Raw genomic sequence first — 60,948 nt, 5'->3', positions numbered from 1 at the left:
GGCATCATCTGTCTGCAAGTAAACCTCTGTCACGACTGTGTATCTGGAACCCAATTGTGCCATTTTTAGTGATTTGATTTTGTTACTGACATATATACATGCCCTAGGTTTGTTACTGCCAGTATCATATATCAAATTACATTTAGCGGTTCTCATCCCCATCACACGGATGTAAACGATCCATGGTTCTTGGATTGGGACCACGCCTATGTCGTCAGCCAAGAACTTCTGGCGTTGCCGTATCTGTTCTGCTGTGGTGACGGTTTATCTGGAGCACCGCTGCCATCCTCTATTTATGGTTGCCTGCCTGAAGCTTGAAGGTGATCCTGTCGCTGTCAAGAAATGGGCGCCTCGCCAGCGTCTTCAGCTTCTTCAGGGAGTCTTCGTCAACGTGAAGGACCAGGAATTGGACCGTTTCGAGGCCATTCTGGTTTTGAGGGCTTCAAACAGCTCTTGCTTGCTGTCCACATCGATTTCCTTGGTATGAAGGTTGACACCTTACAAATAGGAAATAGGCTTTTGGCTAGGTCCATTTTCAGCTGATTCCTTCAAAAGGACTCAGCTCCTGGACCTGCTTCTCAAGCCACTCCTTGCTTTCTGTGGTGACAAATCTGACCATTATTGCTCCACCTTCAACATGACAGCTGGACATCCTAACGTTTTTGTCCATGAAGGCGCGTTTGCCCAGCACTTTTTTCAGGTTGTTGCTTTCCTCCATCGATAGATTTACTTCAAGGTGTTCAAATAATACGATAACCAGCTTCTCCATGGAGATCTTTTTGGTATATGTTTCGGGTGTCTTCTTAGTGACACGTACATCATGACCCTTTCTTCTTTTCTCCCCTCCCTTTGCCTGTTCTTCAGGTGTCAGCTGCGATCGCGGCCTCTTCACACCTGCATAGCTTGGTTTTTGTTGTTTTTGGGCTGGTTCGGAAGGCGTTTTCCCTTGCTCTGGGACTACGACAACATCCTAGTTCCCTTTTGAGGAACCGGCTTCGTTCTGTGGTTTTACCAGAGCTCGGTTTTTTTCTTCCCACCTCTTCTACCGTTCTTCCCAGGGGATTATCGGTTCACCTCTAGCGAGAGCCTCTTCAATCCTCCGCTATCGTAGTTCGCCTCTCGAGAACCTCTTTGCCTTCTGCCAAGAGAAGCCCGTCTTCCTCCATTAGGGATATTTCAAACACTCTTAGTTGCTCAATCGGTAGTTCTCCTGGTTGACTTTCACTTGCCACTTGAATTTCGGGTTTTATTGTTGTTAATTTATTCTCCATTCTATTCCCACGAAAACCGGGTGTTTGCAGTCCATCTTCCTAGTGAAAGGGTAATTACGATTGGGTGTCCCCTGGTTCCCAGAAGGCTCCGTTGAGGACACTGAATACACCCCTAGTGCCACGAGACTCTCAGCACGGGTCGCATAACACCTTAGTGTGGGGTTGTGGGCAGAGTGGGGGGGGATATCAGGAAAGGAAGGGATAGGAGACTACTCTCGATTTCAGGACCAACCCAAAGGGGGGAAAAGGAATAGTTGATAAGGGAAGGTGGCTTCCTCCTCTTGCCCTGCCTCTCCCTTAGACGTTGCAGCACAAGACAAGGAGGGTACACCACCCTCAAACCCATCTGGGAAAGTGGCTGGTGCCGATGAGGACGCCTGTTTTGTGGGTTGTCTTCCTGTCAAGAGTAAAAGTCGTTGATGACATTACACTGTAGTGGGTCAGCCCTATAGTATTAACGTGGAACACTTCATACGTTCATAATTTATAATATTATTAAATTATTACTCCGAATCCAGACCTTTCGAACATCCCATAAACTTGCATCGAGTAATTTGCCGATTAGAGCAACGTCGTTGTTCAGATGTGGCAGATGACACATGAAGGATAAAATAAATCTTTCCTCCCTCAACTTTACTTTACAGTACAGTGATACAGAGTCTATCAGATTTATAAGCATTGTTAAAATTTATGGAGATTTAATTGTTTTATTTTATTTCGTAAGTAAATAGAGAATGCGTAAAAGTTAACATCAAATCAACATGTATCAGTCAGATTGCGTTAAAAATAAATTATGTACCAGGATCTGTTGCACAAGAACTTAATTTATACTACTCAACTTCCAAGATCAAAAAGGATTATGCATCGTAAACTAATAACAAACAAAACTGTTTGTTATTTTACCTTTGTTATTTATGGTAGGCTGCTGCTTCTGTTTGAGACAGATAACATTTCCGCCACCTGATCAAGATGACACGCTATTTCAACATTTTTTCCCCAAATGAACAACAAAATTGTGGGCAGTTACCCTACCGTGATAAGAATAGTCAGATTCTCTTGTTCTGTGTTCTCTCTATTGGATAAAACACAAGAAAAAACCTGCCACTCAAGAATATCACCAACGCTTGCGAAGAGGCGCCACCCTTGAAGACTCAGGTGCGACATGTCTTTGTAAACTTAGGCCTAAAAAGGTGCGACTGCACTCTAAAGAGGGGATGCTCTCGGCCGGTAGTGAAACAACAGGAGCCGAAGAAGGACAAGGAGATCATCATTTCTGCAACATTTGCACATTTTCACTATTCCTCAGCATTTTAAATAAAACCAAGTAACCTACTCGCTAAACGTGTGGATGTTTTAGGGACGTGTGATTTATGTCACTTATAGATAGGATAGATTATAGATCTATATTATAGTATATTATTATTAGATTATATCTTATAGATTATAGAAAGGATGGATGTAGTTAAAACTCAAACTATATGCGCAATCTAACAACCTACTTATCTAGCTACCTACCTTAATCCCAACATACCATATATATATAATTATTTTTCTTACTTATTTTTTACTTTTTTCGTATTATAAACAACATTCATTCTCTATGTTACAACTCCATTTGATCAGACTATATTTTGTAGTCTGGGTACCTCTGATGTGGAAACAATAGTTAATTTTGAGTTTGTTCGTCGTCGACTTTTTTTGGATCTCATAAGAGGAACATAACTCCAGATTCCAGGAGTCAAGTCTGTGACAGTGTCAGATTCCAGACGCTGCACTAAGAGGAAGGTGAACTGGACCAACTCAACCTTCACAGGTTATGCTAAGTTACAAACTGTATGGCTAACGTAACAAACACACCTACCTACCGATTGAATGTTGTATAAGAAAACGGATTCCAAATTCATTTATGTCGGTTGAAAGAAACAGTAATGATAAAACAATATATTGAGAATAATTAAATTTGGAATCTATGGAACACAAAGGATCTACATGTAATATTAATAATATAATCGCACAAAACGAACGAATGATTAATTTTACGAGTAAAGGCAATTACTACCGTTTTGCTGAGGTTTATGGGTGTGATTGATCATATCAATACATGTGTGGGAGCGGGGTTATTTATACAAACAAAAATAAAGAACAGAAAGAATAAAATTAGGGTTCAAACGTACCCGAAAGCTGCTTGTCCAGTCCAGGCGTTGTCACTTCACAGGATGCAAGTCCTGAGCACAAATCACGAGTACGAGAATTCAATTCCCCTGTGCTGGTCTGACGTGTGATTGCGCTCTTAAATTATCGTACACGTGACTTATACTCGGGACTTGTATCCTGTGAAATGACAACGCCTGAACTGGACTCCAAGCAGCTTTCGGGTATGTTTGAACCCTTTTTTTCTTCTTTCTGTTCTTTATTTTTCTATATATCAACATCCCCGCCCCACCTGACGAAGAGGTTGGTTTCCAATCCTTGAAATGTTATGTACTCACCTTTAGTAACAATTAACGATGACAAATATCCGAAATCCTGTTATCCTTTCAAACCTTCCATCCCCATTAACAAACTTTAAACAAATTAATGGTTATTTTCAGAAGTAGATAGTCTGTCTCTCCTTCGATAGGTACAGAGATTATTATAAGATATTATTAGCATAAAGCTGGACGGTACAGTTCAGGGTTTATGTCATGTCATCAATAAACAGAAGAAAATAGAGGTCTACATTTAAACCTGGAGACACAGTTCTCTCCTAAACTGGCAGCGAAACTTCCAGAAACCGTTTTATCAATTCGTGATAACGTACTTCCAAAAAGTAGGTCGAACGAATGGAATAAAAGGAAAATAAAAAACCTGGAAGCATCTTAAAAAATGATTATGTGGAAACTTGTCAAACACCTATTGAAAGTCAGTGTATACATGTAATATCATGTAATAGTATACGTACATTATAAAATTAATTTTTATTATTTTAATAGGTATTTGCCCCGATTGTGTGCTTCTGCTTAACAAGAAGACGGGTTAAAACAAACTAGCTGAAAGCAGCGTCGACTTACCTGTCTTAGACAATGAGCGTTTGTTCGGATACTTTCCGAAATTCCAAAGAAAAATGTCTCTAATCAAAATGCATAAATTGTATTTAAAGCACTATTCAAACTGTTACATGGTATATGGTATATTATATGGTATTATATGGCATATTACCCTTGATAGACAGACTAAGACTTTTATAAATCTTGCACTACACTGCATCACACTAGACATGTTAGGAACATATTAATGAAGCGCCTCGTACTAAGATTTATTTTTGTACGAAAGCGGACGCTAATACAGTTTAAAATGTTTATACGAGAATAAGAAAATATTTTTTCCCCTCATGAAGTTTAGATCACCTTGTCATTTACACCGTCATCTTATACCAAGTACATTTCTTAGAATTTCTGCAATGTGATCTTTTCTCTTCTGAATGAAAAGCCAATACAAAAACGAGCAAACGTCTTCTTTTAACGCCTTGATATAACTAGTATAGTAACTGCTTTTAAAATTGACAGTTTTCTGAGCTATTATTTTAGAGGTATGTTAATTTTTCCACCAAAGCCTCCAGACCAAATATTATTAATAATGCTGCTGATGTTTAAGGAGAATGGAAATATGTATTCAAATCAGCAACACTAGTTACCGGCGAACTCATAAAATAAAACTGAATGTATTTATGGAATTTATGATTTGTTAGTAGCTGTTTCTTACTCTTACTAACACGTCCCAAATAAATCATCGTGAAACATAAACTGATTTATTGTGTTACTTTATATACATTAGTTCATAATCGAATTTGCTACAATTTATTCATTATGTGCATGGTATCACTACACATTAAAGTTGCTACAGTTAAAACCACAAATTTGCCTACGGGTACTGGTTTTAACACTAGTTACAAAAAAAATAAAGGGGGAAGAATTCTGTAATTGACTTTAATCAGTTTCCAGGAGAGAAATCTATCAAATAATTAAGAAAATTCCAAAAGATTTTAGTCTTGGAAATGTATGCCAATGTGTATTTTAAATTTTAACCCAATATCTACACAACATATTCCCTGCATGCAACTAACTAACTGAGCGGTTTATGTTTATTTGCATTTTATTCCTTATTTAGTAGTACTCCTCTTAAATTATTTACATTCCCACGGGTGAAATAAGTAAGCTGTGAATGTTTTAGTTTCATCGCTTTATTTAAAATTACATCTATAGATTTTTATCAGAAGAGTATAGCCAATTTCAATTTTTATCTATCCACTACCACTCGGATGGAAGAGGTCAGCTGTGAATGTTTTAGTTATATCGCTTCATTTGAAATGTCATTTATAGATTCTTATCAGAAGAGTATAGCCAATTTTAGTTTGTATCTCTCCACTACCACTCGGATGAAAGAGGTCAGCTGTGAATGTTTTAGTAATATCGCTTCATTTGAAATGTCATTCATAGATTCTTATGGGAAGAGTATAGCCAATTTTAGTTTGTATCTCTCCACTACCACTCGGATGAAAGAGGTCAGCTGTGAATGTTTTAGTTATATCGCTTCATTTGAAATGTCATTTATAGATTCTTATCAGAAGAGTATAGCCAATTTTAGTTTGTATCTCTCCACTACCACTCGGATGAAAGAGGTCAGCTGTGAATGTTTTAGTTATATCGCTTCATTTGAAATGTCATTCATAGATTCTTATCAGAAGAGTATAGCCAATTTTAGTTTGTATCTCTCCACTACCACTCGGATGAAAGAGGTCAGCTGTGAATGTTTTAGTTATATCGCTTCATTTGAAATGTCATTCATAGATTCTTATGGGAAGAGAACAGCAAATTTCAGTTTTTCCTATCACAAAGAGTGCTGTTTTCTTAACTAGCCTAAAACTTTTTAAAGAAATAGAATAAAGCAAAAATATTTTACTTAAGTTTTATATTAGGTATATATTTGAGATTTTTGCAAAACAGAATGTTATTTTCGGATTAGTGAAATCATATCTTTGTCTGTACAATTTTAAAATTAATATTTTTGCCAGTGGTAGGCGTACATTTCATGGTTTTATAGAATCAAACATATATTCATCTGGCATTACTCCAATGTGAGTTTTCACATTATTCTGAGTAGTACACAGTACAGGTTACCTAAGTTGACTTAGAACACAATAAAAAGTTTGAATTTAGACAAAAATCAGATTCTTACGATATAATACCGAACTAAAAGATTCTATTGTAAGAAATGAGCGTGTTTGTGTGAGCGAGCGGAGCAGGGAACGCCGTATGTGGGCCACCAGTAAAGTGCAGGGTCCCGGAGCGAGCGGTACCCTGGCATGGTCCCGCTAGCCGCCAGGCGCACGCCGTAGCCGCTAGCCGCTCCGCTACTCAGTCAGTCCGTCCGCTCGCTCCACTCGACGCTCACCACACTACGGTCAGTGTACTCGTAATCACATGTATCACCTCAGTGTGTGTCATCTATAGTGTAGAGCCGACAGGGCGATTTTCTATATTTTTATACTCAGTACGCACTGAAATTATTTATTTGTTTAAATTAATACCGCTAACGCAGTGTCATTCTCTAGTGCCTCGTAAGCCTTCCAGTGATTCCGACATCCACGGAATACACCAAAATAGCAATTTGGTCCTCCCAAGTTGTCCGTAAGCTGAAGTTTGCACTTAGAACTACAACACAAAATACAGCCTAACTAAAATTAATTAATTGTTGTATTTTATGTTGTGTTTACTCCAAAATGCCACAATATTCTATATTCACAACTTGTGTTTAAATATTCATATTTAAATCTTTACATAGACAATTTTAAAACTATGTAGTAAATAGAGTAACGCCTTTGTCTTGATTCTAACTTTGAAATCGTCCTTCATGGAATACATTGTCACTTCTCGCAGTATGTTTTACTCATTTACGTTATATCTGACTTTACTTTATCAGTTGTAGTATGTAAACTATGTAGTAAATAGAGTAACGCCTTTGTCTTGATTCTAACTTTGAAATCGTACTTCATGGAATACATTGTCACTTCTCGCAGTATGTTTTACTCATTTACGTTATATCTGACTTTACTTTATCAGTTGTAGTATGTAAACTATGTAGTAAATAGAGTAACGCCTTTGTCTTGATTCTAACTTTGAAATCGTCCTTCATGGAATACATTGTCACTTCTCGCAGTATGTTTTACTCATTTACGTTATATCTGACTTTACTTTATCAGTTGTAGTATGTAAACTATGTAGTAAATAGAGTAACGCCTTTGTCTTGATTCTAACTTTGAAATCGTACTTCATGGAATACATTGTCACTTCTCGCAGTATGTTTTACTCATTTACGTTATATCTGACTTTACTTTATCAGTTGCTCCCATCGCTAATCAGTGTTTTTAGGTTATATCTATTTTTTTATGTTCGTTTCTATGTTTTCAAATATCAAAGTACTCATACTTCTTTACGCACCTCATGTTTTGTCATTAAAATGCATGTTAGTGAAGGGAATTTCAAAATGGGTTTGCAAAAGTTTGCAGATTTCTGTATGTTCTTTGTTTTTACAACGTATTAAAGAGAATTTCATTACGGAAGTATCTGAAATATGCTGTTATAGGCGAGTGACACAACTGATCACTCCATAACTATGAGTTGTCTTAATAATACGGAAAGTGTGTTTAAATAAAAAAAATTTTAAGAAACAATGTAATCTATAAACCACATTTTAAGCGTAACTAAATTAAATAGCTATACATATCATAAATGGTGTAACATTTATAGTCGCTTCTTATTTAGATATAATATTTTGCAGGTTTTAATGAATTGCATCAAATTGACTACGTCACGTTTATAAAATAAATGAAAATTTTCACTTCTTCCATATGCAGTAACTACGTAAACACATCCTTGCAAAAATACTCTCACAATATATTTAGTTTATTACTAGCTCTCGTTTATTAATCTTAAGGTGCGATAGTATTTTTTATTTATTACTAAAACTGTAAAACTAAATTCGAATTTACAATAACAAAAGAAACAAAAGCAAGGTGGACACTTCACTAATGAATCATTAAACACAGGCGTTAAAGTTTCTCTTGAATAACAAGTACTCTACGAGCACTAGTAAACATTAGTAGCCTTTAGGCAAGTAAGTAGGATATAACTAGGTATTACTTACTATGAGTAATAATTAGGGTTTACCCATTATTTTATTCTTAATTAGCATATATCTAAGTAACTTTACTAACGAGTAATGATTTACGTTGCGTTATTTCCATGGTCACTCATCTAGATATTTGATATAAACAAACTAGCTAAGGCAAAATAATCAAACACAATATAAGCTAACCTTACATATTTCCCCCTATTTTTATAGAACATTGTGCCATTACCGGTACTGTCCTATTCGAGAAAATATATTTTTTATATAATATGAAACCCCAAGTTTAATGTCCATTCGTCATTCTTAGTTGCGTTTAATTTTGACTAACCCTCGTGATGTGTTGTTCTGTGTCCAGAAAAAGAACTTACACGTGTTTTATAGAAGGAAATCAAATTTCTTAAAGGCTTCAGGTACTTACTGTTTAATGTCCTAACACATTGTTAAGTCTTATGAAATACATGGTCTAAGCATTGCTCTTTGTGATGAAGTCATTTAGTTTCTATTTGCTCCAAGAAATAAATTATACAATAACAAATCATTTTTAATTTTTGGGTTCTAATACAGCTCTATCAATGGTTGATAGAAAGAAATAATTTTAAATAGTTTCACTAACAGATGCGTGATATAGATAAGGATAATGAAACCATCAGCACGTTGTAACATTTCAGACCTTTTCTACGAAACATAAATGCATAACATATTATATTATTTTATACCTGAAATGAGATAAAACTTTGTCACAGTTATACATTTGTATCGTTACTTTAAAAGGCAAACTTACAGTTGGAACCAACCTGTACTCGCATATAAAATGGTTCGGTAGGACTAGGAAACCATGATACTCGAGGGGCCAAGATCAAATGTGCACCGTATAAACACACAATCTGAGTTTCATTAAAATCGATAGACATTTTTTCCTAAGAAATAAATCGATTGTCAGGCGCACTAACTTTGGCGGAGGTTGAAATTGGAGGGTATCAAAAAGGTTAAAAACATGAAACGATTAAATAATAAGAATATAATTAATAAAATAATGAAGGTTTTTCAGATCATATTTTTACTAGCTTTTCACTTTTTAAATGCACTACCTGACACATAAGTAATAGTTATATCGTCGCCAGACAAGTAGATAAAGTGACTGAAAATCAACACTCTCAGTCTCTGTCAAATGTTAGCTTAACTCTGATTTAATATTTATTTACGCGTTTGACAGTTGCTTTAGAGTGTAACAAGCTAAGAGAAATATGATCAGAGATAAAACTATCGTTATACATACATAATTTATTATCAATTACAATGTTACCTATACTCTATAATAATGTGATATTACAATACTGTATCAAGATAAGAATCGCGAGACAGAATGATTTTCTGTAAGTAGGATACTCAGTGTTTTCCTATTCAAATGAAAATGTGATTATATGAAGTAACAATTAACATTTTAAAAATGATAGCATAGCACAGCACCTTTATAATAATGTTGTACTTTTGTATCCTTTGCATGATTATGTATGACATGTAAGAGTAGGCTTATACATTAGTATAAAGGATTAACAGATTTAAAGAATGGTATACATAAGGAAAATACTTGTATTTCTTTTCGAATACATATAACATGTATGAATGCGTTTTTTTTATTTTCTGTACAAGTTTTCTGCCCTGTAAACATGGAGAGAACATGTTATTTTTTTATCCACAACCTTTTTTATTTATTTGTTTTACTTAGGAGAAGAAGATGAGCCTGTACTGTTTTAGACCTAAATGTACATTTGCGCTGTACACATAAATTATATTTTTATAATGTTGTCATCGCAACGTGATTACCTAATATTATAAAATTGTGGATTGTTGTATGTGTGTAGATTCGTTGTTTCGAGTTTGATCATCGTGGCTCACAAAGCCTACGGAAAATTTGTCCTTGTAGTACGTAGACTTTATTTTTTTGTTTATTTTTAGCCATGAGCGTGTTGCCTCGACACCATTATGCTTGTATAGGTAGAAATATGTGTTAATATGAATTACGGGTAGTTATTATATTTTATAACCTACAAATTAGCAGCGAAACGGTAAGCAACCAGAGTTAAAACTGGTACCCAAAGTTAAATTACAAAATAAATATAATATTCTTATTTTTTATGTTGTATTATTTACAGTTGTAGAGAAGAAATTTTTATTTCCTGGGGTATTATTGATTGTTTTTTATATAGACAAAACGGATAAAGAAATTTGCGAAATACTCAATATTGTATAGCAAAACAAATCCCAAACGAAACAAATAAAAATTTTATATTAATCTGTTTTGTCGGAACAAGATGTAAAACGGTAAATGTTATATGGCTAGGAGTAAAGTGAACATAAATCTTATGAATGAAAAATATTCACGATTAATTGAAATAATATTAATATTTAAGCTATGCAATACGCCTGATAAATAAACTGGAGACTTCAGCCGGATTTGTGTTCAACAAGTCCAACATTCAAAAGGTATGTTAAACCCTTAGCATGGCGATCTACAACACAAGCCCGATTGTTGCACCGCCAATACTCTGCTCCTGAGGATGCAAGTGATCCAGTTACAAACCGAGGCCGCCCGTGCCAGACCGCGGCTACGACAGTTAACTGTCCCGCTAGAGCGCTCCGCGCCGCGACCACGGTTACCGTACTGTTATTGTACTTTTGTGGTGCTTCTATTCACACACTCGCAACTCGCACCGCTTTCATTTTCTCATCAGATTGCTCGGTTCGTTCCCCTCACGAGCAATATCGTCCGTCTACCTCTTCCTTCCTCACGCGGAACTGGACCCATCAGCATTCGTTATTGCACTTCCGAATTCACGATTGTTTTCTTTATTTAAGAGTAATACTTGACCTGAAATGAATTTCTACAAATAGTCTAGCGTAAGCCAACATCTCTGTTTTGGACTAGTATATTACTACAACTCAACTTCATTTCTGAACAAACACCATTCTCGTGTAATACAACCTCACACAATTGCTATATTCACAGTGTCAGCTTGCTAAGGGATAGTACACAGTGTTATACAAGTTAAGTTCTTACACGATTGCTATATTCACAGTGTCAGCTTGCTAAGGGATAGTACACAGTGTTATACAAGTTAAGTTCTTACACGATTGCTATATTCACAGTGTCAGCTTGCTAAGGGATAGTACACAGTGTTATACAAGTTAAGTTCTTACACGATTGCTATATTCACAGTGTCAGCTTGCTAAGGGATAGTACACAGTGTTATACAAGTTAAGTTCTTACACGATTGCTATATTCACAGTGTCAGCTTGCTAAGGGATAGTACACAGTGTTATACAAGTTAAGTGCTCACACAATTGCTGTATTCACAGTGTCAGCTTGCTAAGGGATAGTACACAGTGTTATACAAGTTAAGTGCTCACACAATTGCTATATTCACAGTGTCAGCTTGCTAAGGGATAGTACACAGTGTTATACAACTTAAGTTCTTACACGATTGCTGTATTCACAGTGTCAGCTTGCTAAGGGATAACACTCAGTGTTACACAAGTTAAGTTCTTACACGATTGCTATATTCACATTGTCAGCTTGCTAAGGGATAGTACACAGTGTTATACAAGTTAAGTTCTTACACGATTGCTGTATTCACAGTGTCAGCTTGCTAAGGGATAGTACACAGTGTTATACAAGTTAAGTTCTTACACGATTGCTATATTCACAGTGTCAGCTTGCTAAGGGATAGTACACAGTGTTACACAAGTTAAGTTCTCACACGATTGCTATATTCACAGTGTCAGCTTGCTAAGGGATAGTACACAGTGTTATACAAGTTAAGTTCTTACACGATTGCTATATTCACAGTGTCAGCTTGCTAAGGGATAATACTCAGTGTTACACAAGTTAAGTTCTCACACGATTGCTGTATTCACAGTGTCAGCTTGCTAAGGGATAGTACACAGTTTTATACATGTTAAGTTCTCACACGATTGCTATATTCACAGTGTCAGCTTGCTAAGGGATAGTACACAGTGTTATACAAGTTAAGTTCTTACACGATTGCTATATTCACAGTGTCAGCTTGCTAAGGGATAGTACACAGTGTTATACAAGTTAAGTTCTTACACGAATTGCTATATTCACAGTGTCAGCTTGCTAAGGGATAGTACACAGTGTTATACAAGTTAAGTGCTCACACAATTGCTATATTCACAGTGTCAGCTTGCTAAGGGATAGTACACAGTGTTATACAAGTTAAGTGCTCACACAATTGCTGTATTCACAGTGTCAGCTTGCTAAGGGATAGTACACAGTGTTATACAAGTTAAGTTCTTACACGATTGCTATATTCACAGTGTCAGCTTGCTAAGGGATAGTACACAGTGTTACACAAGTTAAGTTCTCACACGATTGCTGTATTCACAGTGTCAGCTTGCTAAGGGATAATACACAGTTTTATACATGTTAAGTTCTCACACGATTGCTATATTCACAGTGTCAGCTTGCTAAGGGATAGTACACAGTGTTATACAAGTTAAGTTCTTACACGATTGCTGTATTCACAGTGTCAGCTTGCTAAGGGATAGTACACAGTGCTATACAACTTAAGTGCTCACACAATTGCTGTATTCACAGTGTCAGCTTGCTAAGGGATAGTACACAGTGTTATACAAGTTAAGTGCTCACACAATTGCTGTATTCACAGTGTCAGCTTGCTAAGGGATAGTACACAGTGTTATACAAGTTAAGTGCTCACACAATTGCTGTACTCACAGTGTCAACTTGCTAAGGGATAACACTCAGTGTTACACAAGTTAAGTTCTCACACGATTGCTGTATTCACAGTGTCAGCTTGCTAAGGGATAGTACACAGTGTTATACAAGTTAAGTTCTCACACGATTGCTATATTCACAGTGTCAGCTTGCTAAGGGATAGTACACAGTGTTATACAAGTTAAGTTCTTACACGATTATTGCTATATTCACAGTGTCAGCTTGCTAAGGGATAGTACACAGTGTTATACAAGTTAAGTTCTTACACGATTGCTGTATTCACAGTGTCAGCTTGCTAAGGGATAGTACACAGTGTTATACAACTTAAGTGCTCACAAAATTGCTGTATTCACAGTGTCAGCTTGCTAAGGGATAGTACACAGTGTTATACAAGTTAAGTTCTCACAAGATTGCTGTATTCACAGTGTCAGCTTGCTAAGGGATAGTACACAGTTTTATACATGTTAAGTTCTCACACAATTGCTGTATTCACAGTGTCAACTTGCTAAGGGATAATACTCAGTGTTACACAAGTTAAGTTCTCACACAATTGCTGTATTCACAGTGTCAGCTTGCTAAGGGATAATACTCAGTGTTACACAAGTTAAGTTCTCACACGATTGCTGTATTCACAGTGTCAGCTTGCTAAGGGATAGTACACAGTGTTATACAAGTTAAGTGCTCACACAATTGCTGTATTCACAGTGTCAGCTTGCTAAGGGATAATACTCAGTGTTACACAAGTTAAGTTCTCACACGATTGCTGTATTCACAGTGTCAGCTTGCTAAGGGATAGTACACAGTTTTATACATGTTAAGTTCTCACACGATTGCTATATTCACAGTGTCAGCTTGCTAAGGGATAGTACACAGTGTTATACAAGTTAAGTTCTTACACGATTGCTGGATTCACAGTGTCAGGTTGCTAAGGGATAATACATAGTGTCAAACAAGTTAAGTGTTAAAACGGTTGATAATAGCACCGTGGATTTGATTTAACTGAATTGTACCTATTTTTAATTAAATAAAATAAATGGGAGATACTCTTCTAATTAAAAAAATATATTTTAAAATGTCAGCTTACCTTTTTGTTTCACGCATTACAAGATATTGCTTAAAATCAAGAGAATTTAGATTATTTGTTTTGAAATATTCAAAGTCGTATTGTTGTAACTTTGTACGGCTAAATGTTGTTTCCGTAATCATCTGTGTTGTACTTAAATGTTACAATTGCCGGTGAAATAAATTTTAACAAATACAAAAAAAACCGCGAAAACCGAATGTACCAACTTACGTCTGTGGTCTTCTGTACGATACAATCGTGTGTTAACATTCTTGTGTATTTCCAGATGGCTACTGGTAGTGTGTTGGCATCGTGCGGGCTACTGGTGGTATCTCTTCTAGTCTTCGATATGGTAAGTCAGCACCACAGTTATATTTATATGACCGATTATCTATTTTTTGGAAGTTAACAACGAGTTCCATAACGAAGTACATCTTTTTTATTGCATTTCTTGAAAATTTTATTAATATTATTACTACTTCAATATCAATACAAAATTTAATATTAAAACAATAACTGCATTTTTAGTAAATATTACAGATTGACGCTCGCTTTCATAGCGGACGAAATTCTAGCTACAAACTAGTGAAATAACACCGACGACACTGAAGTATCGCACCATGCTCAGTTTAATACATTGTGAAATCGAAGGTTTAAAAGATATTCTGTAATATGAATATAAACTGAAATGACCGATAGAGTAATTTTAGGACGATTTGTTAGTGAGCCTCGAATTATTTAATTTTTTATATGATAATATAAATTAATTTAACTTCCCTTCAACTCTAATTTATATAGATACTTAGGCAATATACATACATACATACATACACACACGCACACTTATATACATACATTTATATAGATACATAGGAAAGATTTATATATTTACATAGCTGTGTGGTCAATAAATAAGAGTTATACACAATATTATACACACATACTGAAGCAACAATAATAAATATAGCATTATGACTTTACAGTATTAGCAGGCTTGCATGGACTAATTATACAGGGTGGTTATAAATTATTGTACACATTTTAAGATTGAATAAATAAATAACCAATCAACTTAAAAACATGGGAATTGTTTTATTAAATTGTGAATTTAAAACAGTTTTATATATACTGACTGAAAATTAATAATTGTACACATTACAATAATTATAAAAAGTAGTTATAAAAAATAAAGTAAAAATGTTACTTAAACTGTGAGTGTAAGGTATGATTCTTCTTAATGACTTGTGTTGTGACATAGTCAGCTGGTCAACAATGGATCTTTCCACACCAGCTGTTAATTACAGTTGACTAAACAAACACTAAACTAACCTCAGTATCAAAATGGCTAGTGTGCAAGAAAAAGCAAGGTGTGTTCTTTGGTTTCATCAAAGCAGATCTGTAATAACTGTTCAAAGAAGGTTTCGTTTAGAGTATGGCCGCAATCCTCCGAGTAACAATTCTATAAAACGCTGGTATAGGCAGTTTGAACAGACGGGAAGTGTCCAACATAGAAAAGGTGCTGGTAGACCTCCAGTTTCTGAAGCTATTGTTGATCAAGTAAGAGAATTGTTTACGAGGAGCCCTGGCAAGTCCACTCGGCGTGCAAGTTTGGAATTAGGATTACCTCGATCAACAGTCTTAAAAATTTTGCACAAACACCTTAAGCTCCATCAACAAAATTCAGTTATTACATGAACTAAAACCTAACGATAAACCTCGACGCTACGATTTTGCTGGTAGATTACTTGACCTCGAAGAACAAACAATAAACATTGGAGAAAGCAATTTCTTGAAAAAAGTAATTTTTTCTGATGAAGCAAACTTTCATGTTTCTGGTAAGGTGAATAGACACAATTGTAGGATTTGGGGTACTGAAAATCCTCATAATGTTCGAGAACAAGAAAGAGACAGCCCTAAAATAAACGTTTGGTGTGCATTGGCTATAGATGAAGTGATAGGACCCTTTTCTTCGCAGAACCGACAGTCACTAAAGAGGTATACCTCGACATGCTTCAACTTTTTGCAATACCGCAAATTGAGCATAGACAACCAAATGTTTACTGGCAGCAAGATGGTGCCCCTCCACACTGGGGTAAGATAGTACGTGACTACCTAAATGACACGTTTTCCTGATCGTTGGATTGGACGGGATGGTCCAATTCCTTGGCCTCCACGTTCCCCAGACATTACACCCTTAGACTTTTTTTGTGGGGCTATTTCAAGGACAGAGTCTTCGCCAAAAAAGTTCAAGATATTTAGGAACTCAAGAATAGAGTTCGAGAGGTTATTGGAAGCATAACTCCAGCAATGCTCAGAAACACATGGTGTGAGGTTGAATTTAGACTACAAACTTTGCGTGCAAACCTCGGAGAGCACGTGGAATTAGTTTAGTTTCCTTGTAAAAGTATGAGTAACAGTAATCTTTTTGTCCTTCATTGGTAATAAAACTGTTTTAAATTTGCTATTTAATAAAACAATTTCCATGTTTTTAAGTTGATTGGTTATTTATTTATTCAATCTTAAAATGTGTACAATAATTTATAACCACCCTATATTTTATTAAAATGTATTTTATTTATTTGCACTTTAATGTACTTTCAAGTAATTAGACGTATTACAAATAGTGTATTGTATGCATTGGATGTCCAGGAGCGGCACATTACTATTCATAAATAAGGATATATTGGGATGAAAGGGTTATTTGACAGGTCTAGTCTACAGAGGATAACTATTGGAGGCTGTTGCTAACCTAGAAATGAGGGAGTACCTAGCACTACTCGCTTTGACTAGAAGAGGCTGCAATAGACCTAGCCTCCCCTTCTCCCAGATAACGTGACTGAAATACAGATCTCACTATCCCTACTAATAGGATCTTGACAGGAGGCGGCCCCTACCACCAACCAACCTTACCCATCCGGAAAAACATATCACTTGCATATCACTTTGGAATCAAGCTTAAAGGTCTAAGTACAGCGGGGTATTCGTCATATGTTTATCCTAAGTGTTTACTAAATCCTAAGTGTTATGTTTATAAATAACAACCAAACACAAACAAACACTTGTACATTTTGGCAAATACAATGTTTCCATTCTGGTTTACACTTTTCATTCTTCTCATTTATTTATTATAAAAACATAAAATAGTGTTGTGTACACATAAGATTCAAAAATATGTGTGCTGGATATATTATTAGAAAATACTAAGTTCAATCGAATTTGAAATATCCTGAGTGTTGCAGAATCTCAACTTTGCAGCGGGCAAACGGCAACTCAACAAGACACACAACAACATTGTAGGCAAGTATGGGATACATTATTACCTAAGAATATTTTACGAACCATCACAGTTTAATCATTATAAATGAAGTTTTATATTCTGCAGGAGTATAATTAACCTTGTTTTACAAGAATGAGGGTCGGTTACGTTCCTATCTTATCTTATCTACTAATGCCCAGACCATCAGTGCGTCCAGCTGCCCCACACTGATGGCGGCGAAAGGACACATCCCTCCGTGTACTGCATATCACGTAGCAGGGTAAAGTTTTTGGAGGGTATGACCACAAATGGCTGAAAGAATGTATGATAATGTATACAAACCTACACAAAAGTTTTAATGATTTGGTGTGGTCTAACAAGAAGACCCGAAGTTTGATGACAATACCAATGATTGACCTCGGAAAAAATCAATAACTCAATAATAGAAGAACGGATTAGTATTGACAGTTGGGAAATGTAATCCTCATTTAACCGTACAAAATAAACCACTTAATAATGAAACAGTGTCCGTTCAACAACAGATTGTGTACTCTAATAATTATTATAGATTCCAATCACAATATTTTCAGATGTAAATTACTGTTGTTCAGAACACCATTAGAACTATTTAAATATCTGAGATTGAGTTCAAAATATTTTCTAAATTATTTATGCATTACAATTCTAAGACTTTTATAGTGCAAATACTTTTAGAATGCCCTATACTTTCCTTTACGCTCGATTAAACAAATACATTTACAAAATTAAATAAGCTTTCCAGCAATACTTCACAAGACGATATTACAAAACATATTGCATCTTACAATTTTTAAAATTCAGTCCAAATATTCGAAATATATGTTGTACTACAGGTGTTTGAAAAGAAACATTTTTAAGTTTGAGACAGTCAAATTTGAAATCACTTCGGGAAGTTAAATATACAACGTATAACACTCTTGTATGTTCCAGTTACGATATATATCCTGTTATTACTGAGTTTTACGAATTCATATAAAGACATGATTTGATTTTATCACAACTAGAAAGAAAAATTAAAAGTCTGTAATGTTTGAACAAACTCAGTCTAGATTTTACGAAAAGTTAAAGGAAACTACCATGCGATCTTACCGCACATTTTAATTGTATTTTTTGTCTGACAAAAGTAATAGTTTAATATAAAGTTCCAACAGACATGTGACTATGATAATATTTGAACACGTCAATCGTACACAAGCATATTTTTCATATTTCTAGTAGGACAATACTAAATTACGTGTATTAAATATCGTAATTTATTTACAGATATCTTCTAATATATTACTAAGGAAACCGGTTCATTTAAGTATAAGTACACTTCCATTTCAAATAATCAACAATAATTATAATATGATTATTTTCTTTAAACCGTAAATACAGTTCTTTATACCGTTGTAAGGCAAATAAAGTTAATATTGATTGTCATCTTACGTACGGTATCAATTAAAACAAAAACTAGTGATCCTTTTTAATTAAAAATTTTAAATTAATATATTTCTCATAGGTCTTGACAAGCTAGTTATCTAGGTTGTCATTTCAAATATAAAGGTAATAGGAAATATATTCCGTTTTATTTATTTTTATACCACAAAAGAACCGTTTTCCTTAGGTCTTAATTTATTAGTACTATATTCATTTCATTACTTTCAGCTAACTTTAACAAATCGTTTCGTGATAAGTAATTATCCTACGATGTTGTGATCGTTAGGCAATTAATACTATTGGGTCTGGTGTTATACACAATTTTACAATACGGTAACAAAATTAGGAACAAAGCATGTCGAGCAAGGTATAACACAATGTGGAAGGCATACGTTACAAATAATAATGAATAGTTCAATGATTCATAACAACGATTGAAACAATATAATATATGCAACAAATGAAACTCACATAGTGAAAAATATATCTGAAGGAAAAAAGAATCGTGTGGAAATAACAATGCGGTGCTTATGAAACCACTGGAATGTTTCCCGAATTCACTTATGAAAGGGAAACTTAGCATGTAAACAATGTGAGGAAATAATATCTTTATGACATCTGACGTTATTTACTTTCTCATGGGGCGTTTCACCGACCGACGGGGATTAGTGAAATTCTTAAAACTGTAACCACAACTAAAGCCATTGGCGAATTTAGTTTTCGATTGTAAATGGGACTAAATACCCATAACCCCATCGCCCGATCTCATAAATATTACATACCTACTGTATTAATTGTTTGGAAAACGTGAACAAGAACTTGGATTAATGGTGAAACGGATGTTCTGTCTCGCTTCATCAATAATATGTCACATCATATTAAGGTCTTAGATGCATCTAAAATTTAAATGTTGTGAAAAGTGTAATTAATGTATTCAATTTAAAAAATAAAATAAAAATGTTAAGTTTTATTATAATTCTTTACATTTCTAATGAATGGAATACTTAGAAGAACTAAACACAGTACGTAAATTCAGATTTAAAGAATATAAGAAGTTAAACGAATAAAAAAATATAAATATGAATTTAGAATGATTGATAAAATAAGATTTATTTTAACATAGTCGAGTAAGAAACACAGCTCATTAAAGAATATATATTTACAATATTTAGACGATGCAAATATTTAAGGAATTAATAAGAGAAATCATTCACATTGTTCGATTGAGAAAACAATTAAAGATAAGGAATGTGTTGTGGTAAACTTTGTTGAGTAGATTTTTAATAAACATTTTTATACTTTTCTGTGTAACAGATTTTGCGATTATTTGATTAATTTTTTGTAATTTAGAAAATAAAATAATTGAAGTTTTCAACAGCAGCAAGATTCGAGATTTTTTATTTTTGAAGTAAATGGAGTTAATTTACACAACACTTATATATATATATATATACAATCCATGGTCATTTATGGTTTAGTAACTCGAACTCTAGTCACAACATTTTAGTTACACTACTTGACCTTGTTATAACAAACATTTAATTTTACAGAAATTTTAGAAGAAATTAGAAGAAATGTTTTAATTTTAAACGAAATGCCTTTATTCATTTGTGTATTTTGGGCCCAAAGCTTATCAATTCATTGATTTAGATGTTTTCAGACCGGAATAATTCCAGTTAAATTCTACTCTAAATATTAAAATGTGCCGTATTTAACGGATAATTTCCAGATGTGAATACAGAGTGCTCCATAGCGAGCATCAACGTCACAATCACTCTGGAGGAAGAGTTTCAGGGCGTGGTATACGCTCGGGGGTTTCCCTTGGAGTGCCGAGCGCTTGGCTCGCGCGACAACACCATCACCCTGCACCTTGCCGCATCGGGCTGTGGAGTCCGTATCACGCCCAACGCAGTAAGTACTGTAATATGTACTTCAGTTTTACACAAAATAAGACCAGCCAAGTCACAAAAATAAGGAACTAAACAAGTAAGGAAACATGTTTCACAAAAAGTGTATAGTTCAAAATTCATTTTCACGTACAACCAGTCTTAGATATGGGATCCCTCAGGGATCCATCCTCGGACCAGTTTTGTTCCTGGTGTATGTAAACAATTTGAATTCAAAGATTCATAAAGGACACATAGTCCAATATGCAGATGACACGAGTCTCTCTTTCACATGCAAATCAAAATTTCAAGTTGAAATTCAAGCTTACGAAGAATTAAATGTATGTACCCAATACTTTGAAAACATAAACTTGAAACTTAATTGTTCGAAAACAAATTACATGGTTTTTGGTGGAAGCACTGCACTATTTCAGTACAGACCTGCTGTGATGTTGGACGAGAAGGTCCTGGATGAAGTTGACTGTACGAAACTCCTGGGAATACACCTCGATAGAGGGTTGACTTGGAGGAACCACGTGGACAGTGTTTGTGCGAAACTATCAAGTAATATTTATCTCTTGAGAGGTCTTGCCGAATACTGTTCAGATCAAATAATGAAAATTGCATATTACGGTTTGGTCCACCCACATTTATCTTACGGTATAATATTGTGGGGGTGGCTGTTCAAATAGCGACTTCCACAGACTATTTGTCCTGCAGAAGAGAGCTATCAGAATTATTGCTAAATTAAAGTTTAGAGAATCGTGTAGGAATTTATGGAGCTCAAATTCTAACATTGCCATGTTTGTATATACTGGAGACTACTGTACATTGTCGGTTTAAGAGCCAAATGGTTCGAAGTCGTGACATTCACAACTACGACACAAGGTATCGCGAAAATCTCAGACCTGCTGAGCATAGATTGAGAAGTTTCGAGCAACTTCCTTTTCAAGCCACCATAAAGTTTCTAAATGGCCTCCCTGAAGAAATAAAATCAATAAATGATCTAAATCGGTTCAAAAGTACATTGCGACACTTTTTAGTGTCTCATTCTTTTTATACAGTTGGTGAATTCATGGACCATCTCACTGGCTTCAATGTGCGGTAGTACAGGGGCGTTGACATCCAAAGTTATTTTTTATTATATATTAATTTTACTGCTTGACAACTTTTATTGTTGACTAAAATCGATATTGTTTAATATATTTTAAAAATTAAATCGTTAGCAAAAGACTTTTTATTATTTTAATGTATATACAATTATTATTATGTGACGCATGCTATGCATTGTTAAAATTGTTTCTAACAATAAAAGTATATTGTATTTTATTGTATAGTTGATTCGTTACAAAACAACTCATAAGTGAAATTACACGGTTGGTCATAGCTTAATAATTTCATTTCTTAAATATCAGGAAAGTATATTGATCAGTATGTAAGTACTAGAAACCTACTTGAAAATTAAGTGATTCCGTTGAATTTTACTCCCTGCGCCCCATTTTTCTGGGGGTCGACGGAAGAAGATGGGTAGAGAAATTACCTTTCCACTTAATGGGATAGCAAAGAGTCTTAAGAAGCTTTACCATTGTTTCTTATATCTTTCCCAGGGGGGGAGCTAGACGCCTAAAACCTTGACCCTGAAATTACTTGAGTTTTTAACACTCTGTGGTGGGTGGTGGTGTTCATTTTTTTTGTGGAAATAAACTTCATTTGATTTTTTTTTATTTAAACAAGAGCATTCCCTTTCAAACAACATAACTAAAAGTCCTGTGATACGTAGTTATCAGCTGAAGATACTTCTGCCTTGAGGCAGTACTTCAAGTTTTAATAACTAAATTTAAAGGCAAGTGTGTTTTCACCCTGTAATCTGAGAAAAACAATGTCATACAATATTTTACGGGACTTGGTCGAGTAGTTTCGGAGATTTCAATTAAAGCTATTAAACCTTTGAACTGATAAAGTCAGTATTCTAAGGCCATATATAATAAATAACTACAACGTTCATATTTGCTGTTTTAGCATTTACTAAAATTAGGGTTTGACTTTAATCGCTAATGAGATGACTCATGAAATTGGGGTATAGGCCTTTTATAAGTGTGAACAAACCATGAGGCAACATAAATTGTTAATTTCCCTGTATCGAGTTCACTAGGATATTTTACAAATTCAAAAGCTATTAGAGAGCATATTGGAGAGGGAAACAATCTTTATTAATTAACAAGTACAAGTAAATTGAAAAATAGACTCTAATTTCATAGTCACAGGTTTAATTCAACCTTCGTCACCAACGTTTCGGGAAAACTAGCATAACATTGTAAAAGGATACAAAGAAATCAACATGGTTGAAGCCTTATCTTAGGTTGTGATGAGATTTGGTTAAATTTAACCTTTACTTGAGAAATACGAAATTATTTTACACGAACATGTGGCACCTTATACATAGGGCTGGAGAATGAACGAGTCCAAACATTATGATGGAAACCTAATCTAGGTACAACGGAAACATTCTAATTTAAGTCAAAACAAAAATATAAAAAAGTGTACATCAAATAAAATTTCTATATTTAATTAAATTTTAGTAAAGGTTTATTAATAGTACGATTAAGAATTATTATTTTCAGGATGGTGGTCTTCTCTACAGCGTCGTCGTCGAAATTCAGATGGCCAAACACCTTCAGCAGGTAAGACGTTTGATGGCTTATCTCATAGTGTTTCGATACATATCAGTTTTAATATATAACAAAATAAATTTGGTGTGAAAGCATTTTACAAAAATATGATCTTCAAAGTTGGCAGACAATGAAATGCGTGCAAAATATTGACCATTGCAAAATGTAATGGAAAAGCCAAGAATTTGAGGCTTATATTGTTATTATTAGTCAAAATTGTTTCAAGCCTAGAAGGTACGAACATTTTTCCATTAGAGTTTCGCTCTCTGGAATGGCCGGACATCGTTTAAAGCTCTCGTTCACTGGGTTCACTTGACTACAAAAAGTCATAATTGTCTATAACTATGCCCCTGTGAACATCTGGGGTCATTCGGCCTACGCTTTCTTGCTGCATAGTATTCCTCGACTGTGTTTCTTTGCCTGCTTCACCATTTTGGTTTTTGGTGAATATTACTAAATATCTGCAAATGCCATCCAATTAATTTATCAATTTCTTTTAATATCTCTGTAATAACAATTATCTTAGTCAAAAGTCGTTGAAAATTATACAACGCAAGGGTTTGCATAATTTTGGCTCCACGGTGTTGTCATGCTCTTAGCCTAGTCATCATAATTAATTATGATCAACAGGTGTTTTCACAGGTTAATTGTGATTAACATTGTTTGCATTCTCGAACTCTACTCAAGGTATTCGTGTGGCTATTGGTTTTAACTTGGATTTATAGATGCTAATCTAGGGTATAATCCACTGAGGAGAACGGCTGTAGTCGAGATAATAGATGTAGGTTTGTTTATCCGAAGGCAATGAAATGAAATGAAATGATTTATTAGCCTAATAGAACATTACAATGTTATAAGGCTCGTCAAGAAATAATAACACTAAATACTAAATAACAATTATAAAAAAAAAAAAAATACTAACTACAACACAAGTAACATATAGCTAATACTAGGTGGTATGATATTTCACATCTTAATTATTTTCTGGTGAATTCGGACGAAAATCGTCAAAAGTATAAATTTCAGTTTGAAGCATGTATTCTTTAATAGTTTTTTGAAAGCCTTTAATGTAGGAATCTCTCTCCATGCTAAAGGTAATTTGTTAAAAAAAATGCTGACTATTGTAAGAGAAAGATGTTTTAAAATGGGTTGTTCTGTGTATAGGAACAGGTAGAGAATAACTATTACGTGTTGTGTAGTTATGATGGGAGATAAAGGGATTGGACTGTATTCTTTTATATGTGTGAGTTAAAACTTCCATTATGTAAATACTTCTTACTGTTAAAATTTGAAGATTAAAAAAATGTCCTCTACATGATTGATTAAATTTCAAATTTCCTAGAATTCGGATTGCTCTCTTTTGAGTTTTAAAAACCTGTTCAATAAATGGTGAACTTCCCCAGGAAACAATTCCATATCTCAACACAGATTCGAAATAGCCAAAATAAATAGTTTTTGCTGTTCTAATAGTCAGTCAAGTCTCTAATTTTACGAATAGCATAACATGCTGAATTTAGTTTCCCATTTAACTGACTGATGTGATTTTCCCATCTAAGATTGTCATCTAAAGTAACACCAAGAAATTTACAATTTTTTGTAGAAGTAAGTTTACTTTGGTAAAAAGTTATTTCAAGTTGTTCTCTAAAGTTTCTAATAAAGTGAAAATTAAGTATGGATGTTTTGGAAATATTTAAGGATAGTTTGTTAGCTTTAAGCCAGTTAAAAATCAAACTAATGTTCAAACTAATGTGCAATGCAATAGGTTAATAAAAAGAATATATTTGTAACATACCAAAGCGAATGGAAGTTAGATAAAGAAAAAAGCAAACACAATACATAAAATCTAAGTTACTGTCTTCTAAATTTTCAGGTTCACACTGTATTAAAAATATGTTGACAGAATTACAATCTTGAAATATTTCGGCCTTCTTGTAGAGAGTTACCTTCAGTAAAGAGATGTTGAACCGAACTACCGAAATAACCATCCGATTGTACAGGTAAATTGAGGGGACGGAGATGTATCGCGATTGGCGAAAGTTAACCAATCAACGATTAATATATCAAATAACAATTAATGTAACTTCTTTTTCATACTCTACTAGTTGTTTTCAGTAATATGACATTGTCTTCTTGTTGGAGTTATTTTCTTTCTTGGTTATTTCTTTTATTAGCCTTGGATAGCATTTACAAGATCTATTGTTTTATTGAAATCTATTAAATGATTGTTTTTGTAATCTGGTTCCACTTGCTTCCGATGTTTTCGTATCCTGATTTTCTACGCCCTCCCCCAGTCTTTAGACACAGTACTCGTGTGTTTTGTAGGTTTTTGAATGTGTTGTGTGTATTTTCTACGCCCTCCCTCAGTGTTCAGAAACAGTAATCGTATGTTTTGTAGGTTTCGGACCCCGTAATGCCCGTCTCCTGCGTCCTGTCAGAAGATAAGATGGTGCTGCAATCTCATGCCATTAACATCGAGAAGCCCAAGTCACGGTGAGCAAGCACTTCTGTTTATTGATTTTAGCATTATATTCGTAATTCAAGTCCATTAATTCCCCTCCTACTTTACTTTAGAGGGCGTATAGTATTTAGAAACCTTTCTAGCATTTAATCTCTCTTCATCCAGGATTATTTTTTATGTGAATAATATATTTCCTTTTCGCAAAAAGTGATGAAATAGGATGATCAGAAATATTAATTTTTATGGCATTAGTATGTTATTTTGGCATTGTCAGGAGTCAGTGCCAGAAACCTTTAAGTGGTGTGTATGCTGTGGAGCATATAGTAACATTGTAATCCTACCGAGCACAATAGCAAGGTGGAAGCAAATATTTGAAGTTCAAGAATAATCCTAGGTAGTTATAGGAACTCGATTTTATGAAGGAAAATACCATTTTCTTATCATAATTCAAATTCATAGGTTTTTAATGTTATACAAAAACTTTATCATTTTGATCAGAAAACTGTGAAAACTCAGTGCTTTAAACATATTAATGATATTACTAAGAGCATAGTTGAAGATTTTTGCATTCAATCCAAAGTTTCAATTAGCACATCCGTTACGTTTTTATTTTAGAACCATATAAATTATATATTACCTGATATTTATATTAAGGATCAGTATAGCCACTGGGATCTAACTATTTTACATTCTTCAGATTCACCGATACTCATGAAATGGACACATCCTCTAATTATTCGGACTGTGAAATTCTACTAGGCCTATTATTACTTTTGCTCAAACACGATAATTACTTAATTTTTAAGAACTCCCTAATCAATCTTCAGCTTACATAATTTTATACCAAAAATGATCTATATAGTTGGATGTTCTTATTATTTCAATAAATGAAATCAAACAATGAAAATATATACGTCTTTGGAGTGGAATGCTAGAACTGAAATGGAATGATGGTGCAGTAGTCTCGACTGCAAGGTGGATTCACCTGTAGTATGTGCTACATTACCTAACACGGTCGCGTGCGGCTGACTGCGGTGAAAGTGTGAGAGCCATCTGTGTGTGGATGTGTTCACTAGCCCTCGAACTAACATGATACATTTCTAATGACTGCAGCTGACATGTGACAACTCATAAAACAGCGTAGAGACAGCGCATGCGCAGGACACTGTTATCTGGATGTAATGTGTCTATGATTGTAGTCCTGCTGGAATACTTTAACGCAAGGAGTAAAAAGAAATTCCGTCCACGGTAGACACAAAAGGAATCTTACTAAATGGCCCGATTGACTTAATGTTATTGTTATTAGGTTGTCTTTACATAGTTTCCTAAGTTTCTTTCGCAAAATTTCCTTCTTAACTAGATCACATGCAACAAAATATTAAAACTTCTAACTCAATATAACCCCCGTAGATGTATTCCTCAGTAAAAGCTTGACATCCTCCCGTTAAATTCAACACCTCATAAACATCTCTTTAATGCACGAGTCCTTTCGAAATACCAGTCCCCCGGTTTACTTATTCTCATAAGAGACACAAGCTCTCGGAATATCTCTGTTGTGGAAAGATAATCTCCTGAATTAATTAAATCCATTGATCAACTTATTATGCTGATAGAGATTACTGTACATTTATTCTCATAGCACAAACATAACTCTCCTCAAGAAAAGAAACGCGTGTTCTTTTAACCCACGGTAACATTAAACCCCCGGTAATTTCCTAGTATGGCTAGATAATCTCTTGCGTAAAGTAAACCACCTGATCAACTTAGTCTGCTGATAAAGATTACTTTCTATTTTTTCTCATGGCATAGACATAACACTACAGAAAAGAACCACAAGTTCTTTAACCCCCCGCAATAAAAACCCCTCGGAAACTTTCTGGTATGACCAGATAATATCTGTATACTTAAGACTTAAGATTAATTTAAAATAACCGTTCAGGATCAAAAATTAATTCAAGTAGAGACCAAGTCTGTTCAATTAACTAAATTATAACTGAGTAGAAAAATTTGTCTTCATGGTACTAATATAACTAGTTGTTGTAAAAATAATCGACTAATCGGTTAAATTGAGATGACCGAACAAGCAGGCAGGCAAAAAATTTTTAGTTAGCCTATTCCCATCCCACATGACCCTGACATCTACTGGTTCAAAATTTCATATACAGTATTTTCAAAAGAAGTGTTGTGCGGTTTGATTGTGTTGTTTGATTTATAAACAAATGCAACTCTCGATAGTGTTAAAGCTAAATTCAGTAAAGATAAAAACAGCTTTAGAAGAGAAGCATAGCATATAGGTTACAGATTTTATACAAATAGAGAGTAAAAAGTGTTCGGTTAATATAAAAATGCAGGCATTCAGTTTGAAGAGGATCTAAACAATGCAAAAGGCACAATAGGATGGACATACCGTAGTGTTTGTATTTATTGACAAAAGGTTTCATCATCACATCACTTGTTGGTAGTGACAAAAATTGGTCAGACAAATCCAAAAAAGTGTAAAAATACTGTGATAAAAGCAATCTATCAAAATTATTTCATAATTTGTTGATATTATTTATGATGAATTACAATTTATATTTGAGAATGACCATGAAGTTTTTATTGTGTAGTGTTTAGTGTTATTTTAGGGACTCAGAATTTTTCTGAAGTCAGAATGGCCAGTATATCTATATTTGTGATCGGTAAAAGCCTAGTGCTCATGAGAAGTTTAAAGTGTATTGAGGTAAGAAGACATTTCTAAATTTCTTTCTATGATAGCTAAGTTAGTCTTGAGAATAAAGTTAAAGGTCAGTGTTATGTAGGTATAATGTAGCCGGGTCGTTGGCCTAACGACCCTCCTGGAAGAATTGTAATTTGTACTGAGGGTCGTTGGCCCACTTTAAAAACATAGAAGTTCGATTACTCCTCTGGCTCGTTGGTCCAACGACCCTAATTGTTTCATTTCTGTAAATTGTACAAATAGGGTTGTTGGCCCCAACGAACCTTATAGTTTTTATTTACTGGTATAGGTTTGGTGGGCCAACAATCAATGGTGTATAATTGGAACATTTTTTTCCTTCCTGAGGGAAAAAAGGACAGTTTGTCCCCGCGCTTAGTCCTAAAAGGACCTTTGCGCCTCCCTTACTTTAATTTTGTGTCCTCAAAGTCCAAGGCTTTTGCAAAAGCCGATCAGATATGAGGGCTCCTGTTCTCTGATTTCCTTGGGACTGAGGAGATATGCTCCCAGGAATCTTTTCATAGTTTCTAAGATGGCAGGACAATCTAACCAAATATGCTCTGCTGATTCCTCCTCTTCTCCATAGAGTCTACATACAGTAATTGGACCATGAATTAAATTATATTAAGCAATAATAATTTACTAATGGTTGGGTCAACGATCGGTGGAGTAATTGAACCAGACCAATCTAGCCCGCTATAAACTATGCTTAGTTAACAAAGTTCGTAATTTTCGATAATAGTTACTTTAACCACTCTTCATAAAACTATCTAAAACAACTTTTAACAATTTCTTTAAATGGCGCCCCCGAGTACCTATACTTACATTCCTAGACAAAAAAACTATAGGCTATTACACAAAAATTATTAACATTTTTTAAATTGAATCTCAATAAGTCCATTCATCAAGGAAACCAGGAGGATTTGAGGTTTCTTTTTAACTGTAAGAGGAGGGGATGACGGTTAACATTCAAAATAAAAAAGGGTGATCACCAGGCCACCTCACTATTACATGTTATTTATTACGCTTTACTGTTTGTATTAAAAACTAATAACTTATTAATGATTAATAATATAGTTGTATCTTATGTATATATTGTATTGTCTCTACCAATGACAAAGTATAAATATGGCTGCAGGTTATCGCAATTCCTATGATAACATTTTTTTTCACAGGTGTTTTCCTATGAGCAATATTAAAAATACAATGTAAATTTTACCACCCAACTTTCCCTTTAAGGGGGTTTTATAACCCCCAACTTATTATGGTGAGGGAGAGGGTTAAAAATTCTATTAAAGACATGACAAGGGGTGTGGGGATACAATGACTAGTACTAGTACTATGTACTCAAATGGAAGCAGGGTGGAGGTCACCGAAAAAGGGCAGGGAATTTGAGTGGGTAGAATAGGTATACCAACAGCGTTATAGGGTAATTTAAGATTTATACGTTACCCTCACTAGTTTTCATAATTTTGGCCACAGTTTCTACCTGTAAGAAATAAAATGAAGTGAAGTATGTCCTAATTTTTTTATTTTTTTGTATGGTGAAGTTTATTCATTGTTTTTCTCTGTTATTTTGGTCTTGTATGACATTGTGCAATTTTCTTGGAAATTTTGGTGTTAATTTATTGTTTTTTCCTGATTTTCAAACTACTTGGTATTGCTTGAATAGATTAGCTTCTGTGTTGATCTAGATTACTGTAAGTTCATTTCCACTATAGGCTATCATCTAAACAACTGATTAGGCCTGTAGTGAGTCAAAGTACTAGATATACCAATTGACTCATTATGAACTGATTCGTTGATGGGTTCCTTTCAGCTCATTCAACCACTAGTGCCTCAAAAGGAAGGCTATAACACCAAATATTATTATGTATGTACACATCCATACACCTTATAGGCCTATATACAACACATTTTTAAAACGGTAAGTGCTGTTGAAGGCTTTTCCTTTTTTATTTTCGCTCTATCAAGGTTTTTCTCAGGGTTCTAATATTAAGTCTGTGTGACTGATAGGTCCAGACTATCAGACCTTATGGCAAATCCAAAGGTAAAGTATTCTTTATACTAATCAATCATAACATTGTTCAGGAGTGGGCGAATGATGCAGGAGGAGGATGAACCTAAGCCAAAAGCTTGGCTAGAGATTCAAGGCTCAGCCATGTCAAATCCACATCAACTCAACACTGTCAGTGTAGGAGAGCACACAACTATTCTTGTCAAAACTTGGTTGCCAGGTATAAAACAATTACTGTAGCCTGTATGTTTTTATACTCTATGACTGAATGAACATTGCAATAAGGCAAAGTAATCAAATCAAATCATTCTTTATTCACATATACATTTAGTACAGTGTTGAGTCAAGATAACAAGATTTAAATAGGTTTTAAATCAATGTAGATAATAAGTCCAGTAGTGTTCTATTGGCTTCTCCAGTCCAGGAACTCCTTGACTGTTAGTATACCTAATAACTATACTGAATGAGTTATATTGATGGCTACATAAAAATATATTTGAATGCCTAATGTTTTATTATATAAAACTATATCTCTTAAAATTTACACTGGTGTACAAAAAAAGTTGTTTTTGCCCAACATTCAAAGTTTTATATAGTTTGAAAATCAAATTTAACAAAATAAACTGTAAGCAATTATTCTACTCTGTTAATTTTGTGCATTTTACCTCCCTCTATATTCCCATACCTATAAGGCAAAATTTTGGGAAATGTATAAACTATAGGTATAATCCTTTTTAAGACATATTCCTGAGTTGCTAATCATAAATCTGAGGTCAGAAATTAATTTAACAATGACCAGTCTTTAAGTAAAAATATTTATGATGTCTACACATTTTAAGTGTTGGGAGTCACCGATTACGAATCTGCAATAAATAATCATTTATGACATAGTGACAGCTGTCAGCAAGCCTCCTAAAACATCATGTTGATGGTTTTGAGAATGTAAAAACAATTAAATTTATTAAATATTATTATTATACAATGTAAACAATTGATTTTCAAATGTTTTTCTAAAATGAACCCTTTTGTAATTAATGATTTTCCAAGAAGGATATTGAGGATACAAGGACAAGATAATACAAAACTGACAAAACAAAATCCATTTTTTAAACATTTTATTTCAATACCCCAAAATTTTTAATATAATAGCCTAGCACTTTTTTTTAATTTAAAGACTTTTTAACTGTACTACAGTAATAGTACATCCTTCTATGTGTAAAGAATTCTTTGTAGAACTTTTAATTTTCAATTTTTTATTTTATGCAGGATGTTATGAAATGTTAAATACAATGAGGATTAAGTTATATGTCTTTATTGTCATACAAATTATTTATAAATTATTTCTTTTTATTTAGTGTCCACGTTTACTGAATTCTGTGTATTTTAAAACTAGTATCAGTATTTAATTATTTTATATTTAATGTCTGTTCACAAATTACAATTATTTTGTACAATTATTATTTTTGTTCCCTAATAACATGCCAAAGTTCATAATGGAATAGTAGAATTACAATTAGATGCATTTTGATTTATTTCGCTTTTTTAACGAAGTTGCAGGCTTGAATTTGTTAATGGTGGTCAAAAGTAAATTGATTTTCAACAGACTTTGTAAAGCCAAATGTTTGAATTTGTTGATTGACTGCTGATTATGCTTTGTAATGTGATTGTTAGAGAACATCAGTGGGCAGGTAGTGGACTGCCTGGCCCACGATGGTCTGGGAGAGACTTCTCAGGCTCTGGTCGACCCAGCAGGCTGCCCAGTGGATGAGGTGTTAGTGCCCAGGCTCCACAAGTCCCAGGAACTTTCCCGCAGACAGAATGGCTATCAGTTCACAGTTCAAGCCACGTCTTTCCCCGCATTCAAGTTTCCAGACAGAGAATCTGTACACATCCGTTGCGGATTACAGTTGTGTCGACAATACTGTCAAAAGGTAATTGTGTCATTTTCTGATAGCCACTTCACCTGCTAACTAATAAGCGACTTAAGAAGCAAAATTATTACTGATCAAATCCCATAACTATCAGGAAGAAGTCTTCCTGTAAATCTAATTATTGTTCTAAAATTAGAAAAAGAACTGTGCGAAGAGCAGGTCTTAGGAACAAATTAAATGCTTTTCACAACACTGGCGGCGTTTGGCCCCCAAACTTAACTTCTGTAGTGTACTTGAATTTACCATCAACTTCTGTTCCACTTTTCAAAAATATTTGTGCTAAAACCATGTACATTTACTAGGGAGCTTGGTGGTGTACTTGTTACGTAGTGGATATTTATTATAATTTATGAATATGTATATATTTTTAGAAAAAGTTTTTCAATATACTGCTCCTTATAAAGTCACACCCACCGTTTAAGTGTTGCCAACCCTAAGCCTCAGAGTCAGGCCCCTCAGACAATGTTTGATTTGACACACACTAAATATATAATGATTTCAATCAAATTTAGCTAAAAGACACTAGGTACCTACAACATTTTTTTTATTTACCGATACTTTTCTCATACTACCCTCACATTATATATTTAAAGTTAAAGTATTTAACGGTATGTACATAAACATGTTGCTTTTGAATCAGTCAGCCTCCATAAATATAATTACTAGAAATAGAAACATATTTCCAATTTGTCAAGAAAACACTATTTTATGTGTTAGAAATAAGCCTTTTCAATCTTTACAATAAACCTTTACAAAATTTAATAATATTGAATACAAGGCCTATTACTCCAGTAATAAGTATCCTGAACATTTAACAAATATTCAAGATTATACATACATATATATATATATATATATATATATATATATATATATATATATATATATATATATATATATGTATATATGATCATTTTTTAAATTAATTTATAATACAGTTTGTAGAAGTTTTATTCATGACTATGAGGCATCTGTTTTTATTAGCCTATAATTTGTTTTGGTATAAAACATTATGAGCAAAATAATAATTTATGGCATGTTTAAGATTGGATATGTTAATTTTATTTGGCCTCTTTAAATGTGACACCCAATTGGACCTCCAATATGGGACCCAATTCCACGCCCTGTTATAGTCTTGAGATGGTACTGTTACGTTTAGTGTACGGTACTGGCTTACGTTTCAGTATTACACATTTATCCTTGATTTATAAAGAACCATGAAAAATATTAGAATAATAATAAACTATTCCAGTATAGATTTGTGTTTCAAACTGAATATTTCATATTTCCATTACACCCCTTATTCACATTCAGGTTGGGCCTAAGAATTTTGAATGCTTTTTCTGTATAATTATCTCAGTACAAGACTATTTAAATTTTTGCAGGTGGACTGCACGTCAGATCTGAGATTTCAGCATAGACACCAAAGGAGACTTAAGGTAAAAACTTACTTGGCAAAGTATTATAAACTTCTTTAGAATGCTTAAAAATGAAATCATCCCATCCAAGCCACACAAATTCAATTACTGTAATACTTCTTACAGTAAACTAGAAACTGTATTCTTCTTTGAAGCTCATAATTAATGTTTTGCAATGTGTAAAAAGATTCTTTCAGATATTTGGTATTGAACTTGTATGACCTCCTCTGGCCCCCATTACCCTAATTTGTACTCATGCATCAGTATAAACACCCACTCTTATTTGTTTAAAGTTTGTTAGTGACAATGAATGATTTAAAGCTGGATGATATGATTTTGGACATAATTGCTAAAAAACCGCAAATTAAACTAATTAAACTTGCACAAGAAATCAAGAATCTTCCATTTTCTTTGGTTTCTGACTTTTCATCATGCCTGATTTTCTTTTTCAGTGTATGCATGTGTACCCATTCCATAGACTACCTTTTAATCTCACAATTAACATGCTACACCCATGTTCCATCACCAGTTACAATACAACTGAGAAGTTCATTACTTAGTTAATCGTAGTCTTCATCAAAATTCAGCAACAAGCTTTTGTTTTTGTCGTCTTCTGTAAGAATTTTCGAACCTACCTGGCACAAAATGTATGGTAGCCCAGGTTCTCCAAAACTATTTCATTGTATAAACTTCATGAAATTTGTAGGAGATTTTCTGAAAGTTCAATGATCATGAAACAGTGATTTTCACTAATTTTTTCATTTATTTTTGTCTTCAGTAACTGGTTAGACCGACAACTGTGATCCTCATCGTGAACATTGGTGTGACCATTTTGTAAATCAATACATCAGTGTCTCACTCTACATTCCCATAAATGTTACAAAGTTAGTGATTGATTTCAGTATGTTTGTGATTTTTTTTAACAAACCTCTAAGCACTAAACGCAATTAACAAGTGTCAGAATTTTCAGTTGCAGCACATTTTGTAACAAGTTACAGTGAGAAAAGTAGGAGAGATACAGGATGTCTCAGCCTACTGCTGAGTTTAATAACTGGACAACCCTCGTACAATAGATATATACAATAACTGCAAATAAAATTTGACTACAATTATAACAGTTCATATTTATTTGTTTGACTTTCGATTTGAAATTTAGACACTAGTGTTTAAGAAAAAATAATCAGTTACTTCTTTTTAGTTTATGAAACATTATTTTAATACAATCACACAGTGTGAGGAAAATAATTTAGACACCTCTGTGGTTAGTAGAAGTTTAGAATTGTTCATGATTTGGAATTAGATAACAAATCTCACTTCGGCACTTTGTAAATACATTTTAATTTCTTCTTTATTCCATTAGAAGTCCTAATAGTTTTTGAATTTGTAGTTCAAAGCATGTCTTAAAAAAGGCTTAAGAAAATAAGAAATTGCTACAAACGTAAATGATTTGCTGATCACGTTTGGGGCTCTTGTATTTTCTTGATTGCAATGTACTATAGTTATTTCCTATAACATTTCATAATTAATATTTTTCAATGACAATAAAGTCAAAATTTTTGTTAATTTTGCTAGCAAAATTGTATTTTATTGCCTTTACTTTTCTAATTGATATCATCCTTTTAAGGAATGTGTCTTCAATATACAATGTCTCCAGACCAATTTCAAACTTAAATACTAACTAAGGAGCTAATCTTTATTGCTTACATTTCATCCTTCACATATTAACCCTTTGAAGTCTCATTAAAATGTGCAATTGTCATCCCGAGTGTGTACTTTTTTACTACAGAATAATTAAAGGTTTTAAGTCGTTACAAAAGAGCAACAAGATCGTGTCAGTATAATCGTGAAAAGCACTGCAGAATATTACCAACAATGACTCAAAGCATGGGAGCTTTCCAGGAAAATACAACATGATCTCAATGTGTGATCTATAGTCAACTCTAGGCTACAAATTTACAACAGTTTGTCAGTACCAAAACTCACAAAATATAATGGTCAATGTATATTTTAAAGTGAGCCAAAAAAGGTGAAGCCAATTTTAGTGAAAGGATCAATTTCCATTCCTATTTCCATAAATAAAGAATATATAATTGCTCTTTGACATCAATTCTATTTACACTGTCTCATGCCCCACTTGTTGAGACATTCATTGATATGAGCCACAAGTAATTATCATTTAAACAATCCCTCTTATATTCTCATTACCGCACCTTCAGATTTTTAACTTCATCAATTAAATTTTAGGTTGCAAAGCGATAGAAATTATTTACTACGAGTAAGAAACATGCATGAATGATTTTTTTTATTGCTTTCTTTCCGTAATAACCAATTGTAGTGTTAAATAGTTTATTAACTTATGTACTTGACAAGTTACTAATGATTTTATATTTGTTTTTCAAAATATTTTGTCAAATCCATTAGGCTGTTAATATGTCAACCTTTGCTTTCATATTCTAATTATACCAGATATCACCAGCCATTTATCATATTATTTGTAGCGTTCTTTTCAAAATGTTATTCTATTATACTTCTCTACACCCTCCACCACCTTAATCCTCCCCCCCCCCATCGATCTGCGTACAGATAAATTTAAGGTCGGGTGTAATCTGAGAATTCCAATTTTTGTGTGATTTGTTTAAAGGGAGAAGAAGGAGAAGTATTGGACTACATTCAGTTGTTTAACAGTGTAGAAGTTTTGGCTCCTGGAATCGAGATGGAAAACATGCACCAAAACAGTCACTTCCAATCCTCAGGTATGTGTTTACATCCTCCACCACGTTCCAATCCCCAGGTATGTGTTTACATCCTCCACCATGTTCCAATCCTCAGGTATGTGTTTACATCCTCCACCACATTCCAATCCCCAGGTATGTGTTTACATCCTCCACCATGTTCCAATCCTCAGGTATGTGTTTACATCCTCCACCATGTTCCAATCCTCAGGTATGTGTTTACATCCTCCACTATGTTCCAATCCTCAGGTATGTATTTACATCCTCCACCATGTTCCAATCCTCAGGTATTTGTTTACATCCTCCACCATGTTCCAATCCTCAGGTATGTGTTTACATCCTCCACCACGTTCCAATCCCCAGGTATGTGTTTACATCCTCCACCATGTTCCAATCCTCAGGTATGTGTTTACATCCTCCACCATGTTCCAATCCTCAGGTATGTATTTACATCCTCCACCATGTTCCAATCCTCAGGTATGTGTTTAAATCCTCCACCATGTTCCAATCCTCAGGTATGTGTTTACATCCTCCACCATGTTCCAATCCTCAGGTACTCTAGGGAAGTTATAGCATGACCGGTGGGATGCGCGTGAGGAGTGGAGGAGTTGAGCGCGTGGGGGCACAATCTAAAGTAGGGGAGGGAATACGGTGCTACTAACCCTACTGAAAGTTTTCAGCTCCCGGCTCATAGTGGTGGCGGGAGCCGAATATTGTAGTGTTTGCCAACATTTCTAGACCCTTATGTTCTTACCACGGTGGTCTTTTATGATGAGCAATTTAGTATGGGAGACCTTGAGAATATTTGAACATTTCTAGACTCTTTTGAAGTTACGGCGACGGACTTTTACGATGGGGAATTCGATACAGGAAATCTTGGAAATATTGGGACCGGATGTACGTGATCTTAACAATGACTATGTTCTGCCGAAATTGTGTTCATAGCTCACCCTTCTTAATGAGTTCGCAGTAGAGATACCTGGTGGTAAGAAAGGGTTCTCATAAATTGGGAAAGGGTAGGAATTTATATTATTCTTGATCTCCAACGACGACAACAGTTCAGAATTGTAATTTTTACGCTTTGTTAGCCATTAAAATTCAATTTATCATATACTAACCGTGTAAGCTTCAGGATTTACGATAGTAGATACAATTATACACTACAAAATTTTCAACTGACATAGCCTAGCTGCTAAATTAAAAATTAATATAAAACTGGTTAAACTAATTTGTCAATATACGCAGTAGAATAAGAAAAAAACTCAGTTTTATCTACCAACTTGTATCAAGTTAATTTAATGATGTATACTTAAAATAACAATAACGCCAACGATCCACACGCAATAGTTAACATAATAAAACCCCGTTGTCGATGAAAATTATTTATTGTTCTTCGAACTACACCCAAATCAAAATTGTCCAGATTACTTTTAGTATGTTTGCGTTTTCTTACTTTGTTGGGCGTACTAAAAGAATTGCCAATTGGACTTATTTTTTTCCTCCTTCAAAATTTGTCTCAGCGTACTTTCAGAAATTCCAGTTGCCTCTACGACACGCTGTTGAACTTTCTTCAAATTTATAAGTGTGTTGGTTTCTGCTTCCCGTTTCATAAAATGGGAAGCACTTCTCTTGCTTGGCCGTGTATAACCTTTCTACCTCCAATTTTACTTTTTACATTATGATCCATCTCAAACTCTTTACTTAAAACGTAATGAGCACAACGCAATTAATTCACAAATTGTATTACAACTCGTGAATTGGCACAAGTGAATATTTTTTGGGCGGCACGTATAGAAGACTGGAGGCCGAAGTTCACAAAGCTAAATACGGCAACAGACTGAGCCGCTCCACCCCCCACCACTTTAGTTCCGTCTTTGCCTACGGCGCATCTCGAAGTCACCGGTCATGCTATAAATTCTCTACTATATGTGTTTACATCCTCCACCATGTTCCAATCCTCAGGTATGTGTTTACATCCTCCATCATGTTCCAATCCTCAGGTATGTGTTTACATCCTCCACCACGTTCCAATCCTCAGGTATGTGTTTACATCCTCCACCATGTTCCAATCCTCAGGTATGTGTTTACATCCTCCAGCATGTTCCAATCCTCAAGTATGTGTTTACATCCTCCACCATGTTCCAATCCTCAGGTATGTGTTTACATCCTCCACCATGTTCCAATCCTCAGGTATGTGTTTACATCCTCCACCATGTTCCAATCCTCAGGTATGTATTTACATCCTCCACCATGTTCCAATCCTCAGGTATGTATTTACATCCTCCACCATGTTCCAATCCTCAGGTATGTGTTTACATCCTCCACCATGTTCCAATCCTCAGGTATTTGTTTACATCCTCCACTATGTTCCAATCCTCAAGTATGTGTTTACATCCTCCACCCAGTTCCAATCCTCAGGTATGTGTTTACATCCTCCACCATGTTCCAATCCTCAGGTATGTGTTTGCATCATCCTCCACCAAGTTCCAATCCTCAGGTATGTGTTTACATCCTCCACCAAGTTCCAATCCTCAGGTATGTGTTTACATCCTCCACCATGTTCCAATCCTCAGGTATGTGTTTACATCCTCCACCACGTTCCAATCCTCAGGTATTTGTTTACATCCTCCACCCAGTTCCAATCCTCAGGTATGTGTTTACATCCTCCACCATGTTCCAATCCTCAGGTATGTGTTTGCATCATCCTCCACCAAGTTCCAATCCTCAGGTATGTGTTTACATCCTCCACCATGTTCCAATCCTCAAGTATGTGTTTACATCCTCCACCCAGTTCCAATCCTCAGGTATGTGTTTACATCCTCCACCATGTTCCAATCCTCAGGTATGTGTTTGCATCATCTTCCACCACGTTCCAATCCTCAGGTATGTGTTTGCATCATCCTCCACCAAGTTCAAATCCTCAGGTATGTGTTTACATCCTCCACCATGTGATTAACCATGCACAAGTACACTAAGATCGGAAATATAGATATAGATAAGCTTCCAATTGTATTTGAAACAAAACTGAGGACATATTTGACACAAACTGCCAACATCTGTATAGTGTGGTCACTCTGGTTTCTAGAACTCATATTTTAACCATTGTGATATTTGTCAGAATGACATTAGCAAATATGGAGAGGAAATATAACTGCTCTTATTTGGTCTATGATTTCTTATTTAGTTATTTGTAACCATGAACTTGAATAACAAGGAGAAAGTTGGAACTGTATAGTAAACAGGTTTTTTTCTTAGTAAAAGCTGATATTTCACTGAATAATACATATCAAAATATTTTAGATATATTTTAATAGCAATGTTTCTGGTTTTCAAATCGTAATATTTTGGCTTATAAATTTGATATTTTCCGTGTTTTCTTCATCATTATCTTCCCTGTTAGCATCTTTATCGCAACAAGTCGCAATACATGTAATTATTGAATTCTACAAACTGTCTACATATAAACAAAAATCCGTCCCACACTCAGCAGTCTGGGCGGATGACAAAAAGCTAATTTTAAATTTTCCTGAACTGATCCGGGTTACCCGGAGATCCGACATGAAGGGATCCGACTTAACAAGGTTGCATTGTTTATAGATTAGTGATGGGCAGATTTAAAAAAATTACATTTTGTTACAAAAATTGTGGTTTTGATTCTAGATTATGAATTCAATTCTGATTACTGTGTTACTTCTTACAAATTTGTTTTCAATAATTATTTTTATTAGAGATGGGTTGTAGCATAACATTTTGATTCCCGTACTGATACTAAAATTTGGTCTCAATTTTGAATTTGATACTGATTCCTGTATAAATAACAATGAAATATTATTAATAACTAAATAGTAACAAAAGAATTTAGAAAGGATAGGAAGAGCAGACTTACTTTCACCAGAATAGAATATTCTTCTTCTTAGTCATAGAAACATTAAATAGAGCACACTCTATGAAGAAGAGGAACATTTTTCCAACATGTATAAATATTGGTCTATAATTAATTATTACAGTTTAGTATTGAGTCGTTCGTATGAATAAGTTTTGGCTGTGAATATTTCAAACTATTAAGATATACCAGAAGAGAGAAAGGCTGGTTCTTCAGCTCTGTCAGACTAGGGGTTATTATGTCTGCACTTAATTTTAGTCACTTAACGGGAATTTTATACCAGCCTATATTATTAAAACATCAGCTAACGTTACAGGATTATCAACTATTTCATTGTCTCCTTTAAGTTGACAATTATTAATTTTATTATTATTAAAAATTATACCTAGCTCATTTTTACTACAGACCACACCTTGTTTTCTTATTGTAAGACAATACAATTAGATACGTTTTTAAATCCATAAAATATATAGTATTTACCACCTGTCCATAACACAGTAGTACTATAGTATATGAATCTTGGTTTTCTAGAACAAGGCTCATTCTCTGCAGACCTGCTCAGTGCGGAGTTCCACGATCCCCCATTCTGCCTGTCCGCGTCACGCATGGCTCTGGTGTTTGCCGGACTGGGGATGGTGTTCCTGGCAGCCGTGGCGGTGTCACTCTACGTGCTGCTGAGGAATCGACTGTTGAAACAAGCGTACGCAGACAGCAGCCGACTGGTGTCTCGTGATAGCCTGTCACTCATCATCGGTCAGAACAGTCGAAGCAGTCTCTCTGCCTGGTCGTATGGCAGAATTTAGTCGTTTTCCTCACTCGACATATTCATTATACTTCTTTCAGTTTTTCTACATAATTCACAAAATCAACAAATCCTTCAGTAAAATATCTAGTTGGTTTTAAGAATTATTTTTGCTGGTACTGATTTAAAAATCCACTGACCTTTTGAAAAGTTTGCATGTTATATTACATTGTTTTCTGCAATACAAGTATATATTACTTAATTAACTTAACTATTTACTTGATAAGTTATTTTTTGACTTAAAACGTTCACGACGACGTATACCCCAATGGGTACACGTGATCTTTCATACCTACCGTCATGTCCCCAATCGGGTAGACACCGGGCTTCTGTAAAGTGTGTAGTGCACCCGATGGGGTACACTTTGGTATGCATTTTTATTGTTTGCCTGTCTTGGTGGCGGGTTAAATTTGATCCCGTGCTGAAATAAATAACTCAGACTATCGTGTACCCCGTCGGGTGCATGATTGCTTAATTTTTAAGGTAAATTAAATTTCGAAGCCTACATACCTTTTTTGTTATAGTTAGACGTTTGACGATTACGGTTTTTGCCATTATTATTATTGAAAAATTTGTTGGGAAATAAAAAAGTTCAGAGAAATGCTGACGCCGTGTGAACGTGTTAAGAGGGCCACACATTGTAAAATTACTTCATAAAATGTAGAATTTAAATTTAAGTAAATTTAAAATTATTGTTAAGAATGCTTTAATTTGTAGTTTTATTTTTATTTGTAAAAGCTCAAACTAAAGAAAAATTAATATTCAAAATTATTAAAATAACACAAAAATTAAACAAAACAATTTCAATTCAGGCTACAAAGCTTGACACAGAACATAATTGGCACCTTCGTGTGAAGATCTAGTTGAGGAACATAAATCTAGTTTGGTGCAAGGTGAAGTCTCTGAAGTCTATGAACGAACAATAACATAGCATGCCCTATACAAATATTCATTGTATACGTATTGAAATGGTAGTGACAAGGGTACAATTACATGAGGAAGGGAGGATGTTCATGATCAAAGCTGACCAACATGTGTTCCAATAGTGTTTTGGAAATGTATTAACATATTTTGGAAAGATGCTCTCTGCCAGTGTTTGTAATAGCATTGTCTACTACTTTATGTTTAAAGTTTTGAGAGTATATTGTTTCTGTATCAACTTTGGTCAATAAACAGAAATAAAGTCCAATTTTCACAGCTCAGTAATTATTTTTCATACAAGATTTATATTAATAATAATTTTATTAATGATATTTTAAAAATGTAAGCACTTTTGCTATTTTGGAACAACCAGGTAGGTTTAGGTCCCTTGTTCTCAAATAAATGACCAAATATTATTTTTAATTTTGTGCCACAGAGCTTCAAATATTTTATTTTCATGTAAGCTATCTACAATCTCCTTTCTTTTCATTAGAGTGAAAACTATTTACTAACAATTGTGCTTTGTTGAGGTCAAAAAGATTATCAATTCCTGGTATAAGAAAAATGCCAGTTGTTTTGTGTAACCTTTTAACGGTTAGTAAATGTATTTTTAATGTTCAAGTATAACATGAAACTTTTTGTTTGATCATTTCATTCTTATAACATAATAGTTTTTTCGTTCAGTTAAAATTAGGCAAACATTTATGGGTGGGTGGTGACCAAAATAACTGAGGAAGAAGCTTCTCACAGCACTCATCCTTGGAAAGGCATATTTATCATAGTAAAGTATGTCTTTTATCAGGCAAAGTTAAGGCTAAGAAGCCCTCTCTAACACTTAACTTGGGGAATAACGGCTTAAAGGTGACTTCCGAACCACCACCAATGCCCGGGCATGCAGACTGCTTGCAAGGACAGGATCGCTCAGTGGTCACCCGTCCAAGCAGCAACCTCGCTTGACTTTTTTTTCTTTTTTTTATCGTCAGGGAAAGATACGAATTGTCTCCGCAGTTAGTCCTAAAAGGACCTTTGCACCTCCCTTACTTATACTTGTATCCTCAGAATCTGAGACTTTTACAGAAGCCGATCAGATTTGAGGGCTCCTGTTCTCTGATGCCCTTGGGGCTGAGGAGATACGCTCCCAATTATCTGAATTTTTGATATGGCAGGACAGTTTAGCCAAATATGCTCCGCTGATTCCTCCTCTTCTCCGCAGAGTATACATTCGTCAGTCTGGCTAAGGCCTACCCTCATAAGATGCTTCCTTTGGGGACCATGTCCTGTCAACATCCCTAATATCATTCTTATATCCTCCTTAATCTGATCTAGGAGAAATGCCCACCCTTTAGTATAAGGAGAGATAAACATTTGAGATTGTCTTAATCCTGAAGCCCTACTCTAATTAAAGTTTCTTATCCTCTTTTTCCAATCTTTTATAAGAGCTTTTCTGTTGGAGAAAACTATCCTGCAACCTAGCTCTGGCCCCACCATAATGGCTGCTCCCATTTTGGTGAGGATCTATCCTCCACCTGAGTCATCTATCCTCTTGATGTAACCTCTGTTGATCCGAGGTTCCTGGATTAGGGCGATATCCAGGCCTGTTGACATAAACCTCCTTCCTAAGATGTCGGTTGCGCCCTTGGATGGTGAAGGTTTATCTGTATAAGGTGCATACTTACGCCTTTTTACCACCTCCCCCTAGTGGTCCATCCTCTTGGTTGTTTGGGGACACTGCCCCCTTTTTTCCCCTAGCCGAGACTGATGGTTCTTTCAGAGAGGGTCCCTTCTTCAGGAAGAGGGAGCAAGTTGGTTTTTCTTTTTGGACTCCCGTGCTGGCTACAGAAGTAGACCTCTCAGTTGTTCAGATTGCTCTGATACCTTTTCGGTCTCTTCTACTTCCATCTCCTCAGCGGTGTTCTTTTCTTTGGTGATGGTCTCAGATTTTTATGAAGTCTCCTCCACCTTTTTTGGTTCCTCAGTTTCCCCTGGTGTTTCTTAACAGTGTTCTTCAGTCTTAACCGAATTTTCTCAAACTTGTAGCTGATCCAAGGACCCTCTTTTTAAGTTTTCTTGCTGTAGCGCAGTCAACTGACAGGTTAAGCAGCACTGATTATTTCCCTTGTCGCTTCTAAGCAGGACATTCCATTTCCCAACCGATAGCTCTTTATTTTGTGCCTTTAAGAACTTCATAATCTTATCGGTGGTTTCATTTGTGCTATTTGAAAAATAGACAGTCGTGATTATTGCACAAGGAATTTCTCCCTCTGATACAATCCTCAGGCTTAAGGGGGTCTTGCTTTCCTTTCAGCCATTCAGCGATGTTGTTGTCTTCACAAGTTAAGATCAGAGCTCCTTGTCTCCTGTTGATCCCATAGAAGCTTGGAGAGTTGGGACTCTCCTGTTCTTCCATGATCGCTTCCAGGATGAAGTTCTGGGTATCTTCCATCTGTTCCGATGAGAGTAGGGTTTCGTGAAAATCAGAGTGTAATTTTCCCACCCTTATGCCATTTACAGCTTGTTTGTAATAAGGTTTTTGGAGTAGTGCAGATTGCTCCTTTTGAAACCCCTGTCTCACTTCATACTTTGTTTTCTTTCTCTGATGGGCTACCGGAGTGGAGTGATCTTTTTGGTTTTCCCTCTCTTTGTCTCTGTAGAACTTTGTTTTGATTTTCCAGGATTGGTTTTAAGGTCAAATCCCTGGCTTCTTCTTGAGAGTAATCTCTTCCAAAACCATGCTATTCGTTTGCTGGCGGCCCCACTCAATTTAGGCAATTCTGGGAACAGCCTTTCAGCTTTTGTTCCCTCTGCCTTTTAGTGGTCATCCTCCAGTATGGCATTTTCCTCGCTTGACTTTGCTTGATTCGGTTATCTCGTGATAACCGCCGTACCCGCTACACTGTACCATCGGCAGTGATGTTTTTATAGTTATATTACTTTTTATGCTCTACCAACAGTTAGTAGTTCAAGAGTTTTAATTCCAAAAGAATTATTTATAAGTACAGAAAAGTTTGACTAGTCATCTACATCCAACCCACAAAACACTTTAACAGTGGTGGTCATTCAGAGTTGTGTGTTACAGGGATATCTGCCGTTTCATGTAGATAACTACTTAAACAAATTTTATTTTGAGGTCACACAGTAGAACATAGTTCACTTTTTATACAAATTCAAAATAAGTACAAGAACTACCTATAAACTAATACAGCTGCGAGTCAATTCTATAAAAAGTACCAATTTGAATTGAAAGAAAACACAAATTTTTTGAAGAGTATTTTTGTATGAAAGTTCAAACCTTACACTCCTTTTGAACATAGTATTTACTACTTAACATAGCGGACAATCAGCTTATTTATGCCTTCTGCAAGTAAACACCCCGCCCGTGAAGAGCTAAGTGATAACCTCATTGGTCTGTCCTTCATTGCACTGCCTAACCCATCTGAATCATTCCATCACTCAGTAAACTTTCACAGTAAATCTAGAAAATCTTCAATGGATTTTGGTTGCCTTTACATTCTTTGCATTCAAAAGCCAAATAACAGACTGACCCTCATTATCCATTGAACTATCAAACCCACTTTCAGATCATTCCATCACTCATTGCACTTTCACAGTAAATCTAAATCTAGACGGATTTCAGCTGCCTTGAAATTCTTTGCATTCAAAAACCAAACAACATATCAACTCTTATGGTTGGCATAAACACACAACACAAACACAAAACACAATATTAACCAGTCATAATCATGACAGTGTAGTGTTGTTAAATTTGAAAAACAAGGGCACAAGCACAGAATGCCAACTGTAGGACAGTGGCGGCAATGCAATGAAGTTGTACTTGCTTTCCGGACGTACCTCATGTAACATTATAAACTATAAGTGGTATTTAATAAAAATCTTTACTGCTCCTAACCACATCAATTCATTAATTAAAAGTAAAACATATTATTTAACAGGCAAGCAATCGCACCTGTGGGGGTTTCCTGCAATTTAGGAATTCGGTAATATGATTTATATGCTTGAAAAGAAAACTGTGATAATTTGCTTTTGTACGATATTTTGCATTGTGAAAATATTACATTAGATCATACAGGATTGTAATATTTTTTTAATGTGGTGAGTTTTATATAGAGATTATTGATATTAGTATATTCTGGTAGATAATTATTCAAACAAATTAAAGGATTTTCTAAGAAGAATCCTTTTGCAGGAAAATCACGAGTAACAGTAAAGTGCATGTGAGCAAATTGCATTTACACAACTTGTTTTGTCCAGAAAGTGGATGTGATATTTCAAGTATTAACAAAGAAACATATAGAGTATGACAGACTCAATAAAGGCTTGCTAGTGTTTTAATTAGACTCTTTTTACAGATTTATATTTGTCCTCAGATATTTATTTTTCTTACTGTTAAAAATAGTACTGTCACATATCATTTTAAGGACTGAAACTGGAATCAGTATTTTGGTTTTGGTACGGGTATAAAAGAAAAGATAAGCTTGTAAATGTATTCTATTTTGAGAATTATTTACAATTTTTTCTTTTCTCGTTAGTTTTAAGAATATACACTGGTATGGGTTTACTTTATGAAACTTATCTGTGATAGGTGCATTTTATATCATTAAAGAAATCTAAGAATTAAAGTTATGTGTGTTTTGTCTTCCATGTCTCCTCTCTTGCTCTGTCAGTTCCAACACAAAGATGTACAAGGTCTGCCGAATGAATGTGCTAAATAATCCAATATGTTAGCCATCTTACAATGTATGCACATGCTTGTGTCACATGTTGCATCTGTCGAACTATTCATCTGTTAAAGTGTTAAGGATGGAATGGCTTGTTTCTTGTTTTTTATGGCTTCGTGGAACTCAATATAATTATGCTTATTATTTCACAAACTATTTTGACTGGTTTTGTGATTTAATTAAATTCATTGTTCATGACGAATCATTAAGTTAGTAAAACACAAGAAATTAACTACATATTGACGGCAATAATGAACCGAAGAAAATAGTAATATTCAATTTGAATAGGGATGACAGTGATGGCCATGAATATTAAGGAGATAATGTCTCACAGATGGAAAATGCAATTAAAAGTGCACTAATTTTATTCATTAATAAGCTTGGGGGAAAAATTGGTGCTGTTACATATTTAGTTAGACTAACATATTATTTAATAACATTGTTCACATATTTAAAAAATGTTTTGGTACAGCTTTTAAATACAATTAAAGATCATAAACTTTTGTTTGGGCCAAAATGTTTAGTGTAAATAGATTTTTTTAGTTTGTGTTTGATGATCACACAACCCATGTTTGCACTTGAAAATTCCTCAAAAAGCTCCTCTGCACGTTGTTTTATACTCTACACCCCCCTCCCCCCGCCCTTTTGGGACATTAAACAGTTTCATTCGATTCTGTGAAGTCAAACTTGGGATAAGTTAATGTCAACTGTACATACTGTACAATAGGTTTGTTTGTTTCATCCTCTATTCTATGCTAATTTTTCTACTACTAAAATATTTTATCATGGGCAGTTCAAAGGGTTTGGTAGAACCCTGAAAGGAGCCCAGAAATACAATATTCTTGCAAGCGCTGAGCTGTAACAAAATTTAATTACATAAAGTTACCCATACTTTTTCTTTAAATTCATTATCGTTCTGTTTTCTCAAATCAAAAATTATGAACTCAACAATTTTGGGGGTCCTCCTACAAAATATTGAGGGGGACCCTGCTGAAATATGTAATACATTAAAATGGTGGTTAAAATGTGTCTTCGCCTATCTTCTAATTGTATTATGGAATATATCCACTGTAAATCGTGGCTGCAAAACAAATTATAAAGCTCTAAATTAAATATAATAATCACAATAAAAGCCAGGAGGTTTTTGGTGGGGTTTTCAAATTCACCACATTGTGATCTAATATAATGGCATAACCCATCCCAACCTAACCTGACCTAGCTATTATTATCAATCAAGGAAGTGCCTAGTGGTAGCCTATACATATTTCTTTATCCATCCAGCAATTTCGTCACGAGTTGATCACTTGTTTATTCACCTCGAAATAAGAATATTCTTCAAACTCAGGTCTAGTGCTTTATAGAAGTAACTTAATTTTATTCACATCACAGATTATATATAAATAAACATAATAAATCATAGTAGTCAATAATGTTTTGGTTTTGTCTTAATATGTAATTTACATTTTTTTAATATTCAAGAGAACATAAAATGTAGATTCATAATTTAACTGTGATATAACCCAATACACAATATAGAATTAATAATGGTTAAAAAAGAATGTTCAGAAATGAGCTCCTGGTTGAGTGGAATAACCAGTTATACAATTACCGAAGTACGAGATAAGCTTTGTACTAATGGAATTTGAAATTATGCTATTTAGAGGATTATACTTCTAGCCGTTTACAATAGGGCCTAAATTATGGCCAACAATGTAGGTAAACAACAGAATATTTCATAATGTGGACATCTGAACTGAGATCTTAATAACGGGTTAATTGTAAAACAAAAATGTAATTAAGTTATATAAATCTTAAAGTAAATCCTCCCTCTCTATGACGGTCTACATTAATTGTTCTCTTACGACAAGAAGCTTAAAAATTGCACCTAGTTCTATAAGGACTTTTGGGCTGCTTCTGGAGTGACAGCATATTCTGGCTGGGTAAGGTTGAGGGTAGGGGCTGCCTCCTGTTGAGAACTTAGGGCACTAATCTCAAGTCATGTCTCCTCGGAAGAAGGGGAAGCCAGCTCTGAACCAGCCTCTCCAGTTAAAGCAGGCCGGGGGTTAGCACACCCTTATGTCTAGGCTAGCAAGAACCTTTGACTCTTACAGAACAAACCCCACCAACTCCAACAGTCATCTCCTCCAGTAGACTAAACCTGTCAAATTACCCTTGCACCCCAGAATCTCTACATTTGCAGTTAGTGATGTGCCGCTCCTGAACATCCATTAGGTTGCCCAGATTTTAGTGACACATCAGTTTTTGCTGTACCCAGTGTGGGTTCAACTTGAAGGTATAATCCAGACAGAAGTGAACCCTGCTGGGTAAATTTTAAAGACAGATGAGAACATAGTTTAAATGGTTGATACCAGGATGGGGCAGATTCGGTGTCATCATATTAAAATTTTGTCAGTCACACTTATTTCTGCTTCAATGATAATAATACATCCAACTAGTTTTTTATACTGAAAAATTTGGGCTTTTGGTGTATAAAATACTATTGAATGGGTAAATTTACTCTGGGGTAATGCTTAATACCTAAGTTGAGACCCACATTAACTAAATTGCAACATTTCTGGGAGTGAGACAGATGGGAAAAAATCAGTTGACTACAGTTCTTTGACTACAAAAACTTTGACTGTCACTATCCTGGCAGGAACCCACCCAAACATGGATCACATGCTACAGGAATGCTGTTCATCAGATCATGACGAAGTGTCCAAGAGGAGGTTCAAAGTTTGTATCAATCATTGCTTTGAATTAATTAACAAAACATCAGTAAATTGTGTGTGTTTTTTTAAATAAGTATTCCTCATTTTAAGAAATGTGTGCTGAAAGGGTTTTCACTCTTATTTAAAAAGCCAGCAGTTTATAATGACTAACTATCAATAGTGTTACGCCAATATACAACTCATCATCATATAGTGACATAAAAGGTAAATTCTTGTTATTGTTTGTAGCCTAAGTATAAAATATTTAATTGCATTAAATACAATTCACTGCAGAATGCACCTATTCTAACAAAGTTCTTTATTTGCCAAGTGAAGTTAAGGCTACGAACCTTAGGCCTCTTTCACACTAGACGACCTGTCACATCGCCAAGTTTGGTCACCATGGATGGAGTCTAGGCCACCGGTGACAAAATCTGAACTTGAGTTATAGCACATATTGTAGTTACAGTACATATTCTCTTAGATATAGGTACTTAAGTAATAATTATTATTTGTTGTGTAATTCCACTAAAAACTCAAAGGGTTCGAGCCAATATCAAGCCCTTTACATTGCAGTTAAATTCCAACCAAGAGCCAAATATTTATTGAATAATACCAATATTATCATGAAAAAAAGTTTAGACAAACCAATATTAAAATAATGAAAGTAATGTAAGAGTATTCCTCATGGGCGGGAACTCAAGAGTACAACTTCTACCTTTAGTGGAGTTGTCGTAGTATTTGTGGCAACTGTCACTAGGAGCGTTGTCATAGCTAGTAGGAGGTAAGCTCAAACCTTGATTATGATCGTCAATTATTCATAATCAAAGTCGTGAGTAGTGTGGGGGTAAGGTACTTCACCCCTCTCACACTTTTTCAGCCAACAGACCAAGAGAATGGGGTATATGTAGAAGTATAGAATTAGGTGTAACTAAAGAACCTGTGATATAAAACAACCCTGAAATTTAACATGAGAACAAATTCAGTAATCACTTTTTAATAGGTAGTGATTTCTTACTTGAATTATTTAATAATTATGCAAATAAATTAACAATGAAACTTTTTCAAAATTGCTCATCTATACCATTTAAGTTTTTTTTTTTTTGCCCAAATATAGTAAAAAGCAAGCATTGTATGCTCCTGCATTAAGAAACTTAAAGTATGACTTCCGGAAATCCTATTGCGGTAATACTACAGTTTAAAGTTGAGACCAAAAACTTAGTCTTAGAAAGGCGTTTGACGGCCAAAAGGCAAGAAACTGGAAGAGTAATAGGATTTTGAACATTAGTCATTGTTATATGTTACAAAATTAAAACATTACTTTTCAAGGATTTAAGTCTATCCTCTTCCTTACGTGTAAAACACTTAAAACATACACATGCAGGAAACATGAAAGTGTTATTATGTACTGCCACTAAAATCTGTATTGGTTTTTTATTGAATCATGTTTTAAGTTTTTTACACTTGAGGAAGGCGTTAGATTTAACTTCTCAAAAATAGGGTTTATACATTTTGTAACATTACAATGGCAAAAGCCTATTATCCTTCCAAATCATCCATCGTCAATAACAAACTTTAAACAAACGATGACAGTGATCACACATGTATACGATTGCTGCCTATTTACATCACCAACTTGTGCTGTAGTCTGGCAGCCAGATAGAGAACTAGATACTGTTGTAAAAATCATTACCCATGCCGTGCTTATTTTACTTTCAATCCAGCTTAAACTCTGGTAGGCCCCTAATTTTGAAATATTTTAAGAGAAACAGATCAATAATAAGTTCACCTGTGACATTTTGTAACTTTGAACAAATAACAGTTCGATGATTTGATACCTATTTCTGTTTAAAATGTTGATAGTTTGTGTAGGTTATTACGGCCATAGTATGTGATATATATGGATACAATGTGTTGCAGAAAAGTATACTTTGTGATAGATTTCCACATCAATGACTAGTGGAACCAAGCAAAAGAAGTATCAATTTGCACTGTATAAGACCACATCATCTAGCAGTAGAATCCATTACGCCGTGATAAGCAGTAGAATACATATAAGACCATATATTCATCCACAGAGAGAATGTCTTGAATAGACAAACATATGAGAAAGGCAGATTAGTCATCAACAGTGAGAAATAATATTGTATTCCTGATCGAAATTCAAAATAAAAACATTCAGTTATCCAAATGCGGAAAGATTATCCCGAAGGTAGTCAAACCTATGAAATACCGTAACCATATATTAGTCATCAAAACACGTGAAGCATACCTCCAAGCTATAGAAAAACATCCCAGGTAATGTTTGGATAGATTCACTAACCAAACACGATTACTATATTCAGGATGTAGCCCAACACAGCGATAAAACGAATTCGTGATCTTAACGTGAAACGAATGTAGCTTAGTATCTGAGGATCTCTAAAGGCTGTTAGATAGTCGTCCAAACGAGGTAAAACTACCCGGGTGTAACTAAACTCATAGGAAGGCCAGAATAACCATCCAGACTCTCCATTGTAAATATATCTATTAAATAATAGCCGAACACATAATCAACCAAGCTAAGGAAGATTATGAAAAAGGTAGCCAGATACACCGAAAAGCGAGATTCATCTAAATGCCGTAACAATATCTCGGAGAGTAGGAAGACATCAAAATACATCGTCACAGCTATGCAAATGCAGGAAGTGTGTCCCAGAGGTACCGTACTCAAATATGTCGGAAGACCAGATTAGTAATTCAAATGTGAAAATGTTATTCTAAGTGTACCCAAATACAATCAATAGGCCAAATTTTAGTTGTTCAAAAGTAGTATCGATGTATATTGCTTAATTCATATTTCCTCCGTAACAACTATCACATAAATTTCTCTTAACAAGTGAGCCCTTTGAAGAGCTTGATATAAATCATAACGACAAGCAAAACCGCAGAGAATCGTTCACAAGAAATCTCCTATCTGCTGTCTAAAGAAATCTGAAAGCCTTTAAATGTTATTAGATGATCGAATAGTTACTATCTGTTATTAATAAACAAATCTTTATTATTTATCGATACAGCTAGTGTTTTCTGAAGAGGTTGTTAAGTGTTATTAATTTAAGTCTCTGTAACAAATATTGATTAACACAAACCAAATGTATGTATCTGCGTAGTGTAGTATAATTTGAAAACCAAGCACAACTTATAAAACAACAATTTAGAAATATCTTTATAACTTATTGGAGATAAATAAACTGCCATACAAATTTGATTCTACAAAGTTTGTTTAATTTATATGACTACTTTTGATTTGTTTGTGAGAACACATTATTACATTCTATATAGTGCTGAAAGATACTGCAGTGTTTTATTTCGAATTCTACAAGTGAAGACGTTCTTTCTGTTTACATCAGCTGGCGGTAACGTCTAACCCTAACGTCAAAAGCTGTCTGACAGGTTGTTTTGTAATTGAAGTAAAGTCAGTTTATATGGCAATTGAGATATCAAGTTTAATTTTGATCACATAACAGTTTAACATACACCTCACATTTTCTGTATTAAAAGTATGTACTAATGCAACCGTTGATAAATAATAGCTCATTAGCATCCTAGATTAAAATTTACATAATACAGGAGGACATTTTCTATGTAAATAGTGTGTACCATTCCGTGTGCTTTTGTTTCTTTTGTGTTGGAGGTATGTATATTTTTGATAAAATCAGTACATTTTATAGAATTTAATTTTTGTGTTTCAGTTTTTCATTTACAATTTTTATTATTCATCAGAAAACATATATTTTCCGAAACGTGAATCCCAAACAGCAGTCTATCAATACATTCCTAACCTATACTTAACCTATAAAAACAGTGGGGTTTAGTTTTGTTTTTCATTTTAAAGGAAAAATACTGCAGAATTATAATTTATTAATTATTCATTAATGTTGACAGGCTTCTGTTGCTTGTTTGTCTCACTCAATTTTGTAACTTGCTTACAAATCTTCAACATTTAGACCCATGCCTACATATTTCTAAATTTTAATGAACAGGAATAATGTTGACTGAAAATAACAAGCTTTTAAATTATAATTTAGTATATGAACATTTTAAAATCAATAAATTTTACTACAATGGTTAAATAATGTAGGCTGATTGTAGATTGTCTTTAAACTTAGTTGGAAAACTTAACATTTCTTATGCTACTATTTTTACCTAGGCATGTATGGATTAATTGCACTAATACACAGGTCCTTAAACATTTGTTAAATCTAATGATTATACTAATTTGTTGGGTTATAAGCCATTTTTACAAACAGAAAACGTTCTGTGGAGTTTACTGTATTAAAGGTAGAGAGGTCTGTTTGTGTTAATAATTTTTGTTTTTATGGGCTGTATGATAATAGTGTAACAAATTTAAATTTAGCAAATTTATAAGTACTAGATTATATGTATTAGTATTTTGCTAGTGTCATTATAATTTTGAAAGACACTGGTATATATACATACAATATTCATGGTATAAGTTATACAATTTTTACAGTAGAGGTACTACATATTAGAGTTGTTCCAAAGCAGACATGATAATTTATAGATTACTGTTAAAGAAATTATAAGTTTAAATAGGTCAAATAATACGGGATAAATAGCCTATTTACTATAACCATTTCACACAATTTTTTTTTTCAAAAGAAAAATGCTTAAAAAGTAAATGAAAAATCAGAAAACAATGAGATTTATGAAAGCATGACTTTTTTACTTGTAAAAGTTATTAGTAGTTTAACAGGCTGACATTAATGCCAATGCTGGCTGTGGTGTGCTGCCCCACGATGATGCTGACAAATGAATTATATGCCTTGAGATAGTACTATTCAGTAAAATATATTATTCCAAATGGGCTGATCACAAATGCTTAAGATAATTAACAATATTAAAAACTTAATTCTAATTAGCAGGAGGACAATAGCTGCCACACTTGAAGGTGCCAAAGAGATCGCATTTTTAGTTGAAGATTCCCATTACCATGAACTAAAAACAAAACGTCTTTTTTTATCCATTCTGACACAACAGTAGTAGTCTACACTTTACAGTGCACTCATGGCACAAACACTTGTGTATTGAATATGCAGAAAAAACATCACTCACAAGCACCACAAAGAGTAATGTACAAAAGTACAAAATGTAACCATAATACAAAACATAAGTCTAACCGTGAGATACCTACTGAAGTTGCACAATGGCAAACAAAAGGCGGAAATAAGAGAGGAAAAAACAGTGAATAAGCTTCGCCATAGAGGTAGATACTGTGGTTAAAATGATGAAAAACAGGTGAAAGTCATGAAACACAAATTACTAGCAGTTGGTAGACCTATTCTCTCTACTCGAATTCATGTAATATATGATTTTTCAGTGCCTAACAAATCTGTCTGGAAATGAAAGTATAATTTTTAAGAAATTGTTAAAAATAGTTTAGTTTGTTTTTGGGTGATGTGGCCAGAGTTTAAAGTAGACATTGGAAAAGAATATAAAGAGAATAATAATTTATATAAAGAAGATGTAAGATTAATTCAGGTATACCGAATGGTGGATACAGTAAAGTATTGAAACAATGAAAAGAAGAGTAAATAATAACCCAATATACAATCATTAGCCATTGGGTAGTTAGATGCCATTTACAAAGAAAATTAATTACTATATTAGGGATTTTGATGGATGTGAAAAATAAAGTACAAGATGGCAATACATAAAGGAATCTTATAAAATGCAAGGAAAAAGTTCAGTTTAAACAAGTAGCAATTATAATAATACATCAAGCATGAACATGACATAATTAACAAGTTTTAAAAAGAGATAACATATAATTTGTCAAACAGTATACTGTTTGTTGAAATTAAGCTAAGATCAATAATTAATGCAACTCCCCATTTTTTGGAGATTTTCTCTTAAATTAGTAAAGCAAGGGGCCATTCTTGAGGTTTGTGCTTTTTATGTACCTCTGAAAAACTACTGAATGAGTGAGATTCAGGTTGATATTTCTTTCTATTTTTAACATGACTTCAACTCTGAAAAATAGGGTGAAACTACTAAAGTTGTTGAATATCGTTTCAATAATTATTTTACAATATAGTTTTGTAAACAACACCTAGTAAGTATAGTGCAATAATTTTCATACACTCTAAAAGTCTAATCCCAACATTTTTAAACAGTATTGGTTAACACTTTATAGTTGTAGTTTTCACACAGGACAAGTTAATCTAGCGCCTTGTTTTTGTTAAATAGAAAACAGGAGGCTGTTTCTATGTTAGTTAGGGAGAAAATACTATCACTAACCCATAACCTGATGCCTTTGATCGTGAACAGTTTGTAAAAACTGTATTTTCCAAATGTACACCCATAAAATTTAAACAAAATGAAAGTTGTTGAAAATGAGAGTGCATTAAATACATAATTTCAGGCATTTACCATTGTTTTACTTATAAAGATAGCAAATGTCCGAAATCCTATTTTCCTTTCAAACCTGCCATCGTCAATAGCAAACTTTAAACAGAGAAATAACTAATATTATTACAAATAAATCATCTATCTTTCATTTTAAACATTTTGGATAGTGGCAATATTTGACCTTTATATATTTAAAACTAATGTGTTTAAATATTCTACATTGAATGTTTTTAATAAAAATTGGTGAATTGAAAAATCACAATAATAATGCGGAGCATACTAGATACCAAAGTACTTGATATTAAATGAAAGCTAATTGGAATTCTTTGAAAGTAAACTTAGTTATTCATCGTAGTTCTTAGGTGTACACGGCCAGTCTCGTAACTAATATCAAGTCTTCTGGTTGACACCGCATCAAAACATTGCTTACAGGATTTTGAAAATTTTAGTATATATATATATATTTCAAGTATCTATCTAAATTCTCTATTATGTCTTTACATATATAGAATTTAGATAGATAATACGAAGAAGTTGTACATTTCTGTTCTGAACTCAAAGATAATTTGTGTGTTGGACACTGAAGAAAATTTGGTCTATATTGTTCTAATTGACTAATTTTGAGAAAACATTACGTACATGTGAAAAAATGTATCGAGTTTGCTCTATCTTTACCAGGAATTAATGCTTCAGTGAGCAGCAATTTTCCTTGGAATGTTATATTGACAAATTTTTAATGTCTATTAATAATGTAAAATGATAATTGTATGGATGAAATGGTCATAAACATCATCTACAGTAATATATGAAAATTATAAGAAAAATTAACATTATACATTTTATTATTAATTATCAAGAACTTAGCTTGGAATAAATCTTGGGGGAGGGGTCCAAACGACAAACTTTTTCTATAGTGGACAGAAGGTAAGGTAAGTGCAGTCAACCGCTCATTTCCCATTTTGCATTTCAAAAAGTTCTTGACCTATTTCAATGTTGAACATTTTAGGAGTGTCCGGATCTCTTAGAATCCCTCACTGGCTACATCCTTCTTAGTAGAACCTTCTTCTTCTTCTTCTATGGGGCAGCCTACTGCCATGCACTTAAGCCTCAAGGGCCTTTTGCGCACCCCGGAAGCACACCATGAGGCCTACCAGTCTATGGTTTCAGCAGTTCCACAAACTGGCGAAAACAACCTATCAGGTCCTCCTGGGGAAATTCATCTCCCTTGTCCAAACTACCAAAGATGGCATACCGCTCCCTTGCTATTGAAGGACAATCAAAGAGCAAGTGTTCGGCAGTTTCATCCTGCTCATCACACATTCTACAGAGCGGATCCTCTTGAAGGATGCCGACTCTGTGAAGATGCTTCCTCAGGTGACCATGTCCCGTGATCAGAGCTATAACCCGACTTGACATTGATCTATTTAGTGACAGAAGGTCAGACACCACTCTGTAGGAAGGCGACTGTAGTACCATTTTGCTCATTTAATAGAACCTAATATTAACATTATGTTTTCGACCCTTAAAATGCGGTTAAAAAAATGTAACTTTCCAAAACCCAGTTTCTTAATCCGAAGTTAGTATTCACCCATCTTGTCTTGATTTTCACTATGATATATATTATAACTGTCAATGTGGTAGATACTGGATGTCTTAAGTAAAAGTAATACATATCTTTTAAGAACAATACATTACAAAACATATTGCAGCATTACAGACTATTTCAGTGTTCCAATTTCAACATCTAACATATATTGACACAAATTATGCATAGTTTTTGCTCAAATTTCTTACTTATTCCTCCTTTGATCATGGTCAAAAGCCAAATCAACATTGTTAGGATCATAGAATAATAGAATGGTTCTTACAACACCATGAGTGCTCTTGGGTATGTAAGTAGCCTGTATTTAAATTAGAATCATGGTGTACTTAGGCTATGTTTATTACCTTAAAAGATATTTATTATGATTAAATTTTTAGAAGTATACAAGTAAAAAAAATTAAGATCACATTTTTATTTATTTAATAAATTTTTAGAGATGTTACACTACACACAATTTACATTAAGCCAAATTCCATAGTTCCACATCATAGAACACATTCTTTTCGTTCATGCAAAATTTAAAGTATACAGATGAAATATTTCCTGAGGTATCTTGCCGTATTATGATATATTAAAATTTTTTTCATTAAGTTAGGTTTCACAGCAATGTTCAAACAATAATAATTCTGCCCTTGATTATGAATTCATCTCAGCAGGATTCATAATCAAGGATTCTGGTGAGGTATGGAGGGTGCTACAATGCAAGAGTGCTCTGGAATCAAGTCTTGTCACCGAATTTAAAATTGACTTTACACTTATTTTATTTTTTCTATGAATAAAAGTGTCAAATGCTCAAATCACATGTGGTTGTACGCGGTTTGTTTATAAATTGATTTATTCTGCTGTTTTCTTATTGCCATTATAAAATAAGACCAATATAAAAATATTCGCCAACGCTCAGCCAAATCCAAATCCCATGGAGTGACATGCATCATCCCCCCCCAAACCATCACCACTCGGTGTTGCATAATATAGAAATGAAGCTTCATGCAAAATTTCAATTCTATAGCTCATTTTGTTTTCCAGATGTCATGCCTACAGACGGACAGAAAGAAATGAAATTTTTTCCAGCCTTTCCAGTGTTAGACTTCACTAAAGCTCAGCCAACAAATGTTCATAAGCCTGGAGTAGATCTGAACCAACATGGACCATAATAAAAGCATAAAAATTTATGTAATTCTGCACCTTAATGATTAACTTTAAAAGCATTATTCTCTTTGTCTTTGTATTCTTTAATTTTTATTGTTCATTATTATTCTTAAATTTAAATATTCAATAAGTTTGGAGTAGGTCTGGCCCAATATTGATTATAACACATTTAAATTTGATGTAATTATCGGTCAAAATGATGACTCAAAATGATACTTGTAGAGGTTACTGCTCCACAGGTAAAGTATCAACTGCACAGCTTGTTACTGTGGTATCTTTGGAGTGAAAATCTTTACACTCATTATGTTATAGATAAAATATTAAAATATCAAGTTGTACGTGTGAATTTTATTGTTTGTAAATTCGTAATACATTTGATTAAATTTCCCTTGTATTTTCTGCTTACAGGTTAGGAGAAGAAAATCTGTGAACATCTTCAGCATGGCGCATTGGTGATGTACGTTATTTATTTGTAAAATCAGTAGGTTTAAAAACTGGCTGTACCTCATAAACATATTATAATTATACACTTTTACTCCCTTATATTTGATCGTAGCGTTTTGGGAGATGTCTCATTTTGAAGATCTTATTAATACGCATCCAAACGCTTCTTAGTTTTCGTTGTAAAGTTTATACTGTTTTCATTTTTAAGTGGTGAATTACACAAAAGTTTTAGATTTCTTCTGAATAACCGATAAAAATAAAGAAAAAACTAAAGAAGCATTTGGATGCGTATTAGATACATCTTTCAAATGAGACATCTTCTGTGTTTTAGGACTAAGTATAAGGTTATAAAAGTGCATGCGGTTTAACATTGCTCTTATGGGGTTAAAATCAAGATGGCCACTAAAGCCATCTGGGTTTTCCAATTGTTAACTTTGCTTTTAGCACAGTTGTTAAACTCTTATTTGACTACAAAAATTGTACCTCTGCTTAAAGAGATACAGACATTCCATGTACAAGCATGCTAGAAAATGTATTAAATTTTAGATACATCTCCTTAGTTAGTTCACTGCAACTAACTGCACTCAATGATCACTGCAAAATTAGTCTTTTCAGTTACAAGGTAATAGTACGCCGTGGCCGCATAACAGACTTCAATGAGGTTGTATGTAAAATTTGTAATTGATAACTCATTAATTTAATTCTCCAGTTGTCCTTTATTTATTTAATTATTGCTTTATTGCGGATGTTTCAACTAATCAGTAGGATTAGTAAGACGAGTGAGTATAAAAATCACTATTAATTCATACGGTTGTTCACTATTTGTTGTGGGTACGGTAGTAAATTTTGAGAGTAAACACCAGAAATAGTGGCAGCATATTTTATGGTTTCATAGAAATGTTTTGTAAAATAGTCAAAGTAATTAAATGATAAATCATGAAATTTGAGTGTTAAGGGCCATTCTGTATTCACCTTCATAAACCACTGTTACCTTTTATTTTACTGAAATTTATTATGTTGTATTAAGGGTGCTCTGTAAACTATTTTTATTTAACAAATTGCCTACAATGAATGATTCTTAGTGACACTTCAATCTGTCCAGGAATTATATTATATTTTAAGATAAATCTCCTTTTTTAGTGCAGACTTATACACAAATCACTACAAAATTAGTCCTTTTAGTTACAGATGTTCATTGAATTTAAAGTAGATATTTAAAATTTGCAACACAATTTCCATGAACATGTTATTTTTTAAGTCAGTTTTGAATTTTGAAGTTTTTTTATAAACACAAGAACAAAAGACGCTTATAACATGTTTATAAAAGTAATTTATTTTTAATACATGGAACAAGCTTTTGTTTTAGAAAGCCATTCTCTGATATGAGATTTTGTAGTTTAAAAATGAAAATTTACTAAACCTTGTTTATCATATTACTGTTGAATGCAAGCACTGATATTGAGATTGTTTGTTTGTGAAATTGTGTACCA

The 60,948-nt window shown here is 34.1% G+C and overlaps 2 protein-coding genes and 1 long non-coding RNA gene across 5 annotated transcripts in view; all 3 read left to right on the top strand.

Moving 5' to 3' along the window:
• The first annotated feature begins 6,631 nt into the window (after positions 1-6,631).
• On the top strand, positions 6,632-17,554 carry LOC124368619. Its single transcript, XR_006922972.1, has 3 exons — positions 6,632-6,710; positions 14,544-14,609; positions 17,497-17,554. It is a non-coding gene; the product is annotated as an uncharacterized LOC124368619 (long non-coding RNA).
• A 189-nt stretch (positions 17,555-17,743) lies between these two features.
• On the top strand, positions 17,744-47,041 carry LOC124369356. The gene is made up of 9 exons (XM_046827333.1): positions 17,744-17,771; positions 20,701-20,882; positions 23,479-23,538; positions 25,922-26,016; positions 30,792-30,937; positions 32,389-32,648; positions 34,034-34,087; positions 36,708-36,819; positions 41,213-47,041. The coding sequence occupies exons 1-9, from the start codon at positions 17,744-17,746 to the stop codon at positions 41,482-41,484; spliced, it is 1,209 nt and encodes a 402-aa protein (XP_046683289.1). The 3' UTR covers positions 41,485-47,041.
• Positions 47,042-53,270: 6,229 nt separating this feature from the next.
• LOC124368677 (ligand of Numb protein X 2-like) overlaps positions 53,271-60,948 on the top strand; it is a 392,173-nt gene continuing 384,495 nt past the window's right edge. Inside the window, exons 1-2 of one of the 3 annotated variants that reach the window (XM_046825957.1) lie at positions 53,271-53,524; positions 59,423-59,471. The gene's annotated coding sequence lies outside the window, so the exon portion shown is untranslated. The remainder of the gene's footprint in view (positions 53,525-59,422; positions 59,472-60,948) is intronic. The other 2 variants (XM_046825961.1, XM_046825960.1) reach the window with 2 other exon arrangements.

This window comes from Homalodisca vitripennis, chromosome X (genome assembly GCF_021130785.1).
Source record: "Homalodisca vitripennis isolate AUS2020 chromosome X, UT_GWSS_2.1, whole genome shotgun sequence".
NCBI lineage: Eukaryota > Metazoa > Arthropoda > Insecta > Hemiptera > Cicadellidae > Homalodisca > Homalodisca vitripennis.
Note: the sequence above shows the minus strand (reverse complement) of the source record. Positions and strands in the feature narration are given on the sequence as shown.

Excerpts from the sequence above, each read along its gene's own strand:
- LOC124369356 (XM_046827333.1), top strand. The coding sequence starts at position 17,744 with ATGGCGGCGAAAGGACACATCCCTCCGT. Across the intron at positions 32,649-34,033 it reads GTCGACAATACTGTCAAAAG|GTGGACTGCACGTCAGATCT; the intron begins GTAATTGTGTCA and ends AAATTTTTGCAG. Across the intron at positions 36,820-41,212 it reads CAGTCACTTCCAATCCTCAG|AACAAGGCTCATTCTCTGCA; the intron begins GTATGTGTTTAC and ends TTGGTTTTCTAG.